The sequence below is a fragment of the Tigriopus californicus genome, chromosome 4 (genome assembly GCF_007210705.1).
Source record: "Tigriopus californicus strain San Diego chromosome 4, Tcal_SD_v2.1, whole genome shotgun sequence".
NCBI classification, from domain to species: Eukaryota; Metazoa; Arthropoda; class Copepoda; order Harpacticoida; family Harpacticidae; genus Tigriopus; species Tigriopus californicus.
In genome coordinates this window covers 1,972,291-2,040,916 of record NC_081443.1, presented here as the reverse complement: position 1 = coordinate 2,040,916, position 68,626 = coordinate 1,972,291, and the positions used below count along the sequence as shown (strand labels likewise).

Sequence of the window (68,626 nt, the reverse complement as noted above, 5' to 3'; positions counted from 1 at the left end):
ACGCCCACTGAGAGAATGAAACAAGTCGTTAAAAAGGGTCTCAATGGACTCTTTCTCTTTTTCACTCCTACTGAAGACTAGTACACGTCTAGAAATGAGAAGTGAGAGTGCTACGCAATTTGGAAGTATTCATGGAGATGATGGTTAATATGGGCAATTTGCCTTCGTCCTATTGTTAGCTCAAAAAGCTTTCACCAGATTCATATCTTGGCGGAAAAGATTTGCACTTAGCGAGAGAGTCCTAAGAATAAAATCAAAATGAGAACCAACCGAGGATCGGGGATATCGGATTTTTAATATTCATAGTAGATCCGTGATATTGAACGTGGATTAGATATGAGCCTTAGAAGTGAATGGCGTGCGTCCCTTCGTACGTACTATGCTACCAAGACAAGTTTTAGGACCTTTTGCAATTATTTTGACGTGGGAGGAACGAAACCAGATTCCAAATCCGTTTCCAAGGAGGATTGAGAATCCACAAGTGTCAGCACATTCAATCGAGCTAATTTTTCGCCAATCACTGGGATCCATTTCCCCGTCCTGGAAAGGGATTATCCTTATCTGGAACACCACTCACGTGCTTTTTGAAGTACAAAGGTAATCAAGTCGTTTCATGGCCATTCATTACATTGCCTTGATCAGAACGTAAGGTCATTTTCTAAAAATATTTTACTTCCATGTAAACTTTGCATTCACTGTTAGATTAAAGGTTGTACTTGGAAACGTCTAGGACCAATTAGTTACAGGAATATCTGGTTCAGCCGAAGTAAACTGCACATCAAATTAATTGAAATCATTCCATTTTTACCACTATTCACATATTGACGTAATTCAATATCCCAAATTAATCAAATGAGGCTTGCCGCTCAATTCTTATGAGTAGCAAAAGTTCACTTACAGACATCCATCCGCCCGATCCTTATTTCGTTCATTCTCGCTCTTTTCATTGATAAAGCCTGTTCCCTTGGTGCTCAAAACGTTGTAAGGTATGTTTCAATTGTGCTGTTTAGACTGCGAAGACACTTTTTTTTAAGTCAGGCAAGTGCGAGGAACAAAATTTGGTCTCGTATTCAAAAGATGAATTGACGTTTAAAAAAAATACAAGGGCTTATTTCAATAAAATTTCAAGATGCCATAACTAAAGGTAGATTTGATTAAAACCACCTGAAATAGCAAAGAAGCAGCACTTACAAGCCAAGTCTTGAAACAAAAATACATAAGAGCGCCTTAGATACCATACTTATCAATCTCGAGTATTCACCAAGATTGAATGATCGGTGACAAAAGTTTCCCTCGCTTTCACTCTTTCTTTGCCAATATGGATCGTTGCTATGCACTTGAATGATAGCCAAGTAACACGAGTCGCTTCATGAGAGCCCTATCGAACGTTCAAATTTGAATAAAGTTCCCAAACTATCAGGCTGGTTCTGAATTACATACGACATGGTTTGACAGATATCGCAGAACACCTTCGCCACCACTTATCTTTCGTCCCTCTGAGAATCTTATTTCATAACAAACCACATACTATACTTTGTCATGCCATCAATGCAAACCTTAGGGCTGGTTTATTCTGCATCGAGTTCAGAAAGCGGCGTAAGGATCACGTGCTATACTCTCCTAAGAAATCCTTGTAAAATGTCATGAGTCTGGCAAAGCCGGGAAAGCAAACTCCATGGACGCCATTTATTTTTGGCTTGAAGGAAGGCGTTTGTCAGAATTGACATTGCTTAAGCATTGGAAAGATGGCTTGGGGCAAGCGATGGGGGAAACTGCAATCTCTATAAATCATGAGAACTGAAGGCCTTTTGTTAGATCTGATAACTTTGTGTTTGGATAGGCTCAGGAATCCAAAAATGCTTCTCCATGGAACGTTTTTTTCCATATTGAGAGCCGCGACTATCTTCCAAGAAGTTGGTGTTGATGAAGAAATATCGGTCCGAGAGAGCCTTGATCACCTTTTTTTGATAGGTTTGATCTGATTAATTGGATTGATTATTCAATGAACTCTGTGAGAAAGAAGAAAGATACTAAATGAACCGAATACTTCGTATGAACGCGAGTAACTATTCGGATTTGTTGAAATGAATTGAACAAACTAATCTTAGTAATTTGTCAGTGCCTTGCTAGGATTTGTGTACAGAGGCTCATTCCAGAATCAAATATTTGCACCCCCATTACCCAATGAATAGAGCGAAATCTTCAGAAGCATTACAAATTCTATAGCACTGAAATGAGCTTTTACACCGTGAGAAGTACATACATTTTTCAAATCAACCGGGTGTATATATGAGAAAAGGTAATAACGAGACAGAATTCGATCGTACCACTATTTTTTTCAAGTTGTTTCCCAACGTGACAACGTTTAATGGAACCAGGGTCGTGAAGATAATACAAAACGAAGCTTAAGGTACTTTTCCTGTCAGTGACTTATGTTTACAATTTTGCCGCATTTACTTCCCTTGCCAGGTTGAGACGTACAGAAAAAAACACTTTGATGTTACCATTGAATAGGATATATGCTACTCTCATTTTCTGAAACATCCTCTTGGCAAATTGATATGGGCCATAAAAAGGAGAAAGAGGAGAATTTTTCATCATCCTCAAATTACCTTAAAACACTTGACCGTTTGGAAGCGGCAACCAACCAACGTTCTACTCTCTTGGATTACGATGGTGTTCTTAAAGAACAGACCTTGGGATAGCAGCTAACTAAGCTAAGCTATCCAATTTGCCACACGAGAAGCAAGCCTGGTTTTATTGAAGTTTTTAGATGAGACTTGAATTAATACCAAGAAGTACCGATGCCGAGGATCTATCCTTGTCTACCTTCTGTCAAAAAAGGCATAACTGAGTGAGGTGCCTTTGAAAATATACGTACAAGTTTAAAGAGCGGCATTGACAATGTCTGTTCGAATCAGAAAGACACAGGATGCTCTCCAGATCCGAATAAAGGCTTAATACAGTTAGGCAGGGGTTGTTTTACTTCTTCATGGCCTAGATTCATTCCGTCTACTATTGGCCTAAAACATTGCTTTGCAATTTGATTCCTTTGAATAATTGAACGTGCTCAATGGGTTCAGCAAGAGTTTACTAATTTGGAATTCACAGGTTCGAAAAATCGAGACAATAATTCGAACTTTTGGTGCGATTCTCTGTTCTAATCTTGAAGAAAGATGGGAAAGAAAGCCAATCTTTCTTGCAGTTTGACTCGGGATTTCTTTCTCAAATTGACAAAAAAAAAGTCACACAATGTAGTTTTGTATCATACATACAGAGTGACAAAGCTGAAACGTTCACGAAATTCGTTTTTTTCGTCTTTTTTAAAAGGCATGCTTGATGGCGACATTAACATTTGAGCTTTTGATATCGGAGATCAAACCCACAGAACGAATTTCTGAAAAGACCACTTCGACAAAGTTGGTCACTGACAAATGTTTTGGTTGCGAGATCTGTCCTGTCGCAACCAAAAACTCTTCAACCATTGTATGTGTGTGTGTGTGTGTGCGTTTATGCCCCACTGAACGGGAAAAGTTTCAATAGAAATTCGATTTTAAGACCCTCTCATTGGTTGACCAGAATCTCTGACTTTCAGCCGCCACAAGCTTCAAACAGAAATGGGAATGTCCCTAAAACTTATCGAATCTTCTGCGGTCCATTTCTAATCACATAATCTTTTTGATGTTGAAATAAATCAACCCCATTGAAGATTGAATTCCAATAACTCTTTCCGCAACAATCACGCTTACGTACAAGTCCTCTACTCTTGGTACTGTATATTGGGAAATCCCTGCATTCAACTTGTCTCCGGGTCTAATATTGTTTTCAAACCAAGTGCTCAAAACCCACTCATGCCCGAAACCATTGCATTTTTTGCATAATTTTTTTTCAGCGGGGGGGAGGGGCAAGATTGGCAGTGCTTTTTTGGTTATCCCCATCTCGAGATGCCGGAATTGCTTTTTTGCTTACCATGAAACCTGTCAAAAGCGATGAGAAATGTTGGTCTTGAACTCCGGATTCCACTTGGTTCGGTTAGTCACGATCTATCTCAGTCCGGAAGAAACCAACCAACCACTTCCAATCTTTGGAAGAAACGTGAAATGGTCAAGATATCTGGCGCAGAACTGCTCAAGGACTTGTTCCTGTCTCGGAATTCGATTCCCTAATGTGGTTCCAAGCCGCTTTGGCTGTGGCGCTAAAGAAGGCCTCGAGTGGAACAGTGGAACTTGGTTCAGCGGGAACAAACGGAAACAGACGCCTGTTGAAAGTTTTTCGAGGACAGAGAAATGCGAGCGAGGGAAAGGAGAAAGGCAATAGGTACGTACTATACAGCTACGAAAGGGCACATGAACATTGAACATTGAACGCTCTTCAAGGTGTTGGTTGGTTGTACAAGATTTGCATGAAGAGCTCGGGAACTTTTTGCATACTCATCAAAGGAGTTGGCGCGATGTTGGTTTAATCCACCTTCTCAACCCTTCAATATTAGGTGAGCTCCAGATGAAAGGGGTCGAAACGGGAACAAAAACAACGATCCATTGTGAAGCAACAGTCTCGACATTTCTGCCCATAGACAAAATTGCTGTGGGTTTTTGAGAGGGGTTCACTTAGGAATAAAATTCCTGAATCCACGTCATAGGGATGCCGATGACAACGGGCTGTGTGCGAAAGACGTGGGCGAATAATGATTAATTCGTGGGAATGATATATTGGCAATTGGGATCAGGAATCGAAATTCCTTCCAGAGTCGAAAAATGTTTGCTAAATCGGAATTATCGCGCTTCTCCACATTTGAAGCATTCCGGTTCTGGTGTTCTTGAATAATAGATTAATTTTAGCAATTGTGCTTGCACTTGTTTCGCCTAACAGGTAGTTTTATCAACGGAAAGGGCTCAATTGCACAAATTAAGTTTGTGCATTGGGAAGAATCGAGGAACTTTTTGTCTTTTTCACTTCGAGCGGAAATCAGCTAGCGACTTTTCTTTTTTTTATTTCATCTAATTGCCCAACTAATTCTAATAGCGTAAAACATAGAAAGCACATCAAGTAAAATGTATGTCCCTTTATTTCTTGTCTTACGACTCTATTACTTACCAATTTTAGTAACTGGAATGATGCCTCCTACTCTTCTCAAGATTGAGGTTCGTTCTTCAAGACACAATGATTTTCTCGAGTCGAAAATGTGAAACAGCCGGCAAATACTACGTCTTTTGCACTTTGGACCTTTTTTACCACCCGAACTCATTGCAAATGTGTTTTTCGAAACCTACCTGACCTTTTAATGCCCCTCTGGGAAATGAACTAAACACTACGTCATGCTACGTACTCGTACCTCATTTTTAAGCCACATTATTATAAGTAATTCCTTGAACATTTTTGGGGGCTTCATAGTACTCAGTACATCGGTATATAGGTACATATGGTGGTAGGTTTACGAGTCGATCTATCTACTTTGATAAATTGGTCTATTTCAAATGTGCATTAAATGAATGGTACGACCATTATTTGGCACTTTCAAACCGGAGCCGGATTAAATACTGGTTAATTGCATTACACAAGAGAACCATCCTTTACTTAATTGCCCCATCTTCTCGAGTCGTTGGAGAATCTCTCTCGCTTCCAAGGCCAATTTTCTCCGCTGTCCTGACAGTTTCTTGTCGATAAATCTACCTCAATGGACAAACAAACACTTATTCTGCGTGGTATTATGACAAACCAGCATTTCCAACATCCTTTGTGCGACAGTTCATTGAATTCGTCGGTAAGTGGTTTTCAATTGGCTTCTTCTGGCGTAGGCACATTAATGAGTGTATGCTATTTCAAACAACAATTTGCCTTTTTTTTAAATAGATAAGCTGTATTTTCAAATTCTTGCTAGATAAATCAACCAGCTTATCTTTGCTCCTGTTGCATTTGTTGTCACTTAAACGGACATTAAATATTCTTGATTCCCATATATTCACTCTTACAAATAATTTCAATGGGACCCTTTACCTCTCGTTTAAGAGCTTGAAATGGGATGCTCCCTTTGGAAATGAGGAAATTGGTCTGCTCTTTCCATCAGCTTTGACCTGTCTCATAAAAAAGATAAAATGGTGGTCAGAAATGAGGGCCATTTCTCCTTTACCATTAAAAACGGTTGGTCAGTGATTCAAAAAAAAAATCCCATCTTATATATTGGAACCGTGATCATTTGTCACGGTTATGTAACAAGCAAATCATATGGTTTGTCATTATCAAAGAGACGGGCGCGAATTTCTTGAAGCTGCCATAAGTCCCGTCGGTGCGAAAAAAGGTAAGCAACCGTGGTGAGTGAGTATAACGCAGCCTGTTGTCCTCCCTTGTCAACTACGTATGATCAACTTTGAGGTTTGGTGGTTGTAAATGGAGGCCATATCGAGAGATGCTTTCGCAACGTCTTATTTTTGGAGGTTGATAAAATTGCTTTCACGTACGAAATTGCCATTGCTATCGGAGTTTGCCCTCAAATGACGATTTTTTTTGTGGCGTTATTTTCAGCCGCCATGTAAGCAAATCTCCTTGATCCCTTTGTATCAATGATGGGTACAGAGTTATTTTGGACAAAAAACGGTCTTTGGCAATAGACTCTAGCTATATGAAATAGGAGCGAGGTTCCGATTTTTATAATCTTGTGCCAGAGGAATGGAAGACTAAGGCAGGGGTGGTTAAGAACATTACCGAAGGATTATAGGGCTTCTTTAAGGTATGTATCAACCACTTTCAGTTTGATTTTTAGTGATAATAGAAAGTAAGTGGTCATTTTACTCTATCTTATATCAATCAACTTTTTAGGACATACGGGGAAACATTAAAAAACTTATTATTTTTGTCATATAAACCTTATCAGCAAAGCGATCACATTCTACGCCACTTTGCTCATTTATACTGCCTTCTTTTTTCAACTTAAAGCAAGACGATATCTTGATCCTTAACCTTTTTTTTGAACTGATTTCTGTTTAAAAAAACTAATGTCAAAGCCCCACAATATATTTTGGAGTGATTCGGAGAGGTAAAAAGCAATCAAAACTGACAGGAGAAACAAATCAAAAGGAAGACATCGTCATTTACTTGTGGAGAACCAAAGGATAAACGGGTTCCCAGTTTCAAAGAAGAAATGTCACGTTGGAAATGTAAGTTCCTCACACCCTTGCAGAGCATTGTTCCTGTTGAGTTGTGAAGCTCGAGTCTCTCTCTTCTGAGAGATGCTCACCAGACGACGGAGAAGCTTCCGTGGTCTCTGGTATTACCACCCGCTTCAACAAATGAACTGAATGACATTTGAGCCAAGAAACTTTGAAGGTCTTTGAAGTCATTTCATGCCGGCATTGGGGATCAAAAGGGCCCCTGAATCCTTACTTAGATGGGCTCCAACTCTTCGCAATCTGTCAATCAGGCCTCAAGCCTCGCTTTACCTATTCCAGATAAAACTAAATGAGGGGTTTCAAGCATTTGTTTGCATTGAACATCTGAGCCAGGTTCTTTGTTGGGACTTTACACGTGTTCCCTACTTAGCAGATTACAAGAAATTTTCGGATTATTCGGACAGGATTAAGTTCTTATGGAATGTTAAAAAACCAACGTTTTCTGGAAAAGATTATCTCCCCGCCTCAAGTCCAGGAAAGTGGTGTCCTTAGATCTCGGTCATTTCGTAAGGTTGATTTGGAGAGTGAAAAGGTCAGGACTTCAAAGGTTCCCACGAAGAACGCTTCAAAGCTATAAAACGGAATCTGGCTTTGAGACACCAGTGGGATCATTTAGATGATCCTCTTGTCCTTGAATATTACTAGTTAAAATGACCGGTTGGTTCCGCCATACCGCATATTTAAGACGCAAGTGAGGACTAGCGGCAACTTATAGGACTGGATCCTTAAAATGAACCTATTTGACATGATTATGTCCAGAAAAATACTGGACACAGAGTAATCATGTGGAAAAAAGGATTCCTGGCCAGCCTGGAACATGTATTGGAAAGCTTTTCGAGCCATTCCACTTGTCAAATAAGAGTCCCAACTCGAGAATTAATGGTAGACTTCTCGCCCTTTGCCCGGTGAATTATGGAACAGGGTGGACAACCAACGAGAAAAATGATGTTCTCCAAAACATAACAGGTTTGTCCCAAGCTTCCTGAGACTTGGCGTTAAAAACAACGGCGATTTAGGCTCTTTGTGTCACCCTGGTTTGGAAAGTACAAAAATCCTGGGATAGATGTCGAAAATAAAGATGCTGCTTCTGATTGTAGGATTAACGGGAACATTGCATTTTCATTAGCTTTATTTCTCCTGGTCCATTTGGAACTTGACGAGACTCATTCCGTTGGGACCTTAGACGGTGGTAGTTAGCTGGTGCATGATCCGTTTTGGAACCGAACTCCATTACTTTTAGTCGAGTACCACCAATATCACGAGTTCTAGGAGCTCGCAAAGCCCAGATGAGTCTCAGGTACAAGGCGAAGAGATAAATTGTATGTTACTTAAAAGAGCGAGATGACATGTTTTTCCTTTTCTTGAGAAGCATACAGCAAATTTGGGATGACATATTGTGAGAAGCTATGAATATAGGGCTGGACAACGGACAGACCTGTTCAGCATTTTCAAGCAAATCTTTATATGAACATTTGGGAGCAACAAAAAACAAAATGCTTTTTTTGGGGGTTTGAATGCCAGACACAACCGAACATCAATGTTCAAAAGGAGCGGATTATTTTGGTTGATTTTGATACTTTTGCTTTGTGGATGATTTAGACACATGAACACTATTCTTTCTCCAATCGTGTTTGTCGAAATACCTAATTCCGTTTTTATTCAATCCTATGAATAAGTTTGCGTCGCATTCTTCACTTCCATAACACAAAAAGTCAACACAATTTTACTGTATATGTCTTTCATCGTACCGAGAAATGGTTTGCAACGTCTCTTCGACTTGATTAAACCAGTGGTTTTAAAATTGGTCCTAGAGTTTCAAATTAAATTGTACCTATGCGTTGTGAAATTCGCAGAGATATGCTAGAGTTTACATCTAAGTTTAGTAAAGTTATCCTGAATTTACTTTTCAACTTTTCTGAAGTTGTTTGTAGAGTAAGCAAAATATGAATAGAAATAGCTTACCAACAATGAAAAATAACGTACAAGTGAACAAGCCGATAACGCCAAGGTCGTGGGCGTGCGTCATCAAAAAAGGGCGAAATCTAGGGGGGTGTTGAAAGTAGTGTCTTTTGTTTCGAGTCCTGACTTACCTGCTTTCTAAGAACTTACCATAACTGGCTTGAACCAGGGTCAAGACTCAAAAAAGATATATTCCTCCCCCTTTCGCATTTTAATTGATTGTTTCTTTGATTGAAATAGTGGCAGCCATTCTACAGGAGTTCCAAAATGGATTGATAAACTCGTGAAATTGTAATTCCAAAATTATTAACACGGTTGACGGGAGTTTAAACCATAGCGCACAGGTTCATTATTCATCATCAGTGAATAATCGAGGCGGCTCTCCTGTGGAGTATTTGAATCATCTAATTATTTGGTCCGTCATTCGTGAGCAACTTTCAAGGCGGTTCTTTTATTTTTACGTGAGCTCCATCCCGAGTTGGACTAATGAGTTCCATCCACACGGTGTGACCAGGGATATCTTACCATGAAAGTCATCCGAGAGCCAAGGTAAACCATTAGCAAGCTCAAATTGTGTCAGGATTGATATCATTTAATGGATAAAATGTACACGGTCATAAAATGAAATCCACACATTTTGCTGGAGCTTCACCATCCGGATTTGCTTTTTTTTGAAGAACTCTTTTCAAAGTTTTTTTGGTCTATATCATCTTAATGGCATGTTTGATATTGAAGCAAATCTTAAAGCCACATGTTTGAAATTTATGACTGACTGGTACTGGTTTTGATGATAATGATGAAAAACTTGTGGCGCAAATTAACCCGTCCAGTCCAAATACTTGCCTCTTCCACCTAATTGCTGAAAAAACGTCTGACAAAAATCGCACTGATTTCTTCATTTGATGATACATGTTCCAACTTATGAATACAATATTCCTTCTTGGACTACAGTGCTAAATTGTGACCGTGATCACAACGGTCACAACCTCTTAAGCTTTCTGTGCAGCTAGTTCTCTTTCTTCCCTCCTTTCTTTCTCTTTACATCTTTGTAGGTAGGCAATTAGCTTGGGCGAACCATGTACATACAGCGTCAATGCCAGGCCCAAGTGTAAGTACTTGTTGACTATCCATTGATTAGTAATCGTGGTATGAGGTCAAACCCGAGACACAAATAGTGACTGTCAGCAAGTCAGCATGAATGCCGAGCACACCCCAATTATGAGGCCCAACCAACGGTTTGATGCTGGCGTAATAGGCTCGAAAGACTGATTCAATGGAACTCGACTGAAATACCAATTGGTCATCGTGATAAGTGTGTACTTGGTCATTAGATAATCGTGGTTTGATCACTCTTCCGTAAGATTTGTTCAAGTAACTCTTGATTTCGTTTTCCGTTGCTGGGAGACTTAATAGTCCCGGAGACGAGTTTTTTAAACGCTCGTACCTCTGAGTTTAGGCTTGGACGTTACCCAGAATGAGCATCCGCTTAACACTTTGGTTTGTGGATTTTCATATTGGTTGACTCCAAGGTAAGAGTTTAAAACAAAACGACCTCGGGGCAGGACTTAGGAACATGGTTACAGTTTAGGTACTTTGTTATCTAACTGCAATGCTCACTCAATCCAAGGCTGATCGCAAGAACTTCGCCAAAAGAGAGTTGTCCTTCAAACCAATAAAGGCTGGTCATTCTCGTTCAGGAATCTTAATGTAGCTTTTTGGTTTGTTTTTTCACGGACTTTTCTAACCGCTAAAGGGAATGCAATCCCCAGTACTATTAAAATGAAAGGTTCTAATTCGTCTATTTATTACCTTTCAATCTTTAGATGATATTTGGTCCACCAACGAATTTAAGTGGGCAGGCCGAGCTTGTCCTTGAATGTAGGGTTGATCAGGAATGCTATCTAAAAATTGGTCCAAGTCTGAATTGAAAGATGCTACAGGATCAACAAGGCCTACGTATTCCCTACTAATATTAGAGGGAAGCAAATTAACAATGAAGGAGCCCGAGTCACAATTGTTGATCGATGCGCCAAATAAACATGAAAGAGTTGAAGAACCAAATCATAAGCAATTTTCCCAAAATGGTTTGAAGGCTTTTCGGTCATAAGTCACTTTTGGTGCTCGTTGAAGTGGATGTTCTGCTTGTAACCAGCTCACCATGTCACATGGATGAATTCGAAGGTTTTTGATTTTTGACGGAGGCCCAACATTCCTTCCTATTTCCAGGAAGAAATATCGTCATTTATCGTCTCCCCATCTTCAGGGATTGACCCATTCAACAAACAAAAGCCTTGTTTTTTTTTAGTACCGGTTACTTGCCCAAAAACGTTGGTAAAAGTGAAAGTGACGTATGATTCATACTTTTGTTTTGGTCTAAAGAGTTCTCGAACGAGATAGGAATAATGTCACCTCACAGAGCCCAAGAGACAAAAGTTAAATGGTATTTGTGCAAACTTTTCGGACTTGTCATGCCCATCAAACCTAAAGTATACCACATTTTCTCACAAGTTTTTCGCCCATTTGCGAAAGCCTTAAGAAGTAGAAATCTGCTGACACTGAGGAAACACTTCTTCAAGAGCCAAAATGTAACGTGATGAAAATTGCCGAGGAGGAGGAGCGTGTTGAGTAAAAACATGCATTCTCTGATTCTCGACAAAAGTCAAAACTGTTTTGGCTGTCATACTTCCCCTTGGGGGTTCTTGGATGTCGTGTCATCCTGCGCCCATTTGGATGATATTCTCGTGGCCTTAACTCTTTCAATGGTTTAATTCCATTTCTATACAATATCTGCAACAACGTCATGAAGATGCGCTTGAAATTTGAGTCTTTACCGATGAAAGAAATCAAGACTTGGCTCTTGAGAGTTGCGCGATATTAGTATTTAAAAAAAGATTTTGCCGTATTTGCGTTGAACTTCGTCAAGGGTTGAATTTCAAGGACGAAGGTCAAATCAAGACAATATCACATAAAAGCTTTAAAAATGTTCAATCATTTCTTGGTGTGAATTTTCACCTCTATTTCACTAATCAATTTAGTTGTTGTAAATTTTCGAAGTATCACTCAAGTATTATTCTATTTAGTACGTACATGGTGGTATTTTTGGACCCACCATTATTTTGAAGATAATCTCAGTGGGCTCGACTATTTTATTTAAATTTTTCCTTGAACTTGCTGTTACTTGTGTTCCACATTTAGCGAAATTACTTACCAGGATCATATTGTAACGCTCTCGTTGGAAACAGTTAATCTAATATTGAAGACGTTTTGGACGCTTTAAGCCTTTCAATATGATGGAGATTACGTGCACGGTAATCTTAACCATTTTGCCTTTTTTTGTCTCAACAAATCAGTCAGGTAAGTGAATCACTTTTTTGATCGTATTAAAATTGCGTCGTTCAGGGTAGTGTTACTTCATTAACGTGAAGACAGAACGGATACGATGTAATGAAAAACGTTGGATAAAATCAAGAGAGAAACCAAGGTCAAGGTCAAAGCTGTTTTCTTCATCGTGTTTCAATACATCAAAGAACGACACAAGTGTGGCAAAGCTCTTTTGCCCAAGGAACATAATTGGAGTTAATCTAAGTTGATCTTATCACCTCATCTAGGAGGAGGAATTTTTCAAATGTAATTAGATCTGATATGACGATTCGCTTTTTGTCATTGTGGTACTAGTGTCCTAGGTTGTGCTCCGCCCGGTCAGCGAAGCAAGTCATCACATTGGCCGTTTATGATTCCGATAGACAGTGCCACGTTCGTATCAGATTGGTTCTCTGGGTTCTCTGTCTGTTGGTGCGGGTTAGGGTCGAAAAGTTTTCGGGTGAAAGTTCGGGAAGGAGAATCGAAGCTGGGACCTCCCTCTTACTAAGGCACTACACTAACCACTTTCTTCTCCTACGCTCAAAAAAGTTTTTCGTCGGTAATATTATTCTTTATTGCTACAGATTTGGCATTGGACTTTTGGTAGATTTACAGGTTTACATGATAACGATTGTTCCCTACTACGTTTTCTTCTCAATGGAAATTTTGGGTTTGTCCCAATAATAAATCTTTCCCAGATTAGTTATTCTCCAATAAAAGCAAACGGCCTGGAGAGTGAAATCTTGGAAATGATCCATTTCCTATTTCCTGGAGTGCAAGTACCACTGTCTTACCCTGTAGAATACAGTCCCATTAATTCTACCGCCGGTTCGTTTGTGATGGGATGATTCGATTCCGGACCATGAAGCACCCGTGAAGTTTTCCATATATTACCTGGCGGGGATTGAAAGCCGTAAGCGAGTCATTTCTTTAAATGAGATTCCAAATTTCGCTTCTAAACTCGTTAAGAAAATGATTTCTCACGAGTCATAGCTGCTTGTTTAAACAGATTCCCAAGATCATGATGTCGTTCCAAGTTTGCAGCCTTGAGAAGTTTCATAAACCAACATGACACGACTGATTTGGTAAAGTATGGAATAGTTGGCCTTTCATCAAGGCCGTCGAAGGCTCTCTCTCGCTAACTACACGTAAGGTGAAGGGTGGGAAAGGAAAACATGGCCGTAATCTGATTAGCATCCTTTTCAAGACCAAAGGGATGTGTGGTCTGATGAGTTGACAACGTGCGAAAGGTAGGTGAATGAGTGGATGGGTAAGGCTAATTGAATCCCCATCCCAGACTCGTCAATGTGGTCCAGTTGTAGCAGAGCCCCTGGAATAAGCATTCAGAGAGACTCGATTGCTACCTCTATTCCAATCAGGGATGAAAGACCATCACAACGTCAAATTCGGCTTAATTAATAAACAATGGTGTTTCAGACCAACTGATGATTACAGAAAAAAAATAAAAATAAGTGAACGTCACGTCACACCACTTTCGGGTGGCAAAATGTTAATTAAGTAATAATCAGTTGAAGGAAATCAACCTCCTTTGAATATTTTTGTGGTATCAATAAATAGAAAGCCATTGTTTGATTGTGGGTCAGAACCTTTCCTTTAAAACAACACATTCATTCCTATCACTATCGATTTACGCGCATTTCTATCGTTGAAAAAGTTCTGGCAGTTTTCCTTTTAAATAGGGATCAGTTCACAAGTCCTACATTGCGGATTGATTTGATAGAATAATGACCACTACTCAGTTGAACTGTACGCCTATAAACGAGATCAAAAATATGAGTCGAGTCACCACGAGTCTCTTTGTTGTTGCAACAAAGAATCGAACATGAGTCCCACAAGTCTTTTTGTACTATTAAACAGCTGTTGAAAAATGTTTAGTTTTCTGCTTTTCGAGGCTTTGTTTGAATGAGTATGATCAAGATCACACCTTTTCGTAGTGGAGGTTGTGCCATTAACAAATTTGGTTACCAACATGAGTTTACGCAGTTTTCAAATTTTTTTCAACGTATTCGGTCAAAATAGAAAAACTTAAGTAAATTGAAATTATTCGTGCAAGATCGAGTCAAGTGTTCCAGACTCTGAAAAAGCGCGAATTGATTCGACTTATCAGAATCCCTCGATTCATTCAGCCTGACTTATTTCTGGACTTAAATGCAATAATAGTAAATTATCTATAGAGACCAAAGCATTTCACTCATAAAAATTAGCGTAATTTGACGGCTGGCATTCAGGATCTCATCAACCTATTGCACTATGATTCAACCACGTGCAACTCTGAAATTAGACCAGGTACTGAAAATGTCACTGAAGAATTTACAGAGCCCTTAAAGTGCCGACGAACACATAAGCCTCGGGGCTTGTGACTAGCCCTCTAACTTAAGCCATTGCCTCTAACGGCCTCTCGAGGTTGCGAGAAGGTGATTGTTAAAGTAACGCCAATTAAGTTCAATGATTTATTCTAAATAGTTTTCAATGGACCAATAAATAAACGTCTCACTTTCTAATTAAACCTGGGCGGCTCTCCTCCCCGGAACATGTCATGCCACAATTGCATCACGGGCAAACGATTCTCCCACACCAGTTTGTTCCCAAAGTAGCACCACCATACGCCGAAGACCATCCCGCCCAAATGAGCCGCATGATCGAAGAACCGCCAATTCATCACTAATCCAGCCGTATCGACGGCCATAAGTCCCTTGATAGCCGAGCTGGCACTGAATGTAATTCCCGGAATAAAGACGATTTGCATCAACGCGTTGGGGAACATGGTGCCAAAGATACCCAACACGGTACAAATGGCTCCGGACGCTCCCAATGAATATCCCATGCGACCACTACCCACCTTATATACCATACTGGCCAAGCTAGAAATCACGCCGGCTGACATGTAAACGGCCAGAAATTGTTCGGGTCCCAATAATTGGACTCCGTGCTTCATAAACCCGTGCAGCACATACATATTGGCTGCCAAGTGAATGAACGAACTATGACTGAAGACACTCAGAATCATGGGCAAACACACAGTGGATGTTGCTGCTGGATTGCACGAGAAATATTTCAGCATCACGGGCTGAAGGGCGGGCACCCGCCAGGCTAGAAACACGGCTACATTGGCCGCACAAATGCCCACAAACAACAGGTCAGCGGGACTCAAATTATTCCACCATCGGTTGAGCTCATTCCGAAATCCGCCGGCTTTGGGCATGGCCGGAGAGTTGTCCCAATAAGGCCCAAACCAGCCTTTGCCCGGCGCAAATCTGGCCTTTTTTTCTTTGCGCATATTCTCATATTGCCAAATGGTGGCTCCCACAAAGGCTGTGGCGCTGAAACCCAAAGTGAAAGCCGCGGGCTTGGCTAAAACCGACCAATTCACGGGCGCATACGTCTCCTGCCTGACCATAGGTTGGCTGCCCACGTGACCTCGACGGCCTTTCTGGCGGAAATGCCGCCAACCAGAAGGCCATGGGCTACGCGATGAGAACTGGGACAGCAATGGTCGGCCTGAATTGGACAGGATTCGACTAAACACTGTCATGGTGTATGGAGAACTAACAAAAATGTGATGAAAGAGGTCAGAATAGCATTGTACCAGACCGTGTTGACAACCTAACATCAACACTTTACACGAACTCGCAGCAATGTAACACGGAGGCCATGAGAAATACATCGAATGTGAAACTAAGAGCAAGGTCAGTACCGCAATCCACTAGAAATGAAAAAGAATATATCGGAAATGATAGAGTCTGCTGTTTGATTTGAAGATACCTACTGGTGATTGTTATCCCCTTTTGAGAATGCATGAGATATTGTGGCCCTTTAAATCTCCCGGGGAGAGGAGAGGACAGGGAACGACAGCGAATCCCACCCAGGTACCTCTGAACCGGCCGGACCGGTTTCATCAAAGAAAAGTGACCATTGTGGAGGATCAGAGCCTACTCTGGGCCCCATAAAAGTTAAAATGGCTCGTATAAACGCATCAAAATCCCCCAAAACGATATGTTTCAGAGAAAATTGAAATAGTATTGAGAGGAACATCTACTTGAAAAAATGGGCTACAATTGAACAACATCCATCTTCATGGCCATAATAATTAATGATAATCGTCACCTTGCTCATTTTCTTGGACGCTTGGGGTTTTTTCTTCCTTCAACGGGCGAGCCTTAGCCCTCTGAAATACTAGGACCATGTGTTTCAACTTTCGTGTGCTCCAAGTAAGAATAGTTTTGTATCAGCTAGTACTAGAGTTGATTCACCATTGCGGCCGACAGATCTTTCCACCTGCTAGGGAGGCATCCTCCTCCCAGTCAGAGTCTCCACATATTGCGCTTCATCATTTCAGTTTGCGAGGAAAAAGTGTAAATGACGCTTTTCTGCTTTTTCTGACGGTTTTAACAAACGAGCTAAAAATACGTCATTTTGATGCCTTCAGCACCTAGAACACATGAAAAAAAAAATGTGAAGCACTCTATTTAATTCGGAAGGTTTTCATGCCAGAAATAAACTTGAAAAAAGATTAAAGGACCTATCCACCTGTCTTCAATTTGAGCGTCTTGTGCCTGAAAACCTAGGGTCAAAAAACGAATCAACTATGCACTGCAGCATGAGTTTCAGCATTAAATGGTGTGAATATGACCAGACATTTTCAAATGCTGCGCTTTTTTGTCTTTTTCCTTGTCGCAACACTGATCCCTATCCTCTCGCGTTCCCTCGGATCCGCTGAAAGTTTCTCAATGTCTGAGTGCCTTGGCCCCTCCTTGGAAATTGGAAGGCCAGCGAGGTTGTTCTCGGCGACTGGCTTTAGAGCAGGCCAGCTCAGCTGCACCCGTCATCGCTCTTAGGGAGGACGGGGAGGACCTCTGCCCAAGCCAGGAGGACGAGGGCACACTTGCTCATTGACAGGGATTGTTTTGTAGTCCAGTAGAGTAGGGTAGAGTTGGACTGAAGTAGCGAGAGATCCCTGAGGTGCGGATAGAAGGCTGGCTGGCTTTGCTTACATAGTTACTGGCTCCGCTACCACAGTCTTGAGGTCGCAAGAAAGGGAAGGAGGACAAGAAACAAGAAGGATCCCTCCCTCCCTCCCTTCCTCTCCTCCCGGTCGCTCTTACCATCGAACAGTGCTCGGCCTCCGAATGGTCCTCCGCCTCTTCTGCTTATTCTTCTTGTTCCTCTCGGTTGTTGGCTCTCCTTTTGGTCGCTCTCATCACAATTGGTGACTCAATCCTGGGGTGGAACAGGCATCGGGTGCCATCCTCCTCCTCCTCTCATCGTTATCCACCTCTCTCGCGTCTTCTCCTAGTTCCAGTGTGTGTGAGACTCTCCGGGTCTTGTCGTCATTATCATCCGCGTCCTCTTCGTCCTCGTCGTCAACTTTTCTTGGGTGTGGAGATAAAAAGGCAGACCATAACAAACCAAATTAATATTCATTGTCCTTACGGTGAGCGGTTTAGTGAGTGAACCAGTGAGAGGGTCGAACTCTATTCAACCCGCTTGACAAAGAGTGGGCCTTTCTGTTTGTTCTCCACCATCTTATGACCTGGCTTCGATGACCATACAGAGACCAGCCATGGGGTAAGAGCATGTTCCGGCAATTTTCTAAATCATCTCGATCGTTGTCAGTCTAGGGGGGTGATTTCAATTGGACGATATGATGGACGCTTCTGGTGTCTTGGAGAACAATGACACTTTCTTTCATTTCACTCTCTGCCAAGGTGCCAAAGAGAAACTGTGTCCTAGCGATTTTCGTTTTTTTTAAACACAAAATGAAGGAAAAATTGAAGAAAGACTCCGTCAGAGAAAGTGATGAGAAAATAATCAAGGGGTAAAGCTTCTGCCAAGAATCTATGGAAAACGGACACCAAATCGATCTATTCATGTGCCAGTTTCAATTATCTCCCTTCTAGCTATGCCACCATTAATGCCTCGCAAATGTACGCTTCGAAACCACAACTATTTTTGTTCTTCAAGTAGATGAACGTGTACGAACTGCATTCCACTTGTGGCGGCAAGGATATTTGCTTCTCTCGGTAGTTTCTCGACAGCTACGAGCTTGCCATTAAATGTTCTCACAAGTTTTCAGTTTCGACGGAGTTACACATTTGAACAATGGCATTTTGTATTAACATTTACTAGCTACATTGTGAAAACACTTTAGGAAGAAGAAATGGCTTAGACAATCGAAAATATTGTACATAAACACTTCGCTGATTTGATTGGATACATAAAAAGTGAAGAGAAAAAAGTAGATATTTTTCCTCTTCCTTGTCTTTCAGGGATCTTATATTTTTAAGACATGGCGAGTTGCAAAACAACCGCAATCGTCTTAATGGTTCTCTTTTGCTCGCTCTTCCTCCAACTTGACCAATAAATGACGCCAAGACTTTACAGACCCATAATATCAGAATAGAGCCCTGATTAGGACACAAAGCAATGTCTTTCATATTTTGTTTCAAGCACAAATGTTCTTTCTTTGCTAAATGCTTATCTGCGGTTATCAAGTATCAGTTAATCAATCATTCAATTATTCTCTGATGAGAAAACGATTGTTCTCTATGATGTGCGTGTATTTTTTTTGTCCACATTACTCTATCGGAGCATTTATTTAGAAGTCGGAGAACGAGTATCAAATTGGATTTGATGCTCTCATGGATGCGGCGAATATGCAAAACTAAAATTTTAATCACCGATCACTCTTGTATAAAACATGTTTTGATAGATTTTCCTCGTCTCTACATTGAGTTTTTGAACATGTAGTCTTTTTCCTCCTTATCTCTACCTAAGCCCAAATGGTCTCACCTTCCGACGTAGCTTATCGGTTCAATCGGAAGGAGACTATTTTCACCGTTTGAGAGCTTATGTCAATCTTCCTCGCATTTACACATCCTCAAGGACAGATCAGAAAATACTTCTCCGGTATCCAAAAACTTTTCCATCTTCATTTATGACCGAATAGACCTCATTGTCCCTTGATGACCCGGGGAAATGCATTCTCTAAAATCATGCAATTTGCATGACGAGCAAGCTTTCCTCGACCCAAACTTTTTGGTAAAGTTGGTGTCGCCCCTAGCGGCTAACCTGTGAGCTCTTTGACATGCGAAGGTGAATATTCAGTTGCCAAGAATCCAATTAAGAAATAATTTAACCAGCTCCATCCAACTTCTTGTTTTCGGGATTAAATCTATTCTCCTTTGAATGCTTTACCATTTGAACGTGTGTTTCTTAAGTCAGACTTGTTTGTCACGGAGCTGGAGACTGAACCTCTCAATGCCTCCATTTTCATTCGAAAGCTGCTGTTCATGCTAGTTTGTTGTTTGTTCGAGGTATGTAGATTTCAACTAAGAAGTTGCAATTCTCGAGAATCGACCTGAATTACTTAAGCCGAAACCTAAATATTCAAATGGTCATTACTCCTTTGGAGTCAGTTCCAAGGCTAACCGCTCGATCTCATCATCTTCCAGATTTAACCTACTTGGTCATTCATGAATACCTGGACAGTGTTTAACCCCCACGGAGTGTGGGCAACAACATTCTGCCCTCTGTTCTTTTTCAAACTTGGCAAATCCTGCCGAGTGTGTTATCACTGAGCAAAGTGCTGAGGAAATGAAGCGTTGAGCCTTTTCATTTGAAATGCCCACGTGTACTCTTACTTGAACGATATTGGGTTTTCAACATCCTCAGTACTCAAAGATCAAACATGATTTGTAATGCCGATATCAATATTTTACTTCACTCCATCACCACATATTTTTCTTCAACATGAAATTGTGAAAGAAACGGCTAGGCACTATCGAAAGTGTGGCATGTGGCATTGCATCTTGAAAAAAAAATGAAATGAGCGAGTGAGTAGGCACATCACGTGCAACATGCTCTTTTTTCATTGTAAACGGCCTAATCAGCGAAATGCTTGTCTTCCTTAATCATAGTGAGGTCTAAATGAAGAGATTTTCCAAGAAACTTGAGAAGTCGTCGTCTCCGGCAAACCTCAATCGAGTTGTCGGAGCTGCTTTTGAAAGGCTCTTTTCCAAGACTTCTCTCTATAGCTTGGTTCTTGACACAGCTAGTAAATGAAGCATGAAAATCCCCATCCTCGAGGACTGACTCATCTGTTAGCTTGACAAGAAATGCTTCTTTTTGTTTCGGTTCTTCATTATCTTCATAATCCTCTTGATATGAAGCCTCTCATGGTTTCTAGGAAGCTCGATTTTCACGTTGTACGGACTCAACTTACTACATACATGTATGGATAGAAATGAAACGCTCGCATGCACTTCGCCTTTATGACAATTGCCTTTACGGATACGATCGTGACTTTCTCACAAACTTTCGAAGGGGACTTTCCCAAACTTTAGTAAGAACTTGTTGAAATTTTGACCTAGGCTTACATCTAAAGATGGGAGCGAGGACTCATTCAAGACATTCCAAATGCGCCCTCGACCTTGTTCCTTAATCCAAAAACCCCGAATTTTCGGCAATGGACACTTTCGCCAGGCTCCTTTGGTGGCCCCGACTTAATGTCTTTTAGAGTCAAAGTCGGCCAAGACGTTGGATTCGAATAAACATCGTCTGATCGTGTGTTATGCCTTTGTTTGATCTGTGAAAAAGGGTATTGATCTGGACTACGATATGTATGTAGTAGTGCAGGGTTGCCTGTCCGTAGCCTTGAAGCGAAATGATAACGCTGTCTGTGCCTTCATGTTTCATAGTCATAGGTGCGCCTACTTTTCCAAGGTTTGAATTGCTTTACCCGTTCGCACCTTCATTTGTTATGAAACGGAGCTATCGTATGATTTATTGCTGTTTTGAGACGCGAGGAACGCTCCTAACATCGTTTACATCAAACATCGAGGTTGTAAAAGATGGCCCACTCAAGCGCATGTGTGCTTTAAAGACCCTGACTCAAGAGGGCAACCTCATCGTCGCATTCTGTGGTCCTCTCCACCCACTTGACTCTTTACTACTTTTACAAGCCGGCCAAAGTTTGCACAAGACCTTTGTTCAACAAACATCAAACCGTCAAGACAGATCAACTCTGTTCCACGTTCCTTTTTTCTTCGTTTTCTTCACTTTCCTGTAGTAATTTATGGTCCCCGTCAGGAATGATCGTGAGAAACACTCTAACATAAACAATTTCTGTAGTCTATTTTGGCAGGCACGAATGCAAGCAAGAATTGGAACAAGTTTCTTGGCCATCCAAAGCTATTGGAAACAACCTCTTGGGCAGCAAGAAGGTCCTACGTACTTTTGGCGTGCGTCATCTGGAAGGTGCAAGCAAGTTCGGACGAGAGGAAAAGTAGCTTCCGAGGCAATGGAATATGGCTTGGGAATAATCCGTCCCAGATGAATGTTTATCAAGAGTGTCAAGGTTGAAGGAATAGCTCTTTCTTTTTAGTATGAGCGAGAACAATGGCCTAGTGAGATACACGTGCATACTACATACTGGTTTGAAGGAATCCCCCGCAGTTTCTTTACTCTAACCCCAGGCTCCAGAATGTGAGCCCGAATCCAGCGATGCGAGCCAAACAAACGTTCCGTCTCCAGCCAATCAAAGAGCAAAAACAATCCAACATTGCCCAAGTTGTGGACATTCGTTCATCCCTTGACTGAAAGTGCATAATATCTCCGAGTTTTACCACAAACCATGGGAATACTTTACTTGGTGCTGCATTCGTTCTACTCGAGAGTGTTGTAATTTTTATCTACCCAATGTTTAGTTCCCCAAAGTTTGGAAGTGCCCTCCCCCAAAATGGAGTTGTGACGGATCCTGCAATCTGAAACAACTCTTTTGCCCTGAACATGATATTTTGGGCTGTGAGTGGTTGAATTCGCCTCTTCATGTTTTTTTTGCTGTCACAGCACCTGGGTCCATTGTGACCCAATCTCCATTTGAGGGTTTTAAGTTCCAAGAACCCCCTGGGATTGGATCCAATTTCTTCACGTGGAACAATGTCGTTAGAGAGGGAAGGGTCCAAAGTGGCCTCTAATGTAAGTTTCCAGGTTTGTCAGAAGAGCTCAAATACGGGCACCACTTTTCGTCCCCTTTTTCCGTTCCTTTTACTTGGATCATTTGTAGCTTGAAGGATCCATCCCGTAATGGGTTCATATTTATGGTGGAACTATAACTACCGCGCAAAACCACTCTGAACTTGGAGCATAAACAAATGGTTTTGAAGTTGTGATGTATGGCAATTTAGATAGCATGGCTGCCTCATTACAGATCCTTTGGACGAAATGTCTTTTTAAAAAAATATTCAATGGACCTGCAAAATGAATCAGAGCCCGCAATTTGTTGCAAAAGTTCGATACTTCTTTATCTGAACGGTACAAGTACAACTAGAGCTCCCTTGACAATGGGAAAAGCAAGGAATTCTGGAAATTAAAGGCTTCAGACAAGCAGTATGCCATATATAGCCATGGCTCACATGTGGTTACAATTTTATAGGCCCATTAGTTTCAAGGGCAAATTTGAATCCATATCTTTGGGCGTGGGGGTTTATTGCTACGCCATCAAACAATGGAATGCCGCCAAAAGGGCATACTTACCATCATTGTGTGGTATTCTCTTTACGCAGATGGTTCCATTTAGTTGGGTCAAAACACTTGAAAGAGCAACAAAGGCTAGGGAATGAAAGTGACTACCAAGAGCTGTCCTGGCTCTTCTCTTCTCGCTAATGTGACCACAAAACCGTTATCTATCTGGGAGAAGAGCACACAACCGTACTTTTGAAGATTTAGCCCAGTCACCGAGTTCCAACATCTTCTAGATTCGGGGGAAAAAACATCACGTAACCTCAAGCTTGCATTCCCCTTTTTTGGGTATGCATGGTTGAGCCTTTTTGATGTTGGTTTCAATTCAGCCTTTAGATCTCATCTGTTCCATGCAGCTTGAGTTCTTGGATCAGACCTAGCACGTCCTGAAAATTGATGGACAACATGCCTCTTGAAATAGAAGGGCTAGTAGCTAGCTCTCTCCAAATATTTCAATCCCGACAGATTGACGGTTGTCGACTTCCATTACTTCATGTTCAGGGTCTCAACAGGCAATGGATGAGTGGACGTCTTCTTGGGTGTGTCAAATTTTAATCAAAGGCTTTGGAACATGGAAACGAGGATTATAAAATGATCCATAGACAACTTCCAAGATCCAACCCCAGTCAAGAACTTTCAGAATTCGGAAATTTATCTTTAAACTTTGAATTAACTTAGTTCCCAGACCTTTTAGGCCAATGAAACATTGCATGAAATGTTGCAACTGCTCTACATTTTCAAGAGCCTTGGAATTGTTCCACTTGGAAAATACGTGAATATATCAGGTAGAGGGACTTGAGACAGTTGTTCAGCCATGTTCCAGCTTGTTCCAGCTTGTTTCAAACCGATGCATAATGACATTGTCTGAAATATTGTGCATGCAGTCAAAATTGGACAACGTCATTCGTCATATATTTGTATTGGACCACGCTTAAGGCAGACTTTTGAGCAGGAAAACATGGAACAGTGATTGAGAGATGCATGAGCAAGGGGAAAATCCAACAACCCGGACTTGCTCGTCTTCTTATCTTTGTTTATTTTAGTAAGTGCACTTTGGAGAGGAGCGGGTATTTTTTCCAACACAAAAATGGCCAGAAAATGAGGTTTATGTGCTCGGAATGGAAACGTCGAATGCATTCAACCAAGTATAATCCAGACTGACGTGAACTTCAATTGGTCCATCGTGCGTAACCCTTTGGTTCTCATCTGTTATTTGTTTGTATCTTGGGAGAGAAGAACACGGTGTTAGAAACACCTCGAGTCACGAGCCCCTTGGAAGATAGGTTTTATTCTTATCACGTGTGGAAATGAGAACGTCCACGTCAGAAGTGAGAACAGGGTAAGCTTTGGCCTTGATTTGAGGGAGGGGAGCACCAGGACGGCAATGCTCGCTATGGTAGCTGGTAACTTTTCCAGGGAATGGTAGGAATAATTCCAAGTAATGGATTGAATGACTTGACAAACTTTCCCTTTGATGGGTTCGTCTTAGATCAACCGTGATTTCCATAACGATTTTGCTCCTTTCCTCCCACATTCAAACTGATCCACATGATTGAATAACAGCATAACACGGACTCAAAAGAAATGGTAGAGCTTTGGCTTGAAGTAAATATTTGTGAGCTATCGGATGGTGTGCATTGATGTCATGACATATTGCATGTGGTAACTGAGGTTTTTGTGTTTGTGTGTGTTGGGAGAAAAATCAATACAGGGTCAGGCACGTATTGCTCTGGATCAAAAATCAATGAGTCACTACATTTGATATCGTTGAAGATAGACTGAATCTTTTTAAGATATCACAACAATAGCATCCATCTATTCCTATGACTTATTGCTTCCCATTGGCTCAGAAATATCCCCTTTTCTATTACGAAGGAAGGAGGTACTCCACTATATATAAGGTCCTTAGAATCATTTGAAGGAGTTCAAAAGCCGGATGACCTAGTGTTTTCTGCTAAATGTTGTGAATCACCAAACGAGCGTTTTGAAAAATCGAATTCCAGCACTGATAGATTATTGGCTAGGAATCCTGGGGAAACCTATCCCTTTATCATTGGGAAGATATTCATACATGACATTGCAGTATTGTTGGGAATATGCGTAAACATGTGTGATTGGAACCCCTTTCTATAACATGTTCGTCTTTGTTTCTCTTCCAGGGAACAGCCTATTTTCACTTGCAAGGCCCATGTGTTCCACATTGACCCAAAGACCAAACGTTCCTGGATCTCGGCCTCCTCATCAGCTGTCAATGTGTCTTTCTTCTACGATTCGTCACGAGGACTCTATAGAATAATATCGGTGGAGGGAACGAAGGTATTGGATGATTTTTGGGATCCTTTAGCAATCCTTTTAGGAGAAAACGTGAAGTTGGAAACACTTGGCGTTTCTGAGCGAATGTTTGTTTTGAAGTGGTTCGAACAAATTTGGAGGAAAGCAAACATTTACTTGGTAGTTTTCTCACTATTTAAGTTGATTCTAAATTCTTTTAGCCCACTGGGGTAATGCTTTTGAAGATTTTGAACAAAGTGATGTGATCATCTTTATTTAGTTTCAAGTAACTGAAAGTGTTGTTAGTTTTGTTTCAACTGGATTCCTAAGACTTTGGATGTCACTTTTTGATTTGTCGCTTAAACACAATATGATATTGAACGCTTGCTTCGCTATCCCAATGATAATGACCCAGTCAGCCGAGACATTTTTTGGCAAGTTTTGATAAAAACTGGGAGTGGTATAAAGCAGTTCCTTAAAATATCTTCTTGACATTGGAATGCAGCGTGAAACCAAAAGTATTGAATTTATTTTTTGTCTTCTGTATCTTTGTAATGATTTGAATTACTTGGTTTTTTTCGACTAGTAATCTTTGACGTAAGCTGTGGCTGGTACAGCTCTAACATAAAACGATCACAATTAATCGTTCCATTAGGCAGAGATAACGCCCTCTGCTAACGAGCTGAACAGACCAAACCTACCGGATAGTGTCTTGAACGAACCGTGGTTGGCAACCTTTTAAAAAAATGTATTAAGATTCTTTCTTACTCGGTTTTGTTCATTTATCAACCAAGTTCTGTTTTTATGTATGAGTGGTGTTGAGTCCATTTCTTTCATCTTGAGAATGTTTTGACAAGGCCTCAGTGTTTGTCTATTTGTAGCTAACTGTCGATGTCTTTGTCAGAAGTCGTGGTTACCATCGTTTCTACTTACAGGAGCTCATATCCTCCATCCATAATAAATGTACATTAGATCTTGAACAAAGACATTTACAAACTGTTCGAGATATGGGATGAGGAGCGGGTATGATCAACGGAAGTCCTTTATCACAGTTGTAAAAAGTCTTTGTGGTTCGGATCCAGCCTAGCGATATAATCCAGGCTTTACCCAGCACATCCCAAAGAGGATCTAGTATGGACTTACCATTTCCGAAAAAGTTATCAATATTTCCCCCTCATTCCGCCTTTGTCTCTATCTTTCGATAATCACTCGATGGAGAGGCCACTTCAGGACCCATACGTTTCGTGTTCCATGTTCCCCATTGAAACGATTTTTTCCCAATAATTCTCTCACCTCGAGTCTCTTGACGATATTTTTGTGAAGGCCATTGCCGTTTTGCCCCTTTTTCGTTACCTCATTCTTTTTTTTTTCCAGGCCGTCATAAATTCTACAATCACGCCGAACATGACATTCACGAAAACATCACAGAAATTTGGACAATGGTCCGACGTACGTGCCAACACCGTCTACGGATTGGGATTCTCTTCGGAGTCGGAACTCAATAAGGTATGGATGAAAGGTTTTCTTTAGTTCGTTTTCCCTTGTCCATGGGTTCTCTTTTTGTTGTCAGAGCAAAAAAAAATCCGCATGGCTCAGTGAAATGACATTTCCCGAGAGAACCAATATTATTTCTATTAGCAGCGAGGATATTAATCCAAACGTCACTATACTCGTGCACGTATGTATGTACTGTGTTAGTGCTGGCTTCCCTGAATTGAAATGGAATTATTTTCGAACATTAGAAAGCTTGAAATGGATGCAATTAGGAAATCTAGCACAACTGAAGCTGGCACTTTTATTCGCCTTGGGCATTCAATCCCCTAGGTGTACTTCTTTCGGCAGTTAGTCCGACATCTGTAAATCCAGTGACGTACACTGCAGGATATAAATGTGCGCATTGTCTCCTGGTTTCCCCCTGTCCTGTTGAGTCAAATGAGATCCAACAAGGAACATCCAAGGTCAACGGGATCTTGGTACGCTCGACACGACGACGACAACGACCATCCATCCGCTCAAGTCTTTGTAAGGATCAGTCCCACAAGTGAATGCACAACAAGACGCTTTTTATGGAACTGCACCGGATGGTTTGTGCCTGCTACAACCCAATATACTTTAAAAGCTTGTCTTAAAACTGAGAAAGGGGAAAAAAATGCACGATGCCACAAATTGAAACGCGCTGGCGAATGCAATTGGATGCGGAATAGCTAATTTTGACCCTGTACTGTGTTTGAAGCAGAGAGCAAACCAAGCGATTTGAAATGATGGTCCTCTCTTGCGCCGAAATGGAAAGGGAAACTACCAGGTTAGGTGATGGTCGTCCTAATAGCGCCTTTCCGTTCTTTTGTCGAGAATCAGGCCAACAACTTTGACCGTGGCCAACAACCATCCTTAATTAGCTGTCCATTGTGAGAAGGCAAGGGCCCCTCAGAGCCTCTTTGTGTGGTTGTTAATTGAATGTTTTCTTTTCTTTTCCGTCTCCTCTCTAGTTCATTGAAAAGTTCAATGAGGTCAAAGAAGCCACACGGAACACTCCCGTGGCCTCGGCCGCCTCCGCTCCGGGTGTGCCCAAACCCAATGGAACCACTCCGACCTCCGTGAATTCCAGTTCAGCCAATGCATCGCCTATCGTCAGTCGGAACAAGGGCGACTACGCCACGGACAACCAAGCCGGACCCCCCGGTCCCACCGACATGCTGACCAATCAGAACGAGATCCAAAATTCCAATATTCTCAAAACGCAAATCAGCGCACCCAATGTTCACGGGCGGAGCCCAAGTTTGTCAGGCATGCAACCGGTAATAAGCCATGGGCGGGTGTATTGTTGTCCGGGTGGATCCCTGTTTTCACTCTTCTCAACTTTAATAATCTTATTTCAGGGTCATGATAGTCCCAAGAAGAGTGTCATGGACAAAGCTCAAGCCCCCAATCCACCCTTATCTGGGGAGGCCCAACTGAAATATGAAAACGATCGCCTCAAGTTGGCCTTGGCTCAAAGGTAAGGGTGTCCATTCTTCGCCCGACTTGTGCTTTTCTTGTTCAGTCTGGAAACAAGTCCTTCGTTTCAAAGACGTTGATTCAATTAAGACATGGCTCCAAATTAAAGGCCCTCACTTCTGTCTCTCTATTGAGACCTTCGAGAGCTTCTCAACTAGCTTTTGCCGGCTTTGGCGAAAATTAAAGACACCTTCGTCCTCTTCTGCTTTTCCTTCTGCACCACCTCGTCCCTGATACTACTCGCATAGTCTGATTGAATTTGTCTTCTTTTAGCTCGGCTAATGCCAAGAAATGGGAAGTAGAATTATCCACTTTGAAGAACAACAATGCGCGGTTAACCTCGGCTCTCCAAGAATCCACAGCCAACGTTGAAGAGTGGAAACGCCAACTTCATTCTTACAAAGAAGAGAACACAAGACTCAAAGTGGGACTAATCGAGCTGGAGGCCGGTCGAGGTAAAATGATGAAAATCCACAGCTACGAATATTAGCATTTTGGCCAAAGAGGGAGTCAGAAGTTTCAAGTAGATTGGACCCTTGCCATTTACTGCAATAAGGTTGCATATTGAAATTGGAATGTGGCGTATATTGTGGCGAAGATCATGACAAACGATTTGAGTTAGATTACATTCTTCGTTCTATTTGAATGGTGAACATTTTCTTTTGATACAGGAAATTGTGATTTTAATGTTATGGGAGAGCTCCGCAACCTGAAATCCCGCATTGATGAATTGGAAGGTGATCTCCGGGACCGCGACGAAGAGGTCAAGGTTCTCAAAGACCAAAGCATGATGCAGGGTCAAAATCAGACCAACGGAGGCGGTGGAGGTAGTGAGGATGGCGAAACGATTAAGGTGAGCATTATTGCACGTACTCTCGTTAACATTCCTTTGCTTCATATTACGCGCCTTGTTTTGGTTTAGTTTCTTTTCACCGTCCACGTCATGTCTACTTTCCCGATAGCAGGACGTTAAAAGCGTTTTTCTTTTCTTCTAGGCTCTTCAAATGGAGAACGACAATTTGAAGAAGACACTCGACAAGATACAATCTCAATTGGACACCTCGTTGGATGCCCAAGAGCAGCAACGGAAGGTGCTCGATGCGATCAATCGTCAATTTGGAGATCATTTGCATTCCTTAGGAGAACTTCACAATGAGTTGACTGCTGTTCTCAACACCTAAACTCCAAGCGCTTGAATCTCGGAAGGAACCCAATGAGTTCTATCTTTCTCTCAATACCAGTAACAGTGTCAATTACCATTTCCCCCTCCTCTTCCCTAGTAGTGAATCTCGTCTCGCATCCCCCAATCCCGAGCCCAACTTTTTTTTCCAATATGTTTCTTGGAAAGTCATTCTGTCATCATATCTGAACGAGAAGCGAAAGAAACCAACCCTATTTTGTTACATGCCAGAAAGTTAGATGAAAATTTGGTCGCCAAACAGCAAACGTCGAGTCTCAAATATTGTTAATAACAATAAACATGCGAATAATCTTGTCTTGTCTTGCGAGCACTAGTATGCTTCCAATTTGTGGCTCTTCAAACCATGGAACAATTTCATTTCCATAATAATAGTTAAATAAAACGCTAATGTTCGAAACACTCACGCTCGAGTCTCATTTGTTATACCTATTGTTGGCTCCAATCTCTTTTTTTGCCGCCAAATTTCGTAGGTACATCTTTTTTACTCATCCAAGGTTATACAGGGAATCTCGTTCAAGTGCGACCATCCATGAGTGGTACAGTATGGGCGAGCACAACCCTGATTCTCAAGGCCTACTCACGCATGGGCCCGCCGGTTCAAACTGGCAAACTGTTATTGGGGAGGGCTGGCTGCCCATTCCATTCCAACTGGAGTGTGACGCATAACATTCTGCCTTGGTCTCAGCTCAGGCAACCATTGGACGTAAGTTTCATGGTTTCACACAATACATACAATATTTTAGTTATTCAACCGGTGCTTCATAGAACTATTTGAGTTCGATTCGGTGGCTTTGTAGATGAAGGAGTGAAAGAGTGATTTTGGTTTGTTCTAGATTGCAGTGAGCGGGGTCAGATTGGATTCCAATTTTCGAACCTTTGTGGGAAGATTCTCGGACGCTCGATTCGCCATGAGGAACGTCAAGGAGTTGAAGGACAAGATCCGGAGGATTTGTGTGTGTGAGAATTGCACCACGGACAAGAAAGTGGAGGATTTCTTCAAGCGTCGACAGTTCTGGTGGCAACGATGATGATGATGATCCTACCATCGTCAAAGCCTAGCCAATCAGCCTCACTCACAAGACCTCTTTCAAGTTTCTCATCCTTCCTCTCGCAGCCAGCCAGATCATGGCTTTCTTGGACTGGGATTGTCCCCTAGATTGAAAAATAAATACGAAAAGCAAAGCGATCAGTCTATTTTTTTCTTTTGAGATTGTCATTGAATTCCGTTAAAAAAGATTAAAAGGTAACGAGGGTTAAGCACCTTTAAAGTCTAGGTCTGAACCATTTGTTGATCTTGCTTTTAAAGAAATATGGTAGACACACACCTTGAAGAAGTTTAAGGAAAATCTAATTCCAAGCCTAAAATACAAGATCACTCTCAATCAACCGATCTAATAACTGAGGGAACCTCTTCCAGAAGTCATCCCGAAAAAAGACAGAAAAACTGTCAAGCAAATTGAGTCGGTGATGAGAACCCAGAACCGTCTGGGGAGCATTGGAGTTCCAACTAATTTATAAGCAATACGAAAAACTTCCGTGTTCCTTTTAAAAAGTATTTTCCTGGTTGGTCTAGGTCCTTTTACAACATTTGATGGAATTAGTGAGTAGAGAGCCCAAGAGAGCAAAGGACGGAAGAATTTGACAACCTGACTCACCCAACCTCAAGCTGCCTGTCCCCCCTGGATTGAACTTTGTCTCTAGGTCGTATATCTAACGAGCAAGCATTTCCCGTTTCATGCCGGAAACAGCCATTTCAATTTCCAAGACGCTTTTTGTGGGAGAAGTTCTTTCCTCACTTCCGCACCTTGATTAAAACCTATTCGGTGATGCAAAACGGGAGCCGGGAATGGCTAAGCATTGTAAGCAAGCCGTGTCACATCATTCCGTAAAAATGGCATCCAGAGTAACCTTTACAAAGATGTGGATTTGCTTCTTGAAAAGCCATGCCTCGTTTATTGACAATAGCACTTGATTCATTGCATACCCCTTCCCTGGCCAGTTGTCAGATTCGTTAGCCAGAAGTCATATATTTGATCTCAAGCCACTTTGACAAGTCTTGTGTGTGTTCAAAGATGGGCTTGGTGGACTTCAAAAGTGCCAAGTTGTCAATGGAGCGAGCAGTCCATCTAGATAGATGTAGGCACACTTGTCCGTATATCGAGAGGCTCTTGACGTAGTCCACCGATCCAATGAACTTCAATGGCGTCCAACTCCGAAAAAACGGGCAGGCTTCTCAAAATAGGTAGATCAAAACTCGAGGCGGAAGTTGATCCAGACTGGTTTAAAGTCAACGTACTAACTTGGTTCCAACGCTCATCTGAATCCATTCCCGGTCAAATGCCTTAAAATGTGCTGGACATTTCGGCATTTGAACACCAGACCCTGCAATCAGTTAGCTTGTTAATAATTATTGTGAGCTATGGCCTCCTCTTCGAGCTTCAAGACCACCTCAAAATTGAAACAAAGACGAGCTAATAGCGTTTTTTTAACAACTCATCATCAATCAGTCACACATCCGCCATCCAAACTCTAACATGTCGTTTCGTCCATTTTTTTACCGCATCCGCACCCATGCCTGCCCGATCCTCCACAACCAGTTCCAAGGTCAGACAGACCAGCCATTCCAAGACTGGTTTCCGACGGAAGTGTTTAGTTTTGAAGTCTGCCCCCCCTCTCCCCCCCCCAAAAAAAGCTCAGCCGCTCAAGTGCCATTATGTTTCGTTTGTTGCTTCCTCAGAGGTCAAACAAAATTGCTTTGAATCTTGGATTTCGATCTTGCGTTTCTCTTCGTTTCTTTCCTCATCGATTGTCTGTGTCCAAAATAGGAAGGTTTGAGGTTTGAACTGCTCCTGCTCTTCAAACAATGCAATAAAGCGACTGATGATGGATGTCCTGAGGCTTCATAAGGAAATTTCGAACACTGTCCAAAATCCACCGAGTCACCGATATCACCTCCCTCCATAACGAGGTCGTTAATCGGCCTGGTCTTCGCCGGCCTAACCGCTAAAGCAAAGCACCTCTATCAACTATTTTAAAGGCATCAAATTTTCGGCCAAATGTACTCCACATCGTCTTTTGTGATAAGAGTGTACACCGTCGACTTGTGTTTAAACCGCGCTGCGTTTGCCAGCTTCCTTCCATCCATTTACTCCACTCCATCTGCGCACTACGCACAGGTATTCTACTTGCTGAAGAAGGTATAGAGAGGGTCCGACCGATCCTGGTCGAGGACGGATTCCCAAACCTGAGAGGATTACTCCATAGGTGGGTCGTAATCGGATAGCTTGACTTCTATTTGAGTCAATGAGCCCTGTAACACCTTCATTTTCTGTGACAAAGTATCCGTACCTTCTACCCAGACCGAAGGAGGGGGGATATTGAGTTGGGTCGCCCAAGAGTTCACTCCAGGGTGTCGAGTTATCCCAGAGGTGGTGTCCGCGGTCCCGACCATCGCAACCATTTCAAGCTCCATCATTTGCATGGCATCAGTGGTGCATTCGTCTTGCTAGGAATAGTGTGTCATTTTATCCTAGATGGTGGAATCGATGTGCAGTAAATAAACAGTGATTATGTCAGGTACTCCAAATAGGAGTACTACTACTCATGGTGGGTTTCAAAGTGACACCAACCCCGATGAGCAGAACTTCGATATGAGGAAAGAGCAAAAGGAAATGGAGGCTGCAGAGCCCAAGGTAATGTATAATGAATAGGTTAGGTGCTAATAACCAAACCAATAGCACCACGAGAGTTCGCTCGTGTTTGTCTTGGACCATTGATTATGTAACACTATATCTATGGTGGTTTTCCCCGCTTACAGAGACTGCCTTACCCCAAATCGGTATTTTTCATCGTTGGAAATGAATTCTGCGAGAGGTTTTCATATTATGGCATGAAAGGTGAGAACTAAAAACAAGTCCAGCCATGATAACAAAGGCACAAACTACTAGGTGGTATTGGTCATATTGGCATTATCATTAGCCAATGGCCACGCCTGACCTTTCATCCTGTGGGATTAGTAAAAATTAGCCCTCGTAAGCTGATGTAGTACTGGAAGAAATAAGCCGGAATCAGCCTTGTTAGCTGTGCATTTCAACAGCTCCTTGCTCTATAATACATGATATTTGCTGGTTATGATCAAAAAGCGATGGAAAGCTGGAAGCATTTCGAGAACAATTAACTACCAATTGACCAGTTAACGATAAGATCAAATTGTGGAAATCCTTCTTTTATTTCGCTCGTTGACTTAATAGCTGTTGAAGAAAAGGCTCGAAAAGTTTCCCTTAAATCCGCTAAAAGATAACGAGGGTACCTTGAGGGGATGATTGGGAAAACGAATATTTGAAAGATCCTTTCTGGCAGATCTGGACAGGCAATTTCCATTTTCCTTCGAAAGGACCGTATTTGGTAGCAACACATTCTTGGACATCGATCAATTATTACCTTCTTATGTTCCGAACATACTGAGGCGAGCCAAAATTCGAATAATTGAGGAAGCTCAAATTCATATCTTTTCTACCTTGTGTGCTTGCCTCCATTACCTGAACACTCAATCATCAATCAGAGCCAGAACAAAAGTTGAATTATACAATTTCAAGAACATTGTCCAATTTGCATCAAAAGTGTTTTGAGGGGATCTGATATTGAATTGAAGATACCGGTAAAAAAGCAGCTCTTGAAAGCAGGAAAGTTGGTCGAAGAAAAACAATTCAGGTAGGTCTTTCGGCCAATTTGATTGTTGAGGAAATATTTAGGTCAAGTGAAAATTGAGTTCGTACAAATACAAAGTGGTTACTTAATCCAACATTTATCGTCAACCCCCTTGTGATGACTTTGAAAAAAATCAAAAAGGAAACAAAAGCCTCTTAAATTCTCCTCATGTGTTATGATGAAATGCTGCATGTTGGATTTTTTTCCTTTCGCATTGAACAAATTTGTTATGCGTTTGCTGACTTCACTCCTAAAATATTTAATCGGATGTCTTTTAGACAAACAATCGATATAACATTCTTCAGAAAGGAACACTGACATATTCAAGTGAAACCGATGCCAATATATAATATATAGTACAAAACAGTGGAATGAACAAGTTGAAAACGCTCGAGAAACTGTGAAGCGTTGGTTGATTCGTCTTGGGATTTAATTGTTTGAAAAGTGCTCTCACTGAGGATTCTGCCCAATTAAAGTGGTGTCTTCTTGTCTCCATTTTTCAGCCATCTTATCGATCTACTTCAAGAGCAAACTTCATTTCTCCGAGGATTCAGCCACCGTCATCTACCACACCTTCTCACTCTTCTGCTACTTCACCCCAATATTCGGGGCCATGATTGCCGACCAACTACTAGGGAAATTCAAGTAATGATTTCATAAATGTCAGGTTTAGAGGGCATATGTACTTGAAAAGATACTCATATCAAGTACTCCTGATTGATTAGTAAATCAGAATAGTAATTAGTTATTATGAGATCAGGTTGATGGTTGTACTGTCAATTTGTCGCTTTAAACTCCCGGAAATTGGAATTCGTGATCCATCAAAATGTTCGTTTAATGCCGAACATGGTTTAACGAGTGATTTAAACGATTACATTAAATAGGAAATCCAGACATAAGAAAAAGTTCACCACAAGATGGACTGCACGTACATTACGTCTGGCTTTTTTTTTCTCTGTGGAAGCTTTCCTAAGTGAACTTTCCTTTCGTCATCATTAATTGGTTTTTTATTGGGGAAAGGGGGAATGGCACATCAATAAGAGCCGGAAAGGTCATATATAACTGGCAGGTTTATTAAGTAAACATGGTTCAAATACTCCCAAAGAGAAACTTCAGGTATCAATGGAATCTTCATGTGCCGTTCACTTACTAATATGTCAAACGCCAGACTTTCGTACGCTATCCAAAAAATGATCGCTCGACCAAGAGCATAAAACATGGCTGATTTGATTGGAGAGTCTTTAAAAACCTTTTTCTGCGACCATTCTTGGATCAGAAATGAGCCAAGGCTTTCCCAAGGTCCGGGTTGTGAAACCCCTTAACGGAGGATGGATTTAGAGTAGTATTGAGAGAACCGACCTAGTCGGTCCACTTTGGAGAAGAACGCTAGACTGGCAATATTCCCATCACGTTGCCAGCTAATTTGTGACTAATTTGAGGGAACAAAAATACTGTAGAGGAAGCCAGAAAAATAGGTCTGAGAAGGGAGTGCATCTTAGAAAACCGGTTATCAACTCTCCTTCTGCATTCCATCTTACTTTTTCATGCCCTTTTTCTCCGAGAGCAAAATGTTGAAGTCTTTATACGAGATAAAACGAAGCCCTTTTTCTAACACAAGGAATGAATGCTCACAAAAAGCCAACTCTTCGGCACCTCTACATTTTCAGTTGTGGTGACATATCGAGCAATTTATGTGTACAAACTACGTAAACAGAAGAGCCAAGACAATCGCGTGCCAGAAAGCATGATTTAAAGTCCAACACGGTAAATCCACATCTATTCGTTAAATATCAGACCAAATGTCGATTGACACATGGGTATTTGAATTGTGCACTTCTTTACCATCGAGCTTCTCATGGGGCTATCTCAAGCTCCAAGGTTATTGAATATCAAAGATCAAACTGTAAAAAAGCGACAAAGCAAGCTCAGTCTGAGAATCAAGAAAGGTCTCTTAGGTCTTGTCACGTTTTATTCTGAGGGCGACATCAAGGTTCTTGGACTATTCAACAATGCAGAGGTATCTAGGATACAAATGAGATTTCAATTATGCTCCCGCATTACGCCTGAGCAAAATTGTGTTTACAATTTTGAAATTCTTCACTTACAATAAAGTAGGACCAGAAGCAAGCAAGAGAGCAAGTTTAACATGCGACTAAACTTGATAACATCGCTCTGAACATCTTAAAAGCACTTGGAGGAATCCTGACAGACCATGAATTAAGTGTCTGATCCTCTCTTGAAGACATGCATGTTCTCAAGAATTATAATACTGAACGCTCACTCATGGAGATTGGCCCTGTGATTTTGTTGTTTCAATCAATCTGACACAATCGAGAGTAACCAGACTTCCAACTCAAACGACCTTTTCTTCGTCTTTAATCGTTTAACTTGTTACCAGGTTTAGCGAGGGATAACGTTGCAATATAGTTTTATCATCATCATGCAACTCATTTGGGTAAGCTATATTTGCACAAGGCCCATAGCACACTACTGAACAAGCTGGAAATCGCCGATCCTCATTGAATGTGAACACTTGGTTGAAAAATAGTATGTTCTCTGCTCAAGCTCGGGTATTAAACCACTCAGAAGGTAATCTATTCGGGGCTTCCACCTTTGAAATGGCTTTTCGTGTATTAGCAGAATTTAGAGAGACTAGAGAACATGTTCTGATACATTGCAACGTGAAGATTTTACAACTCAATGGCTATGGCACGTAAGGTCACTTGGTTACTGTTTTTACATGATCTCCAATTGCAGAACCATCGTCTACATCTCGGTCATCTATGTGCTTGGACACGCTCTCAAGACCATGGCCGCTGTGCCCACCTTGGGGGTGCCTCCGGTGGAGTTTTCGCTCATCGGATTGGCGTTGATAGCAATTGGAACGGGTGGCATCAAGCCTTGTGTCTCGGCCTTTGGCGGCGATCAATTCAAACTCCCGGAGCAAGAGCGCCAACTGCAAACGTTCTTCTCCGTGTTCTACTTTGCGATCAACTCTGGATCCCTCCTGTCAACCTTCATGACTCCCATTCTCAGGTAGGGATCAATTACGGCGAAAAAGATCGGTTTGGGTATTCAAATAACCATTGCCACAAGGCCTCATTATCCGTTCCATCAATAACTCATGACATGGTCTGAGTAAATTATGATCCTTCTCTCTGCCTGAGGGTATTGCTTGTTTAATTTCTTTGGTTGTATGATACTAAGGCAGGTGGAAATAGTGGGAAAAAAGATATGACCAAACTAGGCGCAATAGGTTGACTGCTGAGTCATATTAGGAATCACAAAAAACTGAGATCCAAGTCCAATGTTAGGGCTGAATGCGATGGGCTCAATCTAGAAAGCTCACTTGACATAAATCGTTCGTTCAAATTGATACGTGAACGAGAGCAGATTTGTGAAAGCATTAACTATCTCAAACATAACGCTTTAGGTGCCGTTATGAGATAACCTAATTGGGAGCTGCATTTGAGGTGAATCCCAGCTTAGGCTGTTTAGCCCATTACTAATAAGTAATAACCCTAAATTTGATGCTTCTGATTATCCCCCCCCCCGCTGTTTTGTTGGACGATTGACTTTGAAAACGTTAATTGAAGTTCACATAACCCAGGTAAAGGTCAAGCTAATACAACACCCTGTACGCAAACGAGTTGGTTCGTTTGATTAGTTCAGGTTGATTGGACCCAAAAGTGAACCCAAGTGTCAAAGAATTTATTAATAACAGATCAAATACCTTCAGCTGTACTGACACACTAAGCCGTTGGTAAACAGTCTGTATTTTCTCCTCACATGCGATGGACAAACATAGAAATTACTGCGTATCTTTTTTTCTGTCAGAATACATGTTTTTTGCTATTCGTACTATTGCTCATTGGACCTATTGATGTCTGTTCCTGTTTGACCTTGGTCCATTCCCGTGGTAAATTAAGGCCCTTTGATCCTTAAAGACTGATCCTGTTCTGGACCACATCTTATTCGAAGATTTGTGTTGTGTCTGGGCCTAAAGGCCATTGGTATAAAAATGGCCAAAGTAATTTTTGTCGGGAACAAACAGGAATCAAGATTTCATTTTATCAGACTGTACTACTTGAAAGGAGGCATTGCTTATCATTTTGTCCCCATTTGCGTTCGAACTTTGCCGCATAATTTTCGATTACATTAGCAATGCACATACCTTGATTGACTTACACATCCTAATTCTTGAAGATATTTTTCAAAATACGTACCCGAATGATTTCAATATTGATTCTAAAAAGCAAACTCGATTATTTCATTCTCATTGGTTTGTGCACTTGAGGAATAAGCAACGAAACGAACTGTTCAAGTGCGCCGAGAATATCGCCTTTGTACAATCATTTTGTAGCTTTCACACCAAAAAGTATCATTTCATATAAAAGAGAGGTTTGCCAACACTTTGGGATATAAATTACAAATGCTCGTTTTTGTACATGGAAACTGACAGAATAAGTTAAAACTTTGAAGCCTTTAGAATACAGTTTTAGAGGCAGGAAAACAGTTAAGTTTCTCCTGGTGTTCCTTGCCTATGTTTTAAAGTACAATTACACGGTCTGCACACACAGGGCATTTAAGCAAAAAGTTTCCGTGCCTCTGATCGATATTTGTTGTATCTTGATAGTAGTCAGCAATGAGACAACATTATTTTACTAAAACTCAAATGATGGCCCCTGGAATACTAAGGGCTTGAGTCTCCTACAGGATGCGTATTGAGGCAATCATCGGCGTTAGAAGTTGGAGACAATATATAACAAAACTGCATTTGCCAGCCCTTTCTGGGTCTTATTATAATGGTTGTATCTCATTGCTGAACTTTATCAGAGTATTTCAAATATAGATCAGAAGGACGAGAATGGACGCGGAAATTGGCTCAAGCATCCTGGAGCTGTGCTCCGAAAGGACTGTTTGATTTGACGCCATATCTACACATTATACATTTTTCAGCAAGTTCATTTATTATTGACGTGTTCGTGTTATGCCATTAGCATTCTCACAAGACATATGTCCAAGCATTCAGAAGTCCTTGCAATATCTATTCGAGATCCGCTTCATTTTGCCAGTGGCATAGTTAATGATTCCATTTTCCTTTTTTACGTCCTTTAGAGAGGATGTGGGCTGTTTTGGCGACGATACCTGTTATTCGTTGGCGTTTGGCATTCCGGCCTTGTTGATGTTGGTGGCCACGGTGATTCTGATCATTGGTCGACCCATGTATGTGATGAAGCCGCCTCAAGGGAACATTGTTACCAAAGTGGTGGGAAGCATTGTGGTAAGTCCACAGAGTCAACCAAACTGAAGTAGAACTGGCAAGGAACAGTAATGTGGAACACCGCACTTAGCCAGCCAGCCTGCCTGCCTGTCTGCCTGCCTGCCAGCTAAAAATAACACCTAATCACTCATCAAGTCTGATGAAAGACCAACTAAATATACTTGCCCGTTGCATGTTAATACTTCGCTTATGCCATTGTGAAGATGGAATCTAAAATAGGATTGCATGCGGGGGTCGGAAAAGAGAAAACATAGTTGATGTCTATATATACTGAGGTTACTTACCGTTTGCTAACTTGTTATGACCGGATTGGTTATTGCAGTGTGCGATGAAGAACAAGATGCGATCCAATGAGAACAGAGAACACTGGATGGATCATGCACGTGAAAAGTATGGGCGTGACTTTGTGGAAGACGTTAAAGATTTTCTGAAGGTCATTTTCATGTACCTGCCTTTGCCCGTGTTCTGGGCCCTCTTCGATCAGCAAGTAAGTCAGGAAGACAGATTTCATATGTATAACAGAGCCGAGTGGACTTTCGGGCACCTCGATCTTTTTAGGGATCGCGATGGACTTTTCAAGCAACTCGAATGAATGGTGACCTCGGGTTCTTTATCATCAAGCCCGACCAGATGCAACTGATCAATCCGGCTTTGATTCTAATCCTAATCCCCACTTTTGAATCCATCATCTATCCATTCTTTGCCAAGTAAGTGGGCGCGATGAAGGGCAGATCTGAATGGCATCTTATCTCGGGATGCCTTCATTGCTACGAGATAGAGAGGGACGGTCCAAATATTCGTAGATTGGAACTCGTGTTGGAACCGGGAAGAAGAGAAGAGAGAGAGAGAGCGTTATCTAAGATTGAAAGTCCTTTGATGTATTTTTAGAGGAATGCAATGCAAACGAGACATTTATTTCTCTGATCACTTGTTCATTCCAAAGAGAAAATACTGCTTGAGAGGGTTTGTTCATTGTAAAAAGCAAACCGTAGTCAATAGACATGAAACGATTGGTAAACAAATGTGTAAGTCAACTTAAAGAATCTGTATTCAAGTAAGCCTTCTTTCATGTCATGTTCATGTTCTCTGTTCTAATTTCATCACTCGAGGCACAAAACCTAATGTGAAGTGACAAATAGCAGAACCTGCAAGTTTTTCCAAAATAATGTTCTCAATACTTGGTAATGCCGAGTTATCAAAAACTTCAAAAGTGTAGCACTCACTGAAGCAATTCTGTCCTGTGTCAGTTTTTCTTGCATTTCATACTGCATTCTTGCATCTTTTTTGAACATACGAATTGTTTGGGACAAACAGACTCTAGAGGAAATATTATTCCAAAGAAGAAGGCCTTGTTAGTCCGAGATTCAAAACCTTTTCAAAGCGTTTCTTGGAACGAAATGCACCCGTTTGTGGTGTTTTTAGGTGGAACTACTACGCTACTCTTTATGCTTTTAGACTAGACAATTTGTACCGGGCATTATACTGGTTTTGTTTACTAGAAGTACGGCATTGATTTGGCACAAATTACGTTTGAACTGTCGGACGTAATCAACGTTTTTTGGGCAAATGGCAATAACTGTCAGTGAAATGATTTCCCTCAATTGAGGTGCGCCTCTTTCCGAACAAATTTGAAACTCACACATCAGATTATACTGCACGAAAATTCCATTTAAAGAAAGCTCCAACTCAAGATGGAAGGAAAATTGGCGATTCTTCCTTTATGGATTGGGTTAGCCCTAGAATAAGGATTGATTTGGACTTTTGGTATCAACTTGTCATAGTGTGACATAAAACCTGCCAACGTTTCAACGCCCACATACGAAAACGCTAAGACTAACTTTTGAGGCTCTTTTTAACGTTTCATAGGGCGCTTTTATTAAAAATGCATCTATTCGACGTTATTCGGTTTCACAAAACTCAGCTTTTCTTTCCGTCAATTTTGCTCTTCAACATCGATTTTCAATCATAGGAAATATTTTTGACCATTTTAGGTAGCTGAATTACTTTGTCTAACATTCCAAATGTAATTATTGTTGTAAAGCAACAACCAACTAAAAATAAATTTCGCTTCATTCTTTTTTGACATAGAATCTTTAAGACCTTTGTTATTGTGCTGAAAGTACCTGGAATGAAAATGCTAGTCATGATTCGACTCCATTTACTTTCGAAAAGGAGCAGTGACCTTTTCCATTTTAGGAATAAGTTCTCAAAGACGATTGTGTAAGTCTTTTTGCAAAAAAGGCCCGTATGTTAGGGTTCCATACATAGTTTTATCTGGTTCCTCGATCAAAGTCGACCTTGGGCTAACAATGAGTGTATCTTAATTGTTTCAGATTCAATTTCTTGGTGAAACCCTTACAACGAATCGCAGTGGGAGGTCTTCTAACCGCTTTGGCTTTTGTCATCTCAGGTCTCCTGGAACTCAGTCTTATGGTAAGAAGGGCACCCACAACCCATTAACCCGCCCACGACTTGAATGACCCTCTGGTCATGACATTGTGGCATTTCAAATGACATTGAAGCGGTAGAGTAGGAAAACCAGTCACTTCAGCTCTTCAGGCATCGACCTTTAAGAGCTTGGAAAGTTTCCATTAGCGGAGTGTTCATAACCACCGACAAAATCAGAACTATCTTGAATCTCACGATTTGCACGGGTTTGTTGTGGGCAAGGTTCCAGCTCACGCGTGGCAATAGTTTTCAAGCACTTTTATTTTGAGGGGCCTCATGTTCCAATTTTGGAACATGTCTGGCTCGTAACTGACAAGGCGAATCTATTTTTAGGGAACATGATGTCACACATCCTCTGGCATGAATATCGATACCGAGCAACATGTTCCCTTCCAGAACTATTTGAAGAAGGATTCATAAATAGAACCCTTTTGAACTGGATTCTTTTGTCGACATGGGATCCGTGAGTGAACAGAGAAAAAGGTGAAGGAAAAGATTGGCACTGGTAGTAAGATTTCTTCATCTCGCCACGTCAAAGAAATAACTCACTGTTGTAAGTAACAAATCCAAATTGAAACATGGAGGACTAAGTGTGGTTTACTCTGTGATGAAGGTATTCTCACTTGAGTTGGTAATGTATCGAATAACAAAAATTGATCCTTGGCCTTGCATTCCAAGGCCTTTTGAGCTGAGGATTTTCTGAACGTACATTTCCATTGGATAACAATTGGCCATTTCCTTGGGCATTTGTTGCAGCAAACGTATGATCGCATTCCAATCGCCGGCGAGTCTCACGTTCACCTAATGAACAGTCTAGCCTGTCCTTTGGAGGTTCGATTGAGCAAGCCCGACTTGACTACTTTCAACATGAACGCCGAGGTCGGTCTCCGAGAAAATCACATCTTCTATGACGTCCCACCCGGCGTTTACGAGATGTTGGTGCGTGTTGAATCGGATTGTGCGGATGTGACCACTTACGAATCCAAATTTGAAGTCTCCACTGAGGACGAAAAAGTGTCAGGAGTAATCATTCGGGCCAACGAGAGCAAAAATATGGAATTGATCGACCTGGTTGGCGAGGAGAGCCCCAAAAAGGCAGATGGAGGCGCCACCAAGATACGGTGAGTGGACATTGAAAACAAGATGCTGTCTTGTTGGTGTTTTGTTTCTTTCCGGGTTTCGTGTTGCACTTGAAACTGAACTAGAATACCCCTTGCTTAGTCGGAGAGTCTCCTTGATCTATTTACTCCGTATTGGCTAACCCCTACTTGAAACAAATCCATCCTCGAGGCCATGTTTTTTGATCAAATCTGCTCTAATCCTAGGGCCGTTTTCGATACCGGCAGCAATGGGGGCAATCACAGTCTAATCCTAAAATACGGACCTGATGTTGAAGATGTCAAAGTGATCTCATCTAACCAAGTGTCCACTGAAGGACAAATTGTGGAGAGTGATTATATCCGTACCAAGCCTGGTATTTACAGGTATGAAAAAAAAGAACACACCTTGCATTTGTTGCATGCATTTCACTGTCAAGTTGATAGACAATTTGCACTACCTGCAATTCTTCTTGGAAAGCCCCCCAAACTTATCAGTACATAAATACTTAAGTCTGTGGATTGGTGATTGGTGATAAACCATTCTTTTTGCAAAGTCAACGGATTGGCGCATTGTGTTTTTGTACTGATTACGAGCATACATACTTTTCCGCAGAGTATTCCATGGCCTTCAAGAGATCGGTGAGATGGAGATTCGCCAAGGCGGCGTTCACACCGTTTTGGTATCGGGTAACACCAACCTGGGTTTTGAGACCACGTTTTCCGACTTTCTCCTGACCCCCGAGAATTCGGTTCATATGCTCTGGTTGATTCCACAGTACTTCGTGATTACCACGGGCGAAATCATGTTCTCCGTCACTGGCCTTGAATTCTCGTACTCACAGGTGAGCTTCGTTACGGGATCGATCGATCACCAGGCGGGAAATCCTCTGAAATTGTTGCGCATACAGAGTAGGAATTCGTATGATTGTATTAGTAGATAAATCGACATTAAACAGAAGCATCCTGGCAAAGGGAAACGAGCTCCTAAAGTAACGAATAATGATAAATCATGAAAATGGGGTTAATTGAAATGATTTAAATTACTCATGGTAAGTTATTTAGACTATTGCAGAGTACGTTTGTGGTTCGGAAAAGGGCGAAATACTCTCAGCTTTTGCTAGATATTGCTACTGACTTGCATTTGAGGTGAATGCTTTGGCAGAGGTTGAACATAGACGGTTGCAGGGCAAGTCAATCTGGCACAATCATCGAACATTACACTATACGTTATTCTTTATCGTTTTTCCGTTACTTCCGGTTTGCTCGAGATGAGACAAAAAACGAGAACAAACTCAATGAAAAAGCCATGATTAGTAACACGTATCAGATATGTTGATATGAATTGTTGACTGACGCTCATTGACCATGAATTGGGTTCGTTTTCTAATCGCTTGGGTTCAGAGCGATTCAATTGCTAAGAGTCAAATAATACTCATTTTGACGAGTATTCATGTACCTACATTTTTGCTTATTGCGCATAATCAATCTACTTTACGTTAGTTGACCTTTGGAACTATTGATTGGTTAATATTGGGCACTCGTTCTAGCAGTTGTTTGACAACATATGCTTGATTTGTCGGCATCTATTGGGTTTTCCTCCACACCAGAGAAAGGATCAACCTTACAAGCTCAAGCAAGGGCTTTACGAGGGGATGAACTAGAGTGGGTTATTGGCTCAATCCGTTATCGATCCATCGAGTTATCCATCGACCAATGGCTCAAGTCTTGAATCTCCGAGATAAAGCGAGCAATTAACCCAAAGCATGTGCTTGTCAATCTCCAACTGAGGCGGAATTGAATGGGTACCTGTATCTTCTACTTATGTATCTCGTACGAACGTACATCGCACAAACACACCGACCATTATAGAAACCCTGGATGGAGAAGGTTTCTATCCTTATAGGGTCGCTCCGAACTGTCGAAAACTAGGCCTTAGAAAAGCCCTCAATGCACTCACGTCATACTATTATTCTAATGGATCAATGTCTTTGAAATCCGTTCCAGGCTCCTGAGTCCATGAAATCTGTTTTACAAGCAGCTTGGTTGCTCACTGTTGCATTTGGAAATCTCATCGTGATTGGCGTGGCCGAATCGCGGATCTTCAGCAATCAGGTAGGACCGGATATCAAAAAGTCGTCACACTGTTCGACGAAGTAGGTACAACTTGATGTTTAGAAACATTTATGGGTGCGAAAAACTGGTTTAAAAAGACTAATCTCCAATGGCTTTAGATGGAGTCGTAAATATTTAGAGGCAGGAGGCCAATTACTTGAATTCGAAAGAAAACAATGCGTATTAACGCTTGCTGTTTGTTTTACTGGTGCCACATTTGTTAAGAGCCTTCATGAATTTCTGGTAGAAAGCAGCCTCCGGTAGATTATGTTTCATTTGTTTCCTCTCATGGTACATTTACTTATTGGGGTTTGGCCTTTCATAAACTTTTTCAAATCGGTACTAGAAATGTAATCCTCCAAAAGAAAGATCAAAACAGGTCTTCGTTTACGTTTAAATCAAAGCTATGATAACATCCATTGTTGCAACAATCTTGAAGCTTCCATCCATATCATGCTATCATAAACTGCGTCAATGGCTGGTAAAGCTCAAATAGAATCAGTGTCTAAGACTTAAATTTTCTGACTTTTGTCTTTTAGGCCAGCGAGTTCTTCATGTTTGCCGGATTGATGTTCATTGACATGATCATCTTCTCCGTAATGGCTTACTTCTACAAGTATGTGGATTGGCAGGAGCGTGAAAACGACCGAAAACGTGACGAGCTACATCTGTCCGAAGCTCGTGGTATCCCCAATGACGGTTTTGGTGCCACTGGACATGACCATCAGTCCTAGAAGTCTTGTTACAAAACACAAAAGAAAATCTCACGTGCTCCACAAACAACCTAGCCCAGAGCAGAGCTGTGAGTTGAAGCAAAACATTGGACCTCCACCAGGAACAATCTGGATCAAAATTCATGCAGAATTTGAAGATGACACAAAATAAAAACAACTGTCTTCCACATCATGTTAATCTTGGGCGCATTGAACAATGATCGGGACGAGAATGGCGATCGCAAGGTGTCCTTCAGGTTCCATTTTTGCTTTCATATGTTTTGAACAAAGGTTCCAGCGAAAGCTCTAAGCCTTGTTTAATTAATTCGGACACCTTGAAAAACTGGATTGACGTCACTCGATTATGTGGTGTTTGAGGTGATGATGTTTTCTTCCTACCTACTGTACCGAAGTTAGATTGGCTCCAAAAAGGTTGAAGGTCGCTCATTTATGTAAAGTTCGAGATGTCTGACGGTCTTTTCCTCAAGCTAGAACTCTTTGTGAAATCGCACGGTAATCGGTGTGACGTGGTGTCAACTTGTGAAATGGTGACAATGATGCTGACTGACCTTAAGTCAGTCGACCTTTAGCTGTCAAGAAAAAAGTCAAGGGCTCAAGTATGGAAGCCTGTATCTTGTGACCTTGGGCTTTCATTTTATTTGTAAGCTAAATTGTTTGGATGGCATACACACGCAGACACGTTGCTTGTTATATGATTCTATGCCGTATTAGCTTTCTCTTTGAAAGGTCAAATTTGCTGTAACATTTTACAGAAACACTGGACTCAAGGTGTACGTCAAATTGAGGTTAGATCGTTTAAGTACATATTTTGAAGGCCAATTTCAGACTTTCATTTGTCAATAATTTCACAATCTAAATCATCCAGTGAACGAATCAGTTATTTTGGCTCAATGTGGTCTTAATGGTTTGTCCAGGTGAAATGCGTGGGCGTAAACTGAAGTTTGCAACATGATCGTAAAGTTCGTTCCTGATGCCCCTTTTTAGCACTTTGATTATTTACTAACCCTTTAACCGATTTATTTTGCAAAATAGCATCTGTAACTCTCCCTCCGCTTCAAAATTTATTTACACCCAACGTAAAATCGAAAATATTGTAATGGTGCTAGATAGCAACCTTGATTTTCTTCATGATTTTATGATAGCGTTTGAAAGAAGTGACCTGGCTTTGATTCTTAACTCCGCCTAAACAAAGTCATTGGAATTAATGCCGAGGAGGTCCGTCTTCTTTCTCCTGATATCCTTTAGACTTGGCTTTCATCTATCGCTTGGTGTTTCTGGTAGTGTTATGTAGCAATTTTTAACAAAACAATTTTTGATGAAGATGAAATGGACAGAACTACGCCACCCTCCTTTGTCAGGAATTAATGTGAGGTTGTTGCAATTCCTTTGGACTTACAACCTTGGCTTTAGATATGAAAGTAATCGCTATTTTTTTTTTACATCAGGTTTTTCGAGAGGCAAGGACTTTACAGTCACAGTCTAGTAGAATCAAAACACTTGGCGGTTAGTTGTGTTTTTAAGTCGTTAATTCGAATTTTGAGCCTGAATGTCGGTGACTTTTTTCCACATTCAGTTACCCTTATTTTTGTCCTTGGGGAGCATTACAAATAAGAGCTGGTTTTACAAGTCATCAATCAACTACACAATCAAAGAAACTGTCAAAAAATCTATCGTCTGACATGAAGATAAACTAGACCAAGATTCCTAAATAAACTGGAATAATTCATCTTAACGTGAAGATAATTTATTCTACAGAGAATTCGATTTTCTTCACATTCAAGGTCGGACAATTACTTTTATTGCCATATTGTGCGGCCAATCTTGCCGGCTGACTATCTATGCAAATATTCTAGCGATGTTTAGCTCGCTTAAAGGTTTTAAGTCAACAATACCACATAGGGTGTTGAAGCTCTAAATTTTGATTTCAAAAGAAACCAATATTTCTTAAAAGAGATCAGTCATACACAAAGCAATGTCAAAAAAGAACATTTTTTTTTCTTGCAGTACTTCATCGAATCATTCATGGTCCTTGTGAAAATCACAATCTCACACCCAAAAGTAACTCAATTTGGCTCTTAAGTCTAATTTTGGGGCTCCCTTTGAAGCTAATGTACTCCGTCCGACTTCTACGTACAACTTGGTTTATGTGTTTCCCTTTTGACTCTGAAGGGAAAAACGTTTCTTTTTAACACCCACGCTCTCGTTTGAATGTGACTCCCACCCAATGGTTCACTTGCGCCATGAAACATGTTTCAACCCCACTTGAATTAAGCTATTCTCAGTGTTCATCGAAAGTCCAAATTTAACATCAAACTGGACTCAATCCCATCATGGTCTTGAAGGCTGATCCGTGGTCTGTACCTTCCACAAAAATCTTGAACGATGGCTTCTCGATCTAGTCAAGCTTGACGACGCAGAGCAAATGTACCCATCTTCCGATAACAGATTAGAGTAATAATATATTTCTTTAAGGTATACCGATTTTATGACAATGGAGTTCCGTGGAATATTTGGGTTACGCGTATTGGTATAATTGATGCAATTGATACTATCGCTCATCGATTTACATATCATTTTCACAACCAATTACTTGTGTTAGAATATACGGGAAAATAATCTCTTTATCTTCATGCGATGGGAAGATCTGTGCCCAGAAATATTAACCAGGAACCCATCATGGCGGCCAGCTACTGTTACTAACTGAAACTGTGTTAAGACTTGAGAAGTTCCGGCTTTTTTTTACTTTTGCTTTAAGACCTCCCACGCATTCATGTTGGCAGTTGGCTGGTTGGCCGATTGGCTGGTTGGGTGTGGGTGGGTTCACAAGGAGAAGAAGTAGACGCGTGGGCACCATAAGAAACATCATGTACTCCAGTTCTGCCGTCGTTCCAACAAGTAATCGGCTTGAACAGCTCCCCAGGCCTTTAGTTGAAAAGACCACGTTCACAGATTTCCATACGGTTCCTGCATGGTCAGCAAATTTTGAGTGTAGTCTGGCCATCGGGGTTGGTTGCTTTGTCTTGGAAGTGGCTCAATTCAAGCGTGCACCTGAGACTGAGGATCAGAGCCTAAAGGTGATATTGTGTGATATGGACTGGCTAAAAAGGATCTTGGCTTTTGCCACATCAATGAACTCGAACAAACAGGGACTCTATGGAGTGGTGGCTCTACTTTCGTTTTCTCTTGTTCTCCCCCACCTCAACAAGCTCTTTGGTTGGTCTGAGAGAGAAATAGAGAGGCCACCAGTTGCATACGCATGTCTCTCTTTATCTCGCTTCTTTTCAGCCCCTTGTCTCTTCAAGAACCTTTAGAAGCCTTTGTAGGCCTCAAAGTTACTTCCACGAGACGTCGTGGGAGAAAGCCTCCTTAAAAAGCGTGGGAGGAGGACTGGTTGGTTGGTTGGTTGGTTGGTTGGTTGGTTGGTTGGGTGGGTGGGTTCTGCTTCAAAACTCTCAAGGCCTCAGCCACTCTTGGAGCAAAGCGAAGTAAGAGACCTCTAGATCCGGTTTGTGGTTGCCTTTTGGAGCCAGAAGAAACGAGCCCGAGTTGTTTGGATAGGACTCTTCGGCTCCCTCTCCATTTCTCTCTTTTTGTGGCTTTAGGATTTAAACGAGGGGGCGGGATCTTCTCGGTCTTCTTGTTCCTCTTCCTTTTGTTCCTCTTGTTCCCGTGGCGGCGAGACTCCCACACACATGGGGATGGAGGTGCAGGTATTCTTAGCTGGTCCCCCAGTCGTATCACGCCCAGTTGTTTTGCCCATTTGATCGAGACGAGGCTCGGAGGAACTATGACGTCGGAGAATACCGCTGCCCGGGGAGAAATGCGGAGCCATCTGAGCGAAGGATGGTCTTCGCTTCTCATCGTAATCCCAACACTTTTGGATTAACCGCTTCAGACGATCCGTACAATGGACGTGAACGAGAGATTCCGGAAGGTTTCCGGCCCGGATCTTGGCGGCCCTGACGTTTTCCTGCTCGCATCGAAGGGGCAGTTGGCAAGAGAACAATTCAAACAGCAATGTCCCAAAGGCAAAGATGTCATCGGCCTTTTCTGAGCCATTAAAGACTTCGGGCTCAACCGTGTTTGGATGAGTAAGCACCTTGGGGCTGCTGTAGACTGTATTTGGTTGGCCCACCGCATAATCCAGGAGCGAGAGCTGAACTTTGGTTTCCAGAAATACATTCCGAGAGCTAATTCGGCCATGGATGATATTCTTGGCGTGCAGATAGCCCATCGCGTTCGACAACTGTTTCGCTATAGAAAGCGTCTTTTCAACGTCCATTGGGGAATTTAAAGAGGAAAGGTACGAATGAAGGGACTCGGCTTTGACCGGATTTGTCACAATGTTATACATCTGATCCTGGACGACGCTCGCCCCCATATACAATACGATATTCTCGTGTCGAATCTGAGTCAAGGTCTTGATGTTGCTCAAGTAATTTCTGATCTCCTGGCTGGCATTGGTTCGAAAGCTGTGGATCACCACGTCTCCGTGCCATTTGCCGGTGAAGACATCATGGCCGAATCTCCCTCCACCGACGATTTTCTTTCCGAAGGTAATTTCGTCGTGGGGAATTTGCCACTCCCCCAAGGACTGCTTCACAGCCTCGAAGGTACAATCTGGACTGTCACTCCCACTACTTCCATCATCCTCTACAACCTCGTGGAACACGTTATTCAGCCGACTAAATTGTTTTCTTCGCTCCATTGCCTTCTGCACGGAGCCCAATGAGGCTGCCGCTGTGGCCACTCCAATGCTTGTGGTAGCAGCTTGGGATGTTGCCTGAGAGGGCAATTCCGAACCATGGTCCTCGCTTCGCCAGTTCTTGAAGGTCCTTTCCTTGCTCATGTAATAAGGACTGTCACTCCCACTACTTCCATCATCCTCTACAACCTCGTGGAACACGTTATTCAGCCGACTAAATTGTTTTCTTCGCTCCATTGCTTTCTGCACGGAGCTCAATGAGGCTGCCGCTGTGGCCACTCCAATGCTTGTGGTAGCAGCTTGGGATGTTGCCTGAGAGGGCAATTCCGAACCATGGTCCTCGCTTCGCCAGTTCTTGAAGGTCCTTTCCTTGCTCATGTAATAAGGAGGTGAGGATCCCGTGTCAACGGAGAAGCTCTTGTTATTGCTCAATTTCATGGCCGTGATGCCCCGAGAGCTCCTTCGTCGAGCTGATAGACTTCGAGGAGTACCGGGTGATGAGAGGGACGAATGAGACTGATAGCCACTTTCCATGGACAAATCGCGCGAGGTACTCATCTGAGTGGATGGAGGGACGAGACACTTGGATCCGGATAATCGTCGGTCCCCGTAAACTCCCGAGTTGATACTGATGTCTGCCCAGGAGCCTCGGGCACAATAGGGAACTCGTTGACCTCCAATGGAGAGGCGTTTCTCCTCCAACACCTGGAGGCTAATCTCCGCGGGGAACTTCTCGGTGCAACAATGCTTTCGCTTGGCATGGGTCTCCACCACCAAATGGCAGCTAGATCCAGTTTTCCTCCGGGTCTTGGACTTGATCCACCGCCACAATCGCTTGTGGAAACGATTCGGGAACTTGACTTCTCGCCGATCATTGATTTGGATCTGGATCTCAGACAATGTGCTAGTGACGGAGGTCCTTTGAGACCGCTTGGTGCGGACCTCGGGCGAGGATCGCTTGGAGAATGGCGACGGCGAGCTTGGGACTGAATGCGTGTTGCACACATTACTGGACGCCTTCAACCGCTGGAAGTACGTATTGGACAGAAGTGTGGAAGTCCCGGCCTCATTGGCGGCCTTGACCTGGATTTTTGGAGTTTCGCCTGAAAGAAAGACCGATGTTACAAGTACTGTATGCTTCCTTGTGAAGAAACGCACGCGGGTATTCTACATTCAAATTGATGTATCTTTTTATTTCGGTCTCGTTTTGGAGCCATCAATTGCATGTGGCCAACTTTATCTATGGGAAGCTATTTCTTTGGCTCGGTGTGAGCAGTATGAAATAGAAAAGCCAATATAAAACCTGATGAAAAGACGCGTCCAAAAATTTGTACGTAGCCATTTTCGTGCCCCTAAATGAAATATTTAACGAAAGGTATCGTGTGAGGATATAGGATAGAATTTCATTGCTCCCTTTTTCTCGATTCGAAGGCTTATTAAAAAACATTGAACCAACATTTCTCTCTTTTTTCTCAAGCCAACATTCGAGTAGTAGCAAGTTTAGCCCAAATAAAAAGGAGGAAAATGAATTTGACCCTCGGGAATCCCCTTGAACACCTTTTGAAGTTCACTTCAAAAAATCTCCATGGGGAAAGGTTGACGAAAACAGTTTACCCGGATATGCAAAACCTACATCCGGGACACCAACAAGTTGAAACTCACCCAAATCATTCATGGTTCACTTTCACGTGCAATAAACGCTCTCTCGTTTAATCACTGAACTCTCAAGTGGACCAACCAACGAGAACCGCTCAAATCGGCACCAATGTTCCACTGGATACTTGTCTTGATCAGAAGTAAAGTTGACATAAAGAGGAGGCTCTAACCTAGTATCTCTTCCAACTAGAACTGATAACTTCCGAGGAGAAATGTCAAATAAGAAGCCTTGTCCAAGACCACTCGCCTTCAGCACAGGCGAGAACGCGAGCCCAAATGGCCGTCGCGTCTCGAGAAATCCGGCGTGGAAACCTAACGAGGGAGCGGACGAGAGGAGAGCCCAGCCAGAAAGGACAAGAGGATGGTAAAGGCCACGGCGGGAAGGCCTTCTCGCTACTTAGTTCGACAGAGGTAGTCAAGTTTGGAAAATGTACCCAGAGCGAGTTCCAAGATTGCTTTTTTTCACCAAGAATGCTCAAAATGTCAAACCAGAGAGGAGGTCTAGGGGAGGATTAGGTCACGACAAATGTGCTAGAACATTGAACAATGAGGTCCCGGAGTTTAAGGCAGACGATGGCGACAAGAGAGCATTTCTGCATAATGAAGTAGGTTTGGTTTCTTTCACGATTAAGTATGGGCAGACCTATGTCAATTAATTTTGAAACGTAATCAAGTACAAATATAAACTCATTGGTTTTAAATGTAAGTCATGATGGCAAGCCTTTGACCCACATTGACAAAAATAAAAAGTATATAGCAGTAGCTGGCATAATGTGTTTGTCAAATATTTCATATCACCCTTTAATGGTAAGGAAAACTACCAATACCAATCGTAGGAATCATAGAAAAGAATCTGATAGTTAAAAGAAATTGCTCTTACTAGAGCATAAACGGCCTTGGTCGAGCCTTGCTCCTTCCAATAATTCTGGATGTGTGAATCTGCTTGTAGGATATCAAGACCAAGATTTTTTCGATTAATTTTCGATGGGTTCCAAACTTTCCGCCATACTATTCCAGCAGTTCAAATATGTCGAGAGATCAGTACTATAGTCCATGTTTCACCCGTGACAGTCATGATAAAAGCATCAAAACGTGTGCCAAGGGAAAGGAGGGAAGACCAGCGAAGAATGAACTTGCTTCGGATTGTGAACCAAGAAGAACTGCAAACACCATTACTTGAAAATGTGAAGATGTAATTACGATTACATCACATGTCTGGGTCTGGGAATTACAATCTGCATTAGTTGATAGGACACATGCGCTTTATTCGGGAAAATGTGTGGATCATCAAAAGAACCCCGGACTCGGCTCAAGGTCATTTCTTCTTTCTTTTGTGAAGGCAATTAGTACGGAATTAGATTAAATTTGTTTACTCTAGCCTTGAATTCAAGTGGTCGCTTTGCTTACATCATTAGACCCAAATTTCCAATAAAACCCAAAGAGAGTGAATAAGTAGTTTTGATTTCACAGAAACTTCCAAGTTCCTCCAACCAAATCCAGCGAATCGACGAGTAATCGAAACTTCTAAATATGCACCATCTCCAATTCCAAACAAGGCCCAAGTTTGCAAATCTTTTTGAGGAAGCTTAGACCAAATTTGATGGTAAAATTACAAGCTTTCCAAGCTTGACCGTTCGACCCTGTTACTCATTTGCTTGTCATGTATTGAATGATAGGATTCTTAAGAGTTACTGTACTATACATATCCAAACATATGGCTCATCAAGTTAGGAACAGCTTGTTTTCGACTCAAAAAGTGGCCTGCTTGGTACAGGCTATTATAAATCTCTAGGTCTGTGATGCTACTGAGCGTCCTTTGGTTCCGGTATGATAATTCGTTGTTATCTTTATGCTAAGATTAGCTCAAACAAATGTTCCAATTACCATATTATACATAGTTACTACACTGTACGTGCGCATGTTTTCATATTCTGGATCAAATGAACACGTATTTCAGTGCCCCCCGTCTTGATTTCATCTCATCGAAACAAACTTGGCTATTTTGTTCTTCTGATTCTGAGAAACCATTGACGAAGGTGGAAGTTGACGCCATCGCTTGATGTTCTTTTGAACATAGGTCTAGCAATCACTTATTGTCACTAAAACACTCTTGTCGCCAAGAACAGACACATTGCTCAGAATCTGAGTCAGGAAAGTTTAAGGAAAATGGCTTGATGAACCAATCAAACACGTTGGGAGAGAATGTGACCATCTTTTGCAACTCTCAGACGGTTCAGGAAAAAAACTCGTTATGTTCAGCAAACAAGCCAAAGGCAACGTTATCGTCTGAGGATTTCGATAGCATGATCTGGATCCTCTGAACATTTCCGATCCTTGAGAACACGTTCACAGAGTTCGATCAAATCGTCTTGGCCTCGAGCAATCAGGCATTGATCCTCACCTCAAGTGTTAATGTAGTCCTAATATCAGACATGTTGCTTTAACGCTACTTAGAACACTTAGAGCTCTATTGTTCCATGCTCTATTTGTTGGAGTGACGAGAATTTCAAACAGGAAAACAATGTTTCTCCCGCTTCTGCCGCTGCGTCATATCCTTCTTTGGTTCCATTGTGGTTGAATCATGTGTTGGGCTTTCCTATGGACCTTTCACAGTAACACCAATAATGTAACACTTGACAACCCAGTGACGTTATTCGTTGGTTAGAAACTGATCTTGAGCACGATGGTAGAATTCCTGGAATCATTAGTGAGTCTACAATTTTCAAGACGCATCAGCTTCAAGAATTAGTAGAGTTCTAGTACATACAGTGTATACAAGTACGTCATACGGAGGGGAAAGAAAGAAGGGGTATGTTTCTTATGGGTACAATGTCGATCATTGTTGTGAAGGAATCGAAGTCGATTTCTACTTTGTACTTTCCGATTGGACTTGGAGTACATTCCATTGTTTGCTTCAGTGTCAAGTATGGAACAGAAATGGACCAATTTTGGTAAATCTGAGATCGCTTCAACGAACATCGTTATTGATTTGAGAGTATTTGGCTTCATGTATTGTACTTTTGTACGATGTACGAGATATGCACAAGAAAGGAAACATTCTCGAATCTCTCTGGTTATGAACTGGAAAATGTCGGTTCGAATTACCAGAAAAAATGCCGGGCACTTTCTTGACTGACTTACGTTTGATGGGTCTAATCAAATTGTCACCAGCTTGTTACAAGGCTGAAAAAGCCGGTCTTAACGAAGAATGATGGCACGAATTGCCGAGTCTGGAGCCAAGAATCCAATTTTTCAGGATCTTGGCAATGCAATAGACAACCTCGACGGATCCTTAAAATTGGATTTTTCGAGGGCCACTAGTAATCAAGCCATTGTCTTGCATATTCAGTAAGGCCCTTCTGACGGTAAAACTTCAGTCTGGTCAGTCTTTCAAGGTAGCATTCTCAGTCGCAATGAAATCACACGCCAATACCCATGAGACCGACTTCTTGGAAGGAGTTCGATTGATCGCTACCAAAGCTATGGAAAATACATGTTGATAAACCCACAGCTTAATTGACCCAATCATGTCCCGTCGATTGGTTTTGATGGTTGAATGGTTAGAAGCCGAGTGTACACTGTATAAGTACAAACAAAATACACGCCCAAGCACATAACTCACCAAAGTGTATGGAAGAAATCTCATGATGATTCTTCGGGTTCCAATCTGAAGGAGTAGTTGGTGGACTTTCTCCTAATCCACTATCCCGATCCTCATCATCCTCGTCATGGTTGGGCGCACCAATATTGGCCAAGAAAAGTTGGCTGGGGTACTCGAATACTTTGGTTCTCTGATACAGCGTGCTTCCGTAATTCGGGGATGCTTGTAAAATGGGCAGGTCCAGGCATCTGTAAAAGATTTCCAAATCCATATTGGAACGTGCTCCTGATTATTCTGTTCCAGTGAGTGCCATCCTACCTGCATGCCAGAGCCCGTTCCGGATGATTTCGTGGAATCTTGAACCCTAGACACTTTTCACACAATAAACCCGACCTTGGTCCATGATCGCATGGATCCAAGTTCAAGTCGGATTGGAACTCTTCCAAGGACACAATTCCGCACTCAAGCACCATCTCAATGGTTCCAAACCTGGTTTCATACTGATCATAATAAGTCGAAGGGTCAACTGAGGCCAGCCACGATGGCCTCTGGATTTCGTTTCGTCTCGTTCCGCTCATCTGTCCGAGCAGCTGTTGACATGGAATATTAGCCCCAAAAATGGTTTTGTCAAGTGCTCAATGTACTACAAGTTCTCCCTTGGAGGGTGTATGTGTGTGGCAAGATTCGGGTGAGAAAGATAATCCTTTACATTGGCTCTTATAAATTGTAATCCGATCATGCTCATACCTAATCAAAGCATTATCAATATCGATAGGAGGTGAACATGTCACGCAATCAAGGAACTATTCCATTGACCCGAATTCCGTTCAACATTTGGGCCACTTTGACGGAATATCGCTTCACTCAATACCCATTTAACGTCATTTGTTTGAGCTCGTGCCAATTTGAGCGGCGAGAACCCCCCCCTCTCCAAGCCACCAACCACAGTGGTGAGTTCTCTCGAAAGTGAGTAAAGCTCCCGACTTGCTGTTGTTGTCCCTATCTTTTATTCCGTCATCCACTTTGGGCGAAAGGGTTGAGACCGGAGAGTGAGACACGAGGGAATGTGGGGATGGAGGATCGAGGGCTAAGAATAGCCCAACGAGCAGCTGGTGAGGCTCTTCGCCAAGGAAAGATCGACCAACCGACCATCCGTCATCTGGGGAAACGTGCCCAAACTTGGGCTTCTGATATTCCTGTAGTCAAATCAAAAGACTTGATGGAGATGGAGAGTCGAAGTACATAGTATGTATGTAGAGTACAGAGACAATCAAGGCTCGGGTAAGTACGTGTACTCCAAAGGTTCGAGGAAGACACAGACGTTCAATGGAAAATTAATTTCTCGCACTGTGAAGCTTATTCTCAAATTGTCCGTTTTTAAGTCTTTAGGTATGAATGAAAATGATATGGGTCTTCATTAGACATGAAAAGTTTTTATTAGAACAGGAACATAAGTAATTGATAAGCTGAATATTCGATGAAGGCTATTTCAGAAAAGGATACCCCTTATCGTGATCGTTTAATAATATTTTCTCGTTTCCGTTACCGTGAGGATTTTAGGTGTTAAAGGTGAAAACATTGTTATGAATTGACGCCTAATTCAATATGGGCAATTAATCTGTTTGCCAGGTCATCATTTATCAATAAAAAAGGTACCCATCTTTAATACTTTGACTTTTGAACCCACACATACTGTATTCAATTTGTTATGGGTTATGTTTTCCGTGTTATTGAAATGCCCGCTAATTACTGTTCTAATTCAGAGGTTGTTCAACTTGAGAGCTTCCTGTCAAGACAAAACATTGACCCCTTTGTTGGGTTCATTATCCCATGTAAATTTGATCATAGTTGCTGGTAATTGTGAAGTCATTTCGATCTGAACCGACCAATTTATGCCTGTCTAATCCAAACAACATGATAAGAATTTCCGGTAAATACCGTCTGTCTGATGCCATCAGAAAGACATGCCATTTTTTTAAAAACAAGTTTCTCTAACACTTTATACTGCACTTCAGATTGATACAATCTAATTCTTCGTGGAAAACCATGTGATTAGGAGTTGAAATTTTATTTTCATTTACAAGGACCTATATATGCTATACATGTAAAGGCTTTGATATAGGGAAATCTTATTACAAAATCATAACAAGGCGCTAGACATGACACAAAAAAATCAGATGTGGAATGCAATTTCAGTAAATTGTAGAAAATATAACAAAGGTGTGGAAATGTACAACAAGATTCTAATCCATTACGTAGAGTATAAAGAACAACAAAAATGATTTCATAACAAGGACATCATATGTGAATTTCCACTGAAAAAAATACAGCGACCGAAAAAAAACTTTTTAAGATATTGGTTGCACTTTCAATAACGGCATGTTTGTCATATTGACATATTAACTTTTGCTATGGTCTTCTTGCAAAAGTTGAATTGTTTCAGATTCAGGATGACGTCTTGACTGAAAATCCTTAAACTTCTAGGCAATGGGTGTCCCTGGATTGAGGCACTCAAGGATGTCATCCTGAACCAAGAAGATGTCTTCAAAGCAACCAAAATGAATGACAAGAGTCATTATTAAAAGGGCGAAATTCAAAAGTAAATATACATTTTACGAGAATTCGTCTAACGGGACATCATTTCTAATTAACATACGCGTACAATGACCAGATATCAAGTGTTGCACGGAATGGCTGGTTCCAAGGGTGGATTTGCCATTCAGGGCATTTACGTTCATTGGAATAAATAGTTAAAAGAGACCTGGGATCGAACCCACGAAACCGAGCGTGACTATCTCTGATGTGAGACATCGTTTTTTTAACCGTATCTATCTTTTATTCTCCTCAAACTATTTTCCGTTTTTTCGCTTGAAAATGGATGCTGTCGTACGCTTGATTTTATTTGATAAAGAAACATGTTTTGCCAATTGTTTTCAGGAGTTATGTTCTCGTCCAAGGATGGAAGTGTGGATAAATCTAAAATAGATTCGTTATAGGGTTAAGCTGACGCTCTTACGAGTGTACATACACATATGTCGTGCATAAAATCTAACCCCATCCAATTATTGATTTTTTTCTAGTTTCCTTCATCATAAACGTCGTTAAACTCATAGAATCAATCTAAATCGTTTAGATTTCAACAGAAATGCAATCAATCTAGCCCTAAAAATATTTATCATCCAAGAAGGGTTGGTCATTATTCGTCTCTCAAGAATAACTTTTGAGCGTTGTGCAATGGAAATTTAACGAGCTTTTAACCAAAAAGGCTGATCAGAACCATGCTGCTTGAATAGCACATGAAGTTTCAAAGAGTTTAAAGGAGTAGTCCCCAGACCAAGCAATGCACCATGCAAAAAGCTCAAATGTTATTGATTCGCGAAAACACTAGGTCTTGTGAAAATAGAAAACGGCAGAATTAGAATAATCACGATTCAAGTGCTGAATGATGCCATTTGTGTACCAGTTTATTTATCAGTGTGCTAATCCACGGACTTCTAGAGATATGGACTGCGAACGGAAGCCAAAATTTCGTAGCTCCTAAATCCTTCATCTTCTTCCCAATAAGCACTTCATACGACCGCAAGATCTTGTTGAAAAAATGAACTTGGCCAAATTTGAGCCCAAACCTATGCTTGGGGAACTCAAAAGACATGGTCAAAATTATGTAGTAGACAAAACATAAAACTTGAAATTTCGGCCTGCTCTTCGTTAGCTACATACTCTTTTGACAACATAACTTTGAAACGATCCACTTTACAAGGAAATGATATAAAAATGACCTACCTTGAATTGTTGAGATCTATGTTTTTTTTTATTTTATCATTTTTATTCGAAAACTGGCTCAGATTTACTATAACCAAGAGCAGGCAGATTGGGCGGGAAACTCGTTTGCAGTCCATATTTCTAGAAGCCTGTGGCTAATCAAAAACTTTTTTATTTGCTTATTTGAAACTATTTGCTTGTTTTAATTTGTTTTAATTTACTTGAAATTTGGTTTCCTTGTTTGAACCAGTCTGTTCAAAAAAAAATTCAGCAGAAAAAGTGGTCCAGCTAAATAATTTTTAGGTCCCACCGGTCCCACCTGAAAGCCAGTAACGATCAATGATCTATTTTTTTCTGGTTTAGACGAGCCAAATTATTAGGTAACAAGAAGCAAGCTCCGGAAAAGTGGAACAGATTGTACCACGTTTTATCTTTACTCTCAGGAAACGATCCAACATCATATTTTTACTCTCAGGGATGAATCACCAAGAATCTGAAGTTGCAAAAGTTTCAAATTGCTTGATTTACCCTTCATTCCGTGCCTTCGACTGTGTTCAGAGAGGTGTTCAACAAGGTCGTCGTAACCAAAGGACAAGACATCAATCCTTAGTGGGTTATACCAGCGATTAAATAGCGGAGAGCTCCAAGACACACCTGACAACTGATGCCATAGAGGGTACACACGGCACGTGCTTGACCAAGATTAGGTTGATAAGTCTTATGATTTTTGGTTTGTTCATAAATGTCAAGATATTAAAAAATTACGCTTTCTCTGAAGCGGAAAAACTTAAGCTTCGGTTGATTCAAGAGACTTTTGGTGTGTTCGCCTTCACCTACATCTACCTTGTAGTGGACAGTATTCTTACTAATTCTTATCAACTGGTAAACCTCTTCCAAATTTTAGCCCTCGAATGCAGATGAGTTGCAGAATCAAAAGAATAAAAAAACTCAAATAAAATTTCAAATTATGTATAAACAGTCACGCAACTGGGCGATAATCTTTGCGGGCTTCTTACGCTGGAACATAGATTTCTAGACACTGGATGTCGGACGACCGACCACTCGGCTGGTAAAACAGTACAATGGATGGTCTCCTGGGAATTGATCACAAACCGGTTTATTGTACTGTTTTGCCAACCGAGTGGTCGGTCGTCCGACATCCAGTGTCCAGAAATCTATGTCTGGAGGTACAGTAAAAATAAGTAGGTGGTTATTAAGTTGTGAGGCAAAAGCGATTTTTAAAGGCTATACAGATAGCCTTTTTTTCCTAATGTAACGTATTACAGATAACGCCCTTAGTCAAGCCCTGCAAATATTGTTGAAGTTAATGACTCCTTTTGATATTGAAGCAAAGCAAAAGAATAGTCTTTTCTTGCATCAATTTTGGTCAAGCTCAGAATGGAGGACTTTATAACCGGAACACAATTGAAAATAGCTTCCTTTGATATAAAGTCTATTTCTCAAGGAAACTAGATTGAAATCGCTTGAAATGTAGCTCAATTTTTGACCTGAACGGAAGTGGCAAATACTCCTCTACCCAACCTCCAAAATGTGTTGGCTTTCGCTTAAACTTGGTTCATCTTTGTAACAATAAGGGGCGGTTGTGACGATGAATAAAGAAAAATTTTCGATTTGTTCAGAGCGGATATATGTTTACACAAAGACAATAGGTGTCTTTGCACGGTTTTTTTAGTTAGCACCTTCATAACAATCTGGCAATGTTAAAACTACATCACCTTTTTTATTGCCATCAAAAACATGAATTGATAAATAAAACAAGTCAGGGATTGCTAGAGCCGTAGTTAATTTCTACCAAAATAGATTTCTTTGTCCGAAAGTGAAACCTATTTGGCAAACTGCCTCTAAACCAATTGAATTACAAACTTACAATAAGTTCCAACCAACCAATAACGAGTAATAGACGCACTCTTGAAACAACGTTCGTCAATTGACCTTGCGTCCAAAGTCCATCTAAAGCTTATTGCCCTCAATCAATCATTACGAAAAACTTTTGGACAGTAATACATTGGTTATAAATGGTCGATTGTAAGATATTTGCTTCTTTACTTCTAGCTTTTTGGAGGGATATAGAGGTAAATTCCAACGAAGTTTCTGAATGAAAGAACTTTAATAAAGACAGGGTAGATAACTCTTTTTTATTGCAAATCTTCAATATGGGCATTGATGCAAAATATAGACTGTTTTTTTGCGCGAGATGTTGCTAGAAATATTTTTAAGTGAGTGCAATTGAGTTTGTTAACGAAAGTCTATCAATTCCGATTCGACTTGTCTTGCTTCTCTTCAATCCTTATATCACATATTTCAAAGACAATTCAACCAATTTGGAAACGAACATAAACTAAGTGAAAAATTTGTCACGACATTTACCCATAACTATTTGCTTTAGATAAAAGCAACAGTTTGTATTATCATTACGCCATATAAGTTTGTATGGAATGCGTGGCTTTTAGCCTTCAAGTCAACAGAGCATTTTTCAGACCAAATATAGCTATCAATACTCCTGAATCTGTGATGGGTTGGTAGGTAACCATTCCTTGAAGATCCCAAAGCGTTCAGATTCTCATTCTTGGAAAAGCCAGAATGCCATTTCTCCTCAAAAATGTTTAGCTTGTGGCGTTCAAGGTTGGCGTATCGAGCATACCATTTTATTCAGCGTTTTCTTGGCTGACTCAAATCCCAATGGATTTGTTCAACAGCTGCTCTCTAACTTCTGAGACTGAGAGATATTCCCTCGACCAGAACCATTGGCAAAGCTACCCCGCGCCGTAGTGAAGATAATCACCCGAAACAGACCTTGCACGGATTCTACCTGTCGTTCTCATTTCCAAGGAAGGAGCCATTCCAATTCTTCTTTCGAGTTGCTGTATGTAGGTTGCCAGTTGGTGGCTCTCTCCTCGCTCAACACGCACTATCCGTTCGTGTCTGACTCAGAGAGTCCCATAAGAGCTGCGACAACACCGCTGAAGTAGGAGCAACAGTCCCGGTTCAACTCCCAATGCTCTGAAGAAGGGCGCCTCAAGTGATTGTTCGGTCGTTCTTTGCGACTCTCTCCTTCACAGCAGCCTTGGGCTGGCCTCTCCGAATGATTGTTCAAGTGGGTGAAACAACACACTTGTTCACAGGCACCATAAGCTTGTTTCATAATCCTGTTCCTTGGAACAAAGGGAGCAAAGTAATGTAAGCATTTTGGGATTTATGTACTCTAAGGTATATTTTTATTGCACACATAATGTTGTATTAAAGCAAACATTACGAATAATATTTACAGAGTGATTTCGTGTGGGCATAGTACCATACTCGCAAGAAAGATTATCTGAGACAATAGCTGTGAAAACATAACACATCCCCTAAAGCCTCATACAACATTAAATAAGCTATAGAGGAGATTCCATGAAAAATAGTCCCTAAAGTGATTGATGTAATTTAAAAAAAAATACTTACACCCTTTCTAGCCCTATTGAAATATCCTTGTGTAAAGCCCTGCAATACTACAATTATCTTCAAAAACATCCGACTTTATTCGCAAAACCTAATCTAGATTTTGTCTCGTAAACAAAAAGCGACTTTCGTACAACTGTGAACAGCCTTGGCTTCGGCAGTAACGCTCCCCTCTTCTTCTTGACGAACAGCAGCTTCTTTGAAGAACAAGGTTCGGTGTACTAACTCGTAGCCAAAGGTACCTTTGCTTGAGCAATCATGGGCGTCCTGAAAAAAGTGCTATCACAAGAACTGTTGAATTCGTCGAGCTTTGCCCAGGAGGGCTCTCACGCCTGAGGGAAGACAGAGGAGTCCGATTTAGTAAGCCCCTCATTCGAAGTCACACGAAACAGCAATTCTTTGTGTTTCATTATTCACCCACATCCTGCCAGCTTGATTCGGGCAAAGTCGACATTAAACATAGTGAAAGCTTTCTCAAAGAGCCGAGATCACATGGTCTGAGTTTTTTTCCTTGTGGAACTCCAGCCTCAGGTACGTGCAGGATTCAATATTTGTGTAGTTTTCTGTGTTAAAGAGGGGCATGTTTCATGACTCCGAAATTGACGAGATCAAGGCTTTCTCTCTCAAAACTTGTTTCTCATCCTGTCTCTGCGAGTTTGCGATAAGAATTCGGTTTAGTAAGCATTTCACAATGTGCATGTATGGGTAACGGAGCGAACATATTCCTAGAAGAGTTGTCTCATGGCTGTGCTGAGCAAGGCTGCAAGGGTGCGTGACCTTTGCTCCCTGCTGTCCCAATCTTAGCCATTCCCATTTAACTGTCCAATTCGTCAGGCTTGATCGCTCTTTAAATTGTTAGCAAGTAATTGTTCGGACCAAACTTATGGCCTAACAACCCTCGAGTGGTTGGAGAATCCAGCATTTCGCCGAGCCACCACCAACTGAAATTCTCCTTTCAAAGAATCTCTCCCCCCTTTTCACATGTCTCCCCTAAGCTGAACGGGCTACCTACCTGTTAGCTCGGACACAGCACAGGATGGCGTTCTTCAAGGAAAGTTTCCGTCCAGCCACCTTGTGACTCTTGCTCAACTTAGGGAGAAACTCCATTGGAGGAGGAGGAGGAAGAAGAAGTGAGAGAGATTTTCATATACCCTAGACCATTAGCACACGCTCCTTGTGACTGTGAGTGAGCAGAGACCGAGGGAGAGAGACATTCAGAGCCCCGAGAACTACCACGAAACTTTCACCTTTCACTTCTTTTCTAAAATTCCGTTTCTCTCCAAAGGCTCGGGAGGAGTTTTCTAGGGCATTTAAAAATCTGGTCTTTAAATCAAACTTTTGAGCACCTAGATTGAACGACAGAGATTCATCTTCCATCCACATCGATCTTATGGGTGAAGAAAGCTCTGAGCTTATCATTGGGTTAGATAGGCAAATGATGAGTTGGGATGTTTGCCAGAACTGGGTCTCTATTTCAATATCTCGTTTGTTTGTGGTGGAAAATGATGCGAATTCCATTCCCGCGAAGCTTTCTCAAGGGGAAAACAAGTCAATAATCATCAGTATCAGGGTGGGAGCGAAATTCGTGAGATCTCCCTATTTTCCCCCCGGTCTCCTCCACAGCCATCGGTCCTCATTGGAAGGGGAACACAAAGAGAATTTCTTTCCCCATTTCCCAAGCCTCTTCGAGCTTCCAAAAAAGCAATTACTAATACTAGCACACCGTCCTTAAGCTAAACGAGATCCAGGGAGCATTGGCCCCTTTCGTGAATGATTCGAGGTGCCTTTGTCCGAGGATCATACATCGTACCCTGCACCACACCCTCAAGCCATTTGGGAAGCTGCTAACTGGCTTTCCTCTGGCGAAGATCCCTCGATACCCTACTAGCCTCTAAACTTGATTGGGATCTACGCAGTATTTATTCACTGACAAATATGAATGCTCAAATGGGGAATTTTGCGATGTCCTCTTTCTCAAGCAGGGAAGATATTGGTCCAAGGAGCGATTGCAAGTAGAATGGAGGCTCATATTCCAAAACCCTTATGGTAAATCTGTTCATACTAGCTCACGTAACTCGAGGGTATGCACCACAACTATCACATTATGCGGAGCATGGGCGGCCTTTAGATAAGACCTGACATCCCTTGGACGATTGTCTGAGCAGGTGATTGTGGAAAAATGTTGAATTCATGCTTGCTTTTCAATCCAATTACAATTTCGTCCAGTGCGCTTGTTGTGTTGTGTGGTCGAGACTCGAGAGGCGAGAAGAGATGAGGAAAAAGAGAGCTGTTGCATTTTGGAGAGGAATCATCTGAGCTTATGGAATGCTCATGCCATGCATGAACACGGACAAAGCAGGCGTCGCTCTCACTCGGTCTCTCTCTCTTTCTCTCTGGATATGAGAGTGAGGAGTATGTATACTACATACTCCGAGTACGGATGTGCAGTGTGTGCCTGTCAAAAGAATTGAGGTCACCCAGCTTGGAATAGGGGTCTCATGAGATTTTGTTGTTCAGCTTTAACCACGTACATACAGCAGCGGAGGAGAGGACGAAGAGGAGTTGTAGTAATAATATCGTCCCTGATCATCGACAAAATCTAAAACCCGAGCTCTCCAATGAGAATGGATGCTGTTTACGACCGGAAATGGGCATGTACACATTGTCCGTACAAACGCAGAGTTCATTTGGAATAGCGGACAAAAGCTCGGCCCACCCTAAAAGCTAGTCATGGATGAACAAGTGAGAGCAATTCATGATCATCCTCCTCCTCCCATTTTAGTGATAAAATTACACGATAACTCACTTGTAGTTCTCTCCCTGCTGTCCCACCAAACAGAAAATAGGCGTGCACACTTTCAAGGGTGGGAGAGAGCGTGTTTAATGAGGTTCCAAACAACATTCAAACTTCCCATTCCAAAAAAGCCTTCGAGACATGGGATCCCTATTGGTGTCCAATTATTTTTAGTCGTGAGTGACATCTCATGAGAGATGGGTGAGCTAGATGCGTTTTTGTTCCAAACAGATTCCAAGGGACGCTCAACTGGTTCCCACTCCTAGTTTGAACCCCAATTTATGTCCCACTTAACCACATGCGATTTGCTGGCACCGCATTTTCCTCCAGTCATGTGTTTGTGAAGAGCAATCAGTGGTCCAACTAGATAATTCTGGGATCATATTCTACTAAAGGGATGATTTTTCATGGAACGAGCTAGAGATGAACTTCTTTGCAAACACGGATAGAAGGTAATATATGAATCTTACTTCATTAACAAGCTGAGCAGCTAAAATAAGATGATATGTTGCAATTTAAATCATATCAAAACCGGTTGGCCCAAAATTAAGATTACCAAAAATGGAACAGTTTTTATTTTTGAGTCCAACAAATCCATTCTGTACATGCATAATATATGTACCTTAGAATGTTGCAAACAAAAATCCAAATTCAAGAATGTCCCAAGAGAGAGGTACATACAGTTACATACAGTATATGCTCCAGGCTCGCACCCAGGCAACTGAACGGTCTCCTTTCCTTGGGTCCTAAATGACTCCACAAAGAGCAACTTGTTTGGTGGACCAATTTCCCATCGGAAACCCACCGCGCTCTCGGGTTTGAATTTCTACTCCCAAGTACCACGTAATTGGTGACTCGTGTTCCGAGTTGATTTGAGCAAGCCGTCGTCCCAAGATCACTCGGCTATCTCGGCTCCAATCACCATAATCATCATCATGACCGTGTTGTCCTCCCGCAGAGGGCTTTTCAATTGGATAATGGGCTCGTCCCTTCGTTAAAAGTTGCCGTTCGTGTGACAAAAAAAAGAAGAGAAGCTTGACGTTCACCATTTCGAGTGTGGAGTGTGGTGGATGGAGGAAGTGATAGAGGGAGACAGACATGGGAGAGATGAGACTTGATAGGACTGTGTGACATTGTTGCACGGAATGAGATGCCTCCTAGAAAAATGATTTCCCAAGCAAGCCAAGGAGATCCTTGTGTGAGAAAAAATATCAGAATTTCCGGTTTGCAGGCGAATTATTGCGGACAAAGCAATCAAGGGCTGGCATGTCGGGCGGATGATCGTCAACAAACCTTTAGTCTAATCATCCTTGGTCCTTGCGAGGGAAATAGCGAGTCTTTCATTGTTTTAAGCTGTTCGGATATGGCTGATCAAAGTTGCAAATGGATATGAAGACTTCGATGGATGCCAACATCAACAACGAGGTCAGTCTTTGCTTTTTAGCTGTTGTCAAAATCGAGTCAAAATAGACGCTTGTGGCCTGGATTAGGCATCTGAAATTTCACACCACCCCAAAAAAGAAAGACGCGAGCATACACTTGTGTACAAGAGGCCATCTTGGACTCTCATTCGTCGATGAAAGGCCCCAAACGAACATTTTCTTTTCATCTGGGAAGATTACTGAATGACCTTGAATGAGTAGATGTGTATGTGTGTGTGAGTGACGTGTGTGCGTGCAACTAGATTCCCGAGTGAAACCAGGTTTTTCCTTCCCACCAAAAGTCGTCTGTTCTTCTGACTCTCTACGTGTTTCTTTGTTTTTTATTTGATTTCAAGAATGCCTACTGTTAAAAGCTAGTCTTTCAACCAACACCATCCACACATATGCTAGCGAGTGTGCGTGTGTGTGTGTGTCCTAGACCTTCTAACATCACCAGGAGAACATTAACTTCACCTCTTCCTAATCTATAGACAGAGCGGTGTTCAGCAGCAGGTTACAGGAGGAGAAGCAACCATCCAGAATGGCTGAGATAATAGTATTTTCTTCCCGATCTCAGGGCCAAATGCCAACTCCACTAAAGCTGGCATTGGTCTGCGTAACAAGTGTGTGTGTGTGTCGTGTGTATATGTGTCAGCGAGCGGTGGTAGAAGTAGTCGTATTGCAGAAGCCTCCTCCTCCTCCTCCTCCGCCTTCGCTTTTGCTTCGACGTTATCATCATCATTCATGTCTGGCTATCCATCCACCTATCCTCCTGTGGTTTCGTTCCTACCAAAAGCAAGCAGGCGATTTCGTAAAGAGGCCTTGATTTTCTTCCCAGCGGTCGACTCAGACGGAGGAATTAGCCACAGACATGATTGAAAATCTAGATGAAAGGTTCATTGGGCTTTCATTATATCATGGAATTGTGAGTCAGTTTGCCCCTCGGTATTTGCCTGATTTGATGTGAGAGATCGAATGATTTTAGTAGAGGAGATCGTTTCTACTCTTTGGAGGTGATTGAATGTCTATGACTGTCACGATTGAAACGCTTGTTGGCTATGTGAAGCAAGTTGCGCTGGAAAAATGTTACCTTTCCTAGGTGGATGTGCTGTTCTGTTCTAGCAAGCCGACATGGTAGCTTGCTTTACTTACTCCTTGCTTAGGTTGGTGCTTGAGAAATGTCCTTGTAAGTCAGGAAGAAGCATGATCATCACCATGGTGGACTGGTGGTACTAGTGAGTGCCAGAGGAAGCTAGGCTATTCTTCCACGTAGGAGAGTCTTCTTTGAATGCTCTGGCCAAAAAAAAACAATGTCGAAGCAATCTTTCCGGCGCGTTTGAATGTGTTTGTCGACTC

At 41.7% G+C, this 68,626-nt stretch overlaps 7 protein-coding genes and 1 long non-coding RNA gene across 10 annotated transcripts in view; 5 read left to right on the top strand and 3 right to left on the bottom strand.

Annotated features, from left to right (window-relative positions):
- Positions 1 to 4,107, bottom strand: part of LOC131879031 (FMRFamide receptor-like) — a 27,778-nt gene extending 23,671 nt beyond the window's left edge. Inside the window, exon 1 of the mRNA XM_059225222.1 lies at positions 3,970 to 4,107. The gene's annotated coding sequence lies outside the window, so the exon portion shown is untranslated. The remainder of the gene's footprint in view (positions 1 to 3,969) is intronic.
- The window catches only part of LOC131879035 (uncharacterized), a 25,796-nt gene extending 20,379 nt beyond the window's left edge, over positions 1 to 5,417 (top strand). The window contains exons 2-4 of the long non-coding RNA XR_009373085.1: positions 3,893 to 4,317; positions 4,377 to 4,489; positions 5,104 to 5,417. This is a non-coding gene — a long non-coding RNA (uncharacterized LOC131879035). The remainder of the gene's footprint in view (positions 1 to 3,892; positions 4,318 to 4,376; positions 4,490 to 5,103) is intronic.
- Positions 5,418 to 14,939: 9,522 nt separating this feature from the next.
- LOC131879033 (presenilin-associated rhomboid-like protein, mitochondrial) lies at positions 14,940 to 16,141 on the bottom strand. Its single transcript, XM_059225225.1, has one exon. The coding sequence runs from the start codon at positions 16,111 to 16,113 to the stop codon at positions 15,001 to 15,003; it is 1,113 nt and encodes a 370-aa protein (XP_059081208.1). The 5' UTR covers positions 16,114 to 16,141; the 3' UTR covers positions 14,940 to 15,000.
- A 1,122-nt stretch (positions 16,142 to 17,263) lies between these two features.
- Positions 17,264 to 29,890, top strand: LOC131879032 (homer protein homolog 2-like). 2 transcript variants are annotated; one of them, XM_059225224.1, is made up of 8 exons: positions 17,264 to 18,068; positions 25,181 to 25,337; positions 26,667 to 26,798; positions 27,779 to 28,087; positions 28,169 to 28,287; positions 28,560 to 28,741; positions 28,958 to 29,139; positions 29,282 to 29,890. In XM_059225224.1, exons 1-8 carry the CDS (start codon positions 18,043 to 18,045, stop codon positions 29,465 to 29,467), a joined length of 1,293 nt encoding a protein of 430 aa, XP_059081207.1. In that variant the 5' UTR covers positions 17,264 to 18,042; the 3' UTR covers positions 29,468 to 29,890. The 2 variants fall into 2 exon arrangements, with proteins under 2 accessions (XP_059081207.1, XP_059081206.1); XM_059225223.1 differs by lacking the exon at positions 17,264 to 18,068 and adding an exon at positions 23,975 to 24,360.
- A 165-nt stretch (positions 29,891 to 30,055) lies between these two features.
- LOC131879034 (uncharacterized) lies at positions 30,056 to 30,669 on the top strand. The gene is made up of 2 exons (XM_059225226.1): positions 30,056 to 30,190; positions 30,321 to 30,669. Exons 1-2 carry the CDS (start codon positions 30,071 to 30,073, stop codon positions 30,513 to 30,515), a joined length of 315 nt encoding a protein of 104 aa, XP_059081209.1. The 5' UTR covers positions 30,056 to 30,070; the 3' UTR covers positions 30,516 to 30,669.
- A 1,959-nt stretch (positions 30,670 to 32,628) lies between these two features.
- On the top strand, positions 32,629 to 46,039 carry LOC131879343 (solute carrier family 15 member 1-like). 2 transcript variants are annotated; one of them, XM_059225632.1, is made up of 14 exons: positions 32,629 to 32,751; positions 32,827 to 33,179; positions 33,305 to 33,383; positions 34,698 to 34,839; positions 36,952 to 37,230; positions 39,313 to 39,478; positions 39,801 to 39,965; positions 40,037 to 40,185; positions 41,812 to 41,911; positions 42,683 to 43,047; positions 43,252 to 43,410; positions 43,640 to 43,868; positions 45,031 to 45,138; positions 45,678 to 46,039. In XM_059225632.1, exons 2-14 carry the CDS (start codon positions 33,057 to 33,059, stop codon positions 45,870 to 45,872), a joined length of 2,259 nt encoding a protein of 752 aa, XP_059081615.1. In that variant the 5' UTR covers positions 32,629 to 32,751; positions 32,827 to 33,056; the 3' UTR covers positions 45,873 to 46,039. The 2 variants fall into 2 exon arrangements, with proteins under 2 accessions (XP_059081615.1, XP_059081616.1); XM_059225633.1 differs by lacking the exons at positions 32,629 to 32,751; positions 32,827 to 33,179; positions 33,305 to 33,383; positions 34,698 to 34,839 and adding an exon at positions 35,841 to 35,958.
- Positions 46,040 to 48,311: 2,272 nt separating this feature from the next.
- LOC131879561 (tyrosine-protein kinase receptor TYRO3-like) lies at positions 48,312 to 52,386 on the bottom strand. Its single transcript, XM_059225917.1, has 2 exons — positions 52,240 to 52,386; positions 48,312 to 51,680 (listed from the first exon to the last, which is right to left on the bottom strand). Exons 1-2 carry the CDS (start codon positions 52,250 to 52,252, stop codon positions 49,471 to 49,473), a joined length of 2,223 nt encoding a protein of 740 aa, XP_059081900.1. The 5' UTR covers positions 52,253 to 52,386; the 3' UTR covers positions 48,312 to 49,470.
- Positions 52,387 to 63,287: 10,901 nt separating this feature from the next.
- The window catches only part of LOC131878781 (zinc finger protein Xfin-like), a 12,992-nt gene continuing 7,653 nt past the window's right edge, over positions 63,288 to 68,626 (top strand). The window contains exon 1 of the mRNA XM_059224901.1: positions 63,288 to 63,586. The gene's annotated coding sequence lies outside the window, so the exon portion shown is untranslated. The remainder of the gene's footprint in view (positions 63,587 to 68,626) is intronic.

What these genes read in the sequence shown, in the direction of transcription:
- LOC131879033 (XM_059225225.1), bottom strand. Translation starts at nt 16,113, where the DNA reads ATGTTAGGTTGTCAACACGGTCTGGTACAATGCTATTCTGACCTCTTT.
- LOC131879343 (XM_059225632.1), top strand. Translation starts at nt 33,057, where the DNA reads ATGTCAGGTACTCCAAATAGGAGTACTACTACTCATGGTGGGTTTCAA. An exon ending in TTCATATTATGGCATGAAAG is followed by an intron (nt 33,384 to 34,697) that starts GTGAGAACTAAA and finishes TCCATTTTTCAG; the next exon opens with CCATCTTATCGATCTACTTC. An exon ending in TCCTGGAACTCAGTCTTATG is followed by an intron (nt 41,912 to 42,682) that starts GTAAGAAGGGCA and finishes CATTTGTTGCAG; the next exon opens with CAAACGTATGATCGCATTCC.
- LOC131879034 (XM_059225226.1), top strand. Translation starts at nt 30,071, where the DNA reads ATGGGCCCGCCGGTTCAAACTGGCAAACTGTTATTGGGGAGGGCTGGC. An exon ending in AGCTCAGGCAACCATTGGAC is followed by an intron (nt 30,191 to 30,320) that starts GTAAGTTTCATG and finishes GGTTTGTTCTAG; the next exon opens with ATTGCAGTGAGCGGGGTCAG.
- LOC131879032 (XM_059225223.1), top strand. Translation starts at nt 24,329, where the DNA reads ATGAGAACGTCCACGTCAGAAGTGAGAACAGG. An exon ending in AAGTTGGCCTTGGCTCAAAG is followed by an intron (nt 28,288 to 28,559) that starts GTAAGGGTGTCC and finishes GTCTTCTTTTAG; the next exon opens with CTCGGCTAATGCCAAGAAAT. An exon ending in CGAGCTGGAGGCCGGTCGAG is followed by an intron (nt 28,742 to 28,957) that starts GTAAAATGATGA and finishes CTTTTGATACAG; the next exon opens with GAAATTGTGATTTTAATGTT.